The sequence below is a fragment of the Scardinius erythrophthalmus genome (genome assembly GCF_964197995.2).
Source record: "Scardinius erythrophthalmus genome assembly, chromosome: 8".
Taxonomy (NCBI): Eukaryota; Metazoa; Chordata; class Actinopteri; order Cypriniformes; family Leuciscidae; genus Scardinius; species Scardinius erythrophthalmus.
This window is the reverse complement of record NC_138228.1, coordinates 49,757,224-49,829,312: the sequence shown is the minus strand read 5'-3', so window position 1 is coordinate 49,829,312 and position 72,089 is coordinate 49,757,224. Positions and strand designations below refer to the sequence as shown.

Here is a 72,089-nt window from a genome sequence, read left to right as displayed (position 1 = left end):
ATAAAAATATAAAAGAGGGTTAAATCACCGTGGGTTACGCCAATGAGGGCTTGAAGCAAGAAAGAGTGATGGTAGGTGTTAGCATGAAAGAGAAAGGGGCATAAATACGACTTACCCACCTCTGTATGGATGAAGGGAGACATTTAAAAATTAAACAGACCAACTCAGCAACTGTTTGAGTGGTGAGAAAAATATATATTTGGCTCTGCTACATCACCACACACCAAATGATGGAGGCCATTTTGTATATTCACTCTCTGCGTCATTCAGGGGCATTTCGCGACGCGTTTCGAGCTCGACCACAGCTCTCATCAGGCGATTTTGAATGACTACTGACTCTTTTCCCCCCTGCTTTATAGCTTTCAAAAGGGGCGTGGCCCCTCTAACTGTCACACAAACACTCTCAGCATAAAATAATGCGTCATAAATAATTTTTCTGCTATCAATCCTTTTGTTTTTAAATTTTTAAATTTTTATAAATCCATACATACACTCACACACACTACCAGTAACAGCCCAGCGCCGTGAACGAAGTCCAGAGTATCAGGCACTGGCTGAGTTAGGTGAGAGAAGATCCAAGATCCAACCTGAGGTATGAATCTGGTTGTGCACTGGCCCTAACACAACTGGCCGCTTCGAACACAAACACAAGGATGGACCAAAATAATGTCCAGAGAGATGTATAAAAATATAAAAGAGGGTGAAATCGCCGTGGGTTACGCCAATGAGGGCTTGAAGCAAGAAAGAGTGATGGTAGGTGTTAGCATGAAAGAGAAAGGGGCATAAATACGACTTACCCACGTCTGTATGGACGAAGGGAGACATTTAAAAATCAAACAGACCAACTCAGCACCTGTTTAGGCGGTGAGAAAAATATATTTGGCTCTGCTACATCACCACACACCAAATGATGGAGGCCATTTTGTATTTTTACAGTCTGCGTCATTCAGGGGCATTTCGCGACGCGTTTCGAGCTCGACCACAGCTCTCATCAGGCGATTTTGAATGACTACTGTCTCTTTTCCCCCCTGCTTTATAGCTTTCAAAAGGGGCGTGGCCCCTCTTACTGTCACACAAACACTCTCAGCATAAAATAATGCGTCATAAATAATTTTTCTGCTATCAATCCTTTTGTTTTTAAATTTTTATATTTTTATAAATCCATACATACACTCACACACACTACCAGGAACAGCCCAGCGCCGTGAAAGAAGTCCAGAGTATCAGGCACTGGCTGAGTTAGGTGAGAAAAGATCCAAGATCCAACCTGAGGTATGAATCTGGTTGTGCACTGGCCCTAACACAACTGGCCGCTTCGAACACAAACACAAGGATGGACCAAAATAATGTCCAGAGAGATGTATAAAAATATAAAAGAGGGTTAAATCACCGTGGGTTACGCCAATGAGGGCTTGAAGCAAGAAAGAGTTATGGTAGGTGTTAGCATGAAAGAGAAAGGGGCATAAATACGACTTACCCACGTCTGTATGGACGAAGGGAGACATTTAAAAATTAAACAGACCAACTCAGCACCTGTTTGAGTGGTGAGAAAAATATATATTTGGCTCTGCTGCATCACCACACACCAAATGATGGAGGCCATTTTGTATTTTTACAGTCTGCGTCATTCAGGGGCATTTCGCGACGCGTTTCGAGCTCGACCACAGCTCTCATCAGGCGATTTTGAATGACTACTGTCTCTTTTCCCCCCTGCTTTATAGCTTTCAAAAGGGGCGTGGCCCCTCTAACTGTCACACAAACACTCTCAGCATAAAATAATGCGTCATAAATAATTTTTCTGCTATCAATCCTTTTGTTTTTAAATTTTTAAATTTTTATAAATCCATACATACACTCACACACACTACCAGGAACAGCCCAGCGCCGTGAAAGAAGTCCAGAGTATCAGGCACTGGCTGAGTTAGGTGAGAGAAGATCCAAGATCTAACCTGAGGTATGAATCTGGTTGTGCACTGGCCCTAACACAACTGGCCGCTTCGAACACAAACACAAGGATGGACCAAAATAATGTCCAGAGAGATGTATAAAAATATAAAAGAGGGTGAAATCGCCGTGGGTTACACCAATGAGGGCTTGAAGCAAGAAAGAGTCAAGTCAAGTCAAGTCAAGTTTATTTATATAGCGCTTTTCACAACACAGGTTGTATCAAAGCAGCTTCACAGTAATAAATTAGAACAATACATCAATGTTTGTTTCTAGTGGAACGTCTACGTTTGGTAATGCTGATCAATAGTATCGTTGATTGATTAATTCAATTAAATATCCCCAAATATCCCCAACTGAGCAAGCCAAAGGCAACAGTGGCAAGGAACCGAAAAACTCCATCAGGTGACCTAATGGAGAAAAAAAACCTTGGGAGAACCCAGGCTCAGTCGGGGGCCAGTTCTCCTCTGGCGTTTATGAACTAGAGGTCGGATTTAACTGTAGGATTAACCCTTTAGGCGCCAGAGGTTTTTTTCTAAAACGTTCGATTTTTACATCTTAATTTCAAAAGGCTATATCTTAAAAGTGATAAAAGATAGAGACTTTCTGTAAATTAGAGAAATATTAAGGATGACCCAAAGTTTATGTAGGGATTACATTTTCCCATCTAATTTGCATATTATGACGTCATACGGTGGCGGCCATCTTGGATTATAGAATTTTCATGAAAATTCACGTTTAAATGATAAAATGCAGCACTTCTTTCCCCCCAAAATGTCCCTCACCTTCTGTATGCTATATTGCACAATACTGAATGCTCAGGTAAATAGTAAGTAGTAAACAAACTGTGTAAATCATTACTAATAAATGGTAGAAACAAACCGAATGCATGTAGTGGTTGGCCTTTTGCTGTAGAGATTTTCCATTTACTACATACAGTTGGCACTCTGATTCCATGTATGGGGCACATATATATTATTCATATGACACACAAACACAAGTAGACAAGACCTGTTTAGTTCAAAAGCTCACTCGCCACGGCAAGGCACATATCATGAGTGAGATGACGAGACAAGAGGAGAGACAATGTTAGTATTTTTTTGTGTGTTTTTTTTTTTTTTTTAGCTGACAAAGACGCACACATCACAAGGACATGAACACACAAAAAAGAACACATACTGTACACTACTAAATGGTCAGGGAAATAGATAGTAAATCAACAGTGTAAATCATTACTAATAAATGGCAGACAAAAAAATAATAATTTATGTTGCAGGGCTTTTGCTGTAGAGATAATGACTCCCTATCCATCCAGGTGACATTTCTTGTAGTGTTTCATGGTGTGGTCTTGCGATAGACTATGCATAATAGCCCCTCTGCCCCGTGTCACACCGCCTCTGCTCCTGCTACGAGCAGCGCAGGCGCGACCAGATCTGCCGGCGCGTGCACAGCTCGGACTACTGTCATTGTCATTGCGACTCCCCACCCTGCCTCCACGTTGCCCCCTAACTGTCCTATGAATACTTCGACCTTGTCTAACATACCCAGTGGCATTAGACAAAGCCTCCACCACAATACTTTCGCCGCGATTGCGGAGAGGCACACGGTCACCATGGCTAGCGCGGTAAAAATCTCCCGCGGCCGCCTCGTTCCCCACAACACTAACACGCCTGCTAACTTCGCAATGAACACTCCGACCCCGGGAAACATTGTTCCCACCACTGACATTGGGTAAAGGACCATCTAACGTTATATTGGGCAAAGGATTCACCGTTTGTGCTTGGTGTAGGGCTATACTTTCACTTTCAGAAACACCGTCATTTTCTGAAGGCAGATAACGTTATTCCCCTTCAGAATCAGGGTCCGCGAATAGAAGACCCAACACTTCATTGCAGGTAAGCTTTATTGATGCCATTAGATAATAATAATAATAATAATCTAATGCAAATACTCGCTGACATTGACAATATTGCTCTGATAAAATGGCTCACTCGCACACTAGCTCCGCTTTTGTTCGCACTGATTCAATGCGCTCTAGCTCGAAGATTTTGTATAGAAACATGATGTTTTTTTGAGTCGGGGATGAAGTATGACATGTCTGCCAACTAGTGGAGGGGAGGTTGAACGAAATTTGACACCCTATTTGACAAAATGAGCCGTTTTATTCAGTGCCGCATCTTGTCGAGTAAACTCGACCGTGGCGCCTAGAGGGTTAAAAGTATTATATGAATGCCTGGCTGAAGAGATGCGTCTTTAATCTAGTTTTAAACTGGGAGAGCGAGTCTGAGCAACGAACAGTATCCGGAAGACTATTCCAGAGTTTTGGTGCTAAATGTGAAAATGCTCTCCCTCCTTTGGTGGACCTAGATATCCTAGGTATGACCAAAAGCCTCGAATTTAGTGACCTTAAAGAGCGCGATGGATTATAGGGCGATAGAAGATCCGTTAAATAGACTGGAGCTAAGCCGTTTAGGGCTTTATAAGTCAGTAGCAATACCTTGTAATTAATACGGGACTTTATAGGTAACCAATGTAGAGATGATAAAATCGGTGTTATATGATCATATTTTCTTGATCTAGTTAGAACTCTAGCGGCGGCATTTTGGACTAACTGTAGCTTGTTTATTGAGGATGCAGGACAACCGGCTAATAACGCATTACAGTAATCTAGTCTCGAGGTCATGAATGCATGAGTGATGGTAGGTGTTAGCATGAAAGAGAAAGGGGCATAAATACGACTTACCCACGTCTGTATGGACGAAGGGAGACATTTAAAAATTAAACAGACCAACTCAGCTCCTGTTTGAGTGGTGAGAAAAATATATATTTGGCTCTGCTACATCACCACACACCAAATGATGGAGGCCATTTTGTATTTTTACAGTTTGCGTCATTCAGGGGCATTTCGCGACGCGTTTCGAGCTCGACCACAGCTCTCATCAGGCGATTTTGAATGACTACTGTCTCTTTTCCCCCCTGCTTTATAGCTTTCAAAAGGGGCGTGGCCCCTCTAACTGTCACACAAACACTCTCAGCATAAAATAATGCGTCATAAATCATTTTTCTGCTATCAATCCTTTTGTTTTTAATTTTTTTAATTTTTATAAATCCATACATACACTCACACACACTACCAGGAACAGCCCAGCGCCGTGAAAGAAGTCCAGAGTATCAGGCACTGGCTGAGTTAGGTGAGAGAAGATCCAAGATCTAACCTGAGGTATGAATCTGGTTGTGCACTGGCCCTAACACAACTGGCCGCTTCGAACACAAACACAAGGATGGACCAAAATAATGTCCAGAGAGATGTATAAAAATATAAAAGAGGGTTAAATCACCGTGGGTTACGCCAATGAGGGCTTGAAGCAAGAAAGAGTGATGGTAGGTGTTAGCACAAAAGAGAAAGGGGCATAAATACGACTTACCCACGTCTGTATGGACGAAGGGAGACATTTAAAAATTAAACAGACCAACTCAGCAACTGTTTGAGTGGTGAGAAAAATATATTTGGCTCTGCTACATCACCACACACCAAATGATGGAGGCCATTTTGTATTTTACAGTCTGCGTCATTCAGGGGCATTTCGCGACGCGTTTCGAGCTCGACCACAGCTCTCATCAGGCGATTTTGAATGACTACTGTCTCTTTTCCCCCCTGCTTTATAGCTTTCAAAAGGGGCGTGGCCCCTCTAACTGTCACACAAACACTCTCAGCATAAAATAATGCGTCATAAATAATTTTTCTGCTATCAATCCTTTTGTTTTTAAATTTTTAAATTTTTATAAATCCATACATACACTCACACACACTACCAGGAACAGCCCAGCGCCGTGAAAGAAGTCCAGAGTATCAGGCACTGGCTGAGTTAGGTGAGAGAAGATCCAAGATCCAACCTGAGGTATGAATCTGGTTGTGCACTGGCCCTAACACAACTGGCCGCTTCGAACACAAACACAAGGATGGACCAAAATAATGTCCAGAGAGATGTATAAAAATATAGAAGAGGGTTAAATCACCGTGGGTTACGCCAATGAGGGCTTGAAGCAAGAAAGAGTGATGGTAGGTGTTAGCATGAAAGAGAAAGGGGCATAAATACGACTTACCCACGTCTGTATGGACGAAGGGTTAGGGTTAGGGTTAGGGTTAGGGTAAGATTTTTAGAGGATATTACAACAGCCCTTCCCCCTCCTGGTTTTTCAAAAGGGTTCCGGGACTGAGGATATGCACTGGCCGACGCTTGTCTGACTACCTAGTCGGGCTAATCTTCAGGACTATAATGGGAGATCTCTGCCTCCCCTGTGGGTATCCAATCACCAGGCTTTTGTGATTCTACCACTGGACCAAGTATGGACCCCATTACACTTGGACAAGGGTCCCACTTGATCCCATAGTTTTTATCCGACTCAGTTTATTAAGGAACCACTATGGGTCGCTACTGAGTCACTATGGGTAACTTAGAGAAGGAAAAATAGATAGATGCTAGGCCAAACTACACGCTATCCACATGAATCCACTAGAGCAGGAAAAATAGATAGATGCTACCTCAGAATCGAAAAAGATTCTATATGCTAACCCCAGCACTCCTTTTGGTTAGGGCAGAACAATAGTAATAGGTATAAGCCTAAATCTAGCTTGACAAGGCCAAACTACACGCTATCCACATGAATCCACTAGAGCAGGAAAAATAGATAGATCCTACCTCAGAATCGAAAAAGATTCTATATGCTAACCACAGAACTCCTTTTGGTTAGGGCAGAACAATAGTAATAGGTATAAGCCTAAATCTAGCTTGACAAGGCCAAACTACACGCTATCCACATGAATCCACTTATGGACAAGTAAAAAAGCCTCCCTTGGTACAACTCAAACTTCCTGCTCCCTCTAAACTCGTGTGAGAGGGAAATATTCAAGACACTCTCGTCAGTGATGTACCTCAGGCTCCTTGGGTGTTTCGGCCCTTTAAACACCAGACACCCTCCTCTGAGGCGGCCTATCCTGGATGATCAGCCCAGGACGAGTGTCTCATAGCCAATTTCTAATCGAACTAGACCAGATCCTCAAAACCACTGTGATTGGGTTCTGGTTATAAGATCCCCTCTTTTTCCCGGGGATCCAAACTAATCATCCTTTCTTCTGAAACCAACTGCTGGCCCTGCTGTTCTCCAAATTGGAACTACCAGGTAAAAACATGGGTAACTTCTTCTGAAATTAACTGCTGTCTTTTGCAAATTACAGGACAACTGCTCCAAATTGGAGCTACCAGGTAAAAACCTGGAATTGCTACCCGTACTGATCTCCCAATTGGAACTACCAGGTAAAGTGAAACTCCCAGGCAAAAACAAGAATAGTCTCTCTTGAAATTCACTGCTTCCTTCCGCAATTGTCTTATATTATCCATAGAGGTGGGATGGGTAAGTACCACCATCCAGGGCTAGAATGGGTAGGTTTAGGGCAAATGCAGGCCCAGATCCAAACATCAGTAGATCCATGCCAACCCCAATCAGGTGTATTATCCATAGGGGTAGGATGGGTAGGTTTAGGGAAGGAATAGATACCGGCCTAGACCTCCCTGGGTAGGTGTTAGGGACAGGATAGGTGCAGGCCTAGATCCCCCTGGGTCGGTGTTAGGGACCGGATAGGTGCAGGCCTAAATCCCCTGGGTAGGTGTTAGGGACAGGATAGGTGCAGGCCTAGATCCCCCTGGGTAGGTGTTAGGGACAGGATAGGTGCAGGCCTAGATCCCCCTGGGTAGGTGTTAGGGACCGGATAGGTGCAGGCCTAAATCCCCTGGGTAGGTGTTAGGGACAGGATAGGTGCAGGCCTAGATCCCCCTGGGTAGGTGTTAGGGACAGGATCGGCGTAGGCCTAGATCCCCCTGGGTAGGTGTTAGGGACAGGATAGGTGCAGGCCTAGATCCCCCTGGGTAGGTTTTAGGAAGGGACAGGTACCGGCTTAGATCCCCCTGGGTAGGTTTTAGGGAAAGGATAGATACAGGCCTAGATCACTCTGGGTACCATCAAACGAATTGTCCATAGACTGCCCTAAGTAGATGCAGGCCTAGACTCAACTTTATGAAGTAACTCCAAACACCATTCGGCGTAGATAAAACTAAGCACAATCAGGTACACTATCCTGCAAATTAATATGGATAAGCTCAGAACAGAACTTTTCATAAAAGGGCTCAGATTGAGAAGCGATTCCTGGAACCATTTTTCCAAAATCATTCCCCCATCATCATATCATGCCCCTTTTAGAAAACCTTTACTCCCATAAGGAAAGATGAAAATTGAACCAGAAGATGCTGAATGATGAATAATGAATGATGAATGATGAACCAGAAGATGCTGAACCTGTTTAGGAACAACACCTCCCTAAGGGCCGGCTTAGGCCCGTATTCATCCTACTCATCCGGCCCCAACCCTGACCCAAAGAGCCAGAGAGGAGCCGGAGAGGGTGTACTGTGGTTTCCTCAATCCCCCGCTCTCCGTACATCCTTGAGTTCCAGTTTCCATCCTATACTCGAATCTCCAGATTAGGTTACTGATACCTCTCTCCTCTCGTTCAAACCATTTGGGGTCCAAGTTCCTAATTTCACAATCCAAATGTATTCCTTGTACAACCTGTGCCTTAAAGTCCACTTCGGGTTATGCTCCAATCCTCTTATCCTCAACTTCCGCAGTCCATGTTGCCTGAAATGCTCAATCAGTACTCTCCTGCTGTCACTCAAGACCCCCTTCCGGATCACATATCTATGCTGATATAAACGGGTCCTAATGGAATTCTTTGTCTGACCAACATACTGCTTACCACACCGACTACATTGAATCGCATAAATACAGTTGCTCGTTTTCAAAGAAACTCTGGGGAGAAAGAACGCCCTAGATTGACCCCGAGCTTTAATAATCCGAGGTCTATTTATTATTGGCGGTTTCTTTCCTTGCCTTCTAGGAAGCCGGCTATGAACCAACAAATCCCGCAAGTTCGCATTCCTCCTGTAGGCTGCAAGAAGAGTAATATCCTGACCTTCCGGTGCCAATGTCTGCCAATGTCTCCTCAAAGTTATTCCTAATCTCTCTATTAAGCCTCACCGCTTCCGGAGCATAAGGAAAAATGGCCGGAACTAGAACCTTATCTGTTCCTTTTTTCGTTTTGGGCCTAGGCTCTGAGTTCGCCTGCAACCGACAGTGTTCTTTATAAATCCCTCTGAGCCGCGATCTAGAGTAACCTCTTGCCCGAAGCGCACAAAACAACGTCCGTTTGGCTTCCTGAAAGTCCTCCTCTCTCGAACAAATCCTCCTAAATCTGAGGAGCTGAGATAACACTATACCTCTAAATGTATGTCCCGGATGATAACTCTGATGATGCAATAGGGCATGGGTATCTGTCTCTTTAAAGAACATCTTAAAATCCAACCGACCCGTGGAGGGAAAATCCGATCCCTTATATACCGTTGTATCCAAGAACTCAATAGCCTGTTCCTTGACCACCGCTTGTACCTTAATCGAAGCATGATGCGAATTTAATACTCCCAAAAAGGTTTCAAAATCCTGTTGACTATGACTCCACACTCCCCAAACATCATCCAAGAAGCGCAAGTATGATAAGGGAATTTTTTCACACTTGGGAAACACCGTCTCCTCCCATTGGGCCAAATAGATATTTGCATATGCCGGTGCAAACCTCTTCCCCATGGCTGTCCCCTTAATCTGTAGGTAAAATTCTCCCTCGAAGTCAAAATCATTACAGGTCAAACTCAACTCCAGGAGTTAGGGTTAGGGTTAGAGGTTAGAGGTTAGAGGTTAGGGTTAGGGTTAGGGTTAGAGGTTAGGTTTTTAGAGGATAGGGTTAGGGTTAGGGTTAGAGTTTTGTCCGTCTTGAGCCAAGGATTACAGTCATATAAGACACTTGAGGCTACGACAAACCGTCTAGGAGTTATTAGCAATTTCTTTTTTTTTCTTACTATAGCGCCACCTATTGGCCAATCGGGGTCATAATTTGATAACCTCTCCTCGATTTTTGTACTACCATCTGGCAAAGTTTCAAGTCTCCAGCTCTTACGGTTTGGGCTGCACGATGCGTTTTACAGGAGAATAATAATAATAAAAATCAGGACAATTACAATAGGGTTTCAGCACTTCGTGCTTGAACCACTAAAAATCAGTACAATTACAATAGGGTTTCAGCACTTCGTGCTTGAACCCCTAATTATTAAGTCTTACTTACAGGTTGTGGCCCAACAACTGCTGTCTCTGGTTGTAAAGTTGGAACTGCTTCATGTTTTAGTAACAGTTTCTTGTTGAATCCGGCATTGAATTCGTGGAGATTCTGGAAGCTGTCTTCCGTAAAATGCGCAGCACAGAGAGCTATTACGATTGAAATTTTCAGGAACATAATCAAACATAAATTTTAGCCATTGTTGACGAGCTACAGCGTCCGTATGAAGCCCAAACACAGAAGACCTGGCAGCTGGGTGAAAATAACACACTTTCGACAGCATGGCTACAGCTCTCCACTATAACTCCTCCTCTTCGACAAAGCCGCAGAAATATGGCCATGCCCCCTTTTTTGCATGGGTTAGTTACGTATAAAACCTGGGAAGTACCTCGTTGTAGTCCCATTCGAGTCGTTTTTGTAAGCATTAAACTTCCTGATTTTTAAAAGTCGATATCTCTGCTTACATTGAACTTTCAGTGCAGCAACTTTGCAGATAATGTTCATGCACCAACAGCAACATTACACACGATTTAAAATGAAAAAAGTGAAATCACAATCAACCACCCCTTTAAATATTCAACCATGCTGAATTTCAGCCCATACAAATGCAAGCCCTAAAAATACAATGCATTAAAATGCAAGCATGGTTAATGCAATGCCTATTTTTTTTTTCAAGTAGTGCAATTCAACAGGCTTTTTATTTCAAAAACATTTGACATTATTTTACTTCCATAGAACGGACGGTCACGAGCAATGTTTAGCGCGCGCGCCACACTCACCGGCGAAAGGCCGTTTTAGGCCGCTGAGGCCGGACCAACCTCCAATTCTCACACATTTCTCAGTCCCCTCTTAAGTTCAGGTGGCTGGAAATATTACTATTGCAGTAAACGAGCTTGTTATAATACATGCACGCCTGCAAACAAACGCCGACACGAAACATGATGACGCTCTCTTATATGCTCGCGCTAACTGAAAGCTAATGTGTTCTCCCCTGTGGCTCAGTGGCAAAATCTTAAGCTTTTGCGCAAGAGACCCGTGTTCGAGCCCGGCTCTCGCGGCAGATAAAAAAAAATGCTGTTCGCTTCTCCGAGCTCACGGCCAGCTTTTCTTACATACAGAAAGCGAACCCGCCTCTCGCACCCTCCCGCTCACATGATGGTGCTCGAGTATTTGCTGAGCGTCTAAATACAAGCCTTCAAGCATTTCGCTCTGTTAGTCCCCTTAAAAAGGCAACTGCAGATGTGTATTTCGCAACTATACGAGCACGTTGTACAACCCGCTCGCCTGCACCAAAACACTGTTTTTACGGCGCCGATGGTGTGTAGAAAATGTGCCCGCCTCCCAGTGTTCACCCCTACACACAAGCACGGTTTCCCCTGTGTCATTCACTCATGCAGTGCCCACGGTTAAGACCCGCTGCGGCCGGACCACCGTCAAAGATTCACGCTCTGTCAGTCCCCGTTGCCACGGCTACTGCAGTTGTTTACCTCGCAGCCAACGAGCCGGTAAATCTACCCTCTCACCTGCACACAACCGCCGTTTCTATGGCGACCCAGATAAATCTCAAAAGAGTATGATGTTTGGTTGTACGGCTCACACTGCATGTGTTTCAAGTGTAGTAAATGTGCCCACGTTTCTGTGTTCACTCCTACACACAAGCACTACAAATCCTGTGTCTCTCACAGAGCCCACTCTCATAAAGCGGGCAAAAGCCGCTCGAGTGTTAGAAGTAGGTCACGTGTCCACCCCCCATGCCCACACCTACTCACTGCCCGCTCTGTTACACGGCCTCTCACTACCGGTCATGTTTCAAATGTAAGTTCTGTGCCCGCCCTCGAGCGCTCACACATACTAACAAACATTTCGCCCCCGACGCCGCTCTTGCACGTCGCGCCTCACACTATATGTTCCCCGTCCAAAGCCACCGGGACACTGTGTGTAAAACGTATTTAAGCACCGAGAGCATGCGCGCTGCGCCCGCGCCTCCGTATCAAGCTCTCGAGCCGCGATACGCGGCAATCAGAGCTCGGGGCCATTCTGCCCCTAGCCACACACGCGAAAGCATGGGAAGCTATTCCAGGTGCGTCAGAATGGGTGCTGAGCACAGTTAAAAAGGGCTATACTCTACAGTTCGCTCACTGCCCCCCGCGCTTTCGAGCGCGAACCGAGACGAGAGTGAATGGGGAAGTAGCACACCTACTTCGAGCAGAAATAGCAACATTTCTGTGCAAAGGGGCTATAGAACCGGTACCCCTTCTCTGAGCGAGTCAGGCTTTTACAGCCGTTATTTCCTCGTTCCCAAGAAGGATGGAGCTCTCAGACCGATTTTGGAACTGAGATATTTGAACAAAGCTCTTATGAAAAGATGCTCACAACCAGGCAGATCCTCGCGCAGATTCGCCCGAGGGACTGGTTTATCTCCCTCGATCTGAAAGACGCTTACTTTCAGATCCAGATAATACCCCGTCACAGGCCATTCTTGAGATTCGCCTTCAACGGTCAGGTATATCAGTACACTGTGGTTAGACCAGGAGAAATGCATCCACATAAACTGTTTGGAGATGATAGCGGTAGAGAACGTGCTCAAACGTTTCCTCCCATTCATACGGGATCACCAAGTGCTAGTCCGCTCGGACAACATGTCCGTGGTGTCCTATGTGAACCGACAGGGCGGTGTCAGATCCACGAACCTCTGCAAACTGACAGAACGCCTTCTCGCGTGGGCTCATCACTCACTGTGCTCGCTGAGAGCCGCGCACGTGCCGGGCCACCTGAACGTCGGCCCAGACAGACTGCGATCACTCGATTATATATTGTGTCTGGGAAATTAAAACTCCAAGTTCTCCACCTAAATACATAAGACTGAGACAGTGTAAAAATATGAACGGTGATCATTTTATTCAAGATCTAATTGATATAAATTGGGATAGGTTTCAGTTAATTCATTTTGTTGAGGATGCCCTGCCTTTTTTTTATTCTGAGGTTACAGATATAATAAATAAACATGCCCCTATGAAAACTGTTAGAGTCAAAGGCAGACATTTACCTTGGATCAGTTCTAATCTTATTAAACTTTTTAAGCAAAGGGATAAAGCATGGACTAAACACCGGTCATCTAGGGATCCCATTGATTGGGAAAACTATAGATATTTGAGGAACTTGGAATGCAAGGAATGCAAAAGCCAATTATTATAAAGACCGTTTTTCTCAGGACTTTCATAACCCTAAACAGTTTTGGTATCAGTTGAACAATCTTTTGAATAAATCCAAAAAAAGATTGATTAAAAATATTAAATTTAATAATGAAATTATTTCTGACCCTTCACTCATTTCTCAAGCTTTTAATCAACATTTTTCCTCTGTTTGCGGTTCTCAGTGTTCTGATTTCTATACTGATGCTTCTTTAAATTCAATTACTGCAAACGGTTAATTTTCCTTTAAGAAGATTATGCCTGTCGACGTTTACTATGTTATATGCAATCTAAAAACAAATAGCAGTGCTGGTCCTGATGGTTTAGAAGCTAAATTTGTTAAATCTGCTGCTCATGTATTAATGTATCCTCTTGCAGATTTATTTAATTTGTCATTGTCTACTTGTTCTGTTCCGTCCATATGGAAATGTGCAAGAATTACTCCTTTGTTTAAAAGTGGAGACTCATCTGATGTCAATAAGTATCGTCCAATTTCTATTATTTGCTCTATTGCAAAAAAATTTGAGAAACTAATTTTTAATCAATTATCATTGTTTATTAATTCATTCAATATTCTATCTCCGGTACAGTAAGGTTTTAGACCTAATTTTTCTACTACAACTGCTCTTCTAAAATTCACAAATGATGTGTTTTTATCCTTTGACAAAGGCCAAGCAACAGGTGCCATTTTCATTGATTTTTCTGAGGCTTTTGATATGGTCAATCATTATCTTCTTCTTGACAAATTGTATTCTATTGGTTTAAATAGAAATGCTCTCCTTTGGTTTAATGCTTATCTTCTTAATAGACATCATTGTGTTGTTTTCCAGGGTTATCAGTCAGATTATGTAATTGTTGAAAAAGCTGTTCCACAAGGTTCCACTCTTGGACCACTGCTTTTCTCTATCTTTATTAATGATTTACCTCAGTTATGCTTAAATTGTTCTGTACATCTTTATGCTGATGACACTGTAATTTACACCACTAACTCTGATCTGTTTCAAATTCAGAACTCTTTACAATCCGATTTTAATTTGGTTCAAAAATAGTGTCATAACAATATGCTTGTGTAACTGTCACACATGACACATGTTTTAACCACTCTATGTATTATAATGATTTTATGTATATTAGAGTTTTAATAGGTTTACATGTTGTCTTAGTCATTTTAGTCCATTTTATTCCTCTTATCTTTTGTATGTGTGTATGTCTTTAAATTATTATTGGCCTGCCTGTCATATGAGTAATCACATGACAGGAAACAGGAACAAGACCGTATAAAGCAGGCAGCATGCCAAACAATTGAGGTCGTTGCTCACTAGACGACCAGGTGATCACCAGCAAACTGGACTGTGGAGTTACTTCAGTGGACTTGCCTTTCCAGCACTTTGGATTATCACTTCTGTGGACTTTGTACATACACCGGTCGACATTAATCACATTCACTTTGGGACAAGCAATACACCAGGATTCTTTGGACTGTTTTATGGTATGGTGCCACAGACTCCACACTTTCAACAGACTTTGTTTTCTTGTATTTATTGTGTTGTTTTAAGTTCCTTGTGAATATTGTTTAATACACTTTTATTCCGGTTATATCTGTTGTTGTCTCATCTTTTAAAACACCTCACAAACTCTCACAGTTTAATCTGACCCCAATTTTAGTTAATGTAATTCAACCGAGAAGGCTGAACGTTAAATATGGTGGCCCGTACGGGGAACGTGTAAAGATTTTACATACTGTGTTGAGAAGAGAATTTTAAAGATAACGACAAAACCAGTTAATGCTGCTGCTTTTAATACATCAGCTGGTTTTAATGATGAACGTTTTTTACAACAATGTAACTGTAAACAGCTACGCGCTGAGGTGGTTGTTCTTAAAGACATTGTTTTAAAACTGGAGAAGGATTTTAAAGAATCAGTTGAAAGTTCGCTTAATTGTGAAGTGTATTTTAGAGAGGCTGTGGATTTAAAATTGGATAAAATGGAGGAATCTATAAAGGATGCCGTGGGAACACTGGAGAGAGAGGTCATTGAGTGTTTAAAGAGGAGGGACAAGAAGTGGACAAAACAGCTGGAACAAAGAAAGGCTCCAGAAACCGCTCTCTCACCTTTGCCTTCTCCCCAGTGCCTTCCATGTTGACCCCTAGCTTTCCTCCAACCAGCATTCCCACTACCTCAAACACTTAACCAACCTACAACAGGGTGGTCGATGGAAAAGTCTGCGCCAGCACTTCAACAGGGCCAGAATTGGACCCCATCTTCCACCTTCTAACCTTCTCCAGACAGCAGCTGTCCAGTGCCTAGGGTCAGGATGACACGCTCCAGGGACTTACCATCTCTCCCACCACTCAACCAACCAACCGGGTCGAAATGCGGGAACACCAGGGCGTGCTGTATCGGCAGATCCAGAAGGAAGGCGACAAACTGAAGATCCAGCTTGTCGTTCCCAAGGTCCTGGTCCAGCAGATGGTACAGCACTTCCATCAGAGGACAGCAGAAAGACATCATGGGCGGCTAAAGACCCTCCTGCTGATCCTGGAAGTTGCCTGGTGGCCCGCTATCCGCAGTGACACCTAGAGGTTCATCAAGGACTGCAAGTCCTGTGGTGTGGAGATCAAAGAGTGTGCTGTCTTCAACCAGAACAAGAAACCACCTCACCATCATCACAGTGCATCATCACCGAAAGGGACCTTCAAGCCGGATAGGAGGAAAGGCTGGGGTGAGTGGCGTGCCAGGAATGCTGGGTGCTTTAGGACCTTGGGAGGAATGGCATCACCGACCCAAGGACATCCAGGCTGGTATCTGGATTCACTTCTCCCCAGTGTTACCAGAGATTCCTCCGGCAAACTAGAGCCGTTGTGGGAGGGCCTAGTTTTATATAATTTATTTCAAAGACATTTTACGACACCCCTTCATGAGGATACCCACTATAGCGTGTTATAGGCTATATGTTATATCCAGATATGATGACACTACTGGAACACGCATCACCGCAGATGAGCATCTATTCATAAGCCAACGTGCAAACTATCGCAAATCAAAGTGAAAGTAAGTCACAGACGCTTAACACACAATCTTCATCATTAAAAGTAAAGAAACGAAATAATCTTACCAGGGCTGTTACTGCTCTCTCCTATTGCGGTCTTTGATTTTGAAATTTTAGCTGATGATCTATATAAAATGCAGCTCATATCTGTTGCTTTCGGTGACGCGCACTCCATTAAATCTGCATAGGCTATAGCGCGAGAATTGAAGATCGGATTTAAATCCGTTTCGCAAAAATAAATTTATGTGACCAGGTGTAAATGGAATCGTTTTGATAAATCAGATAGCTATGCCTCACGAATTAGTTTGGCAGCTGAACTCAGTTGTTGTAAGGTGTATTTATCACGTAGTCCTGAGGGATATCAGACGACGCTGTTGACGTTGATTCCTGCGATTATCATGAGAACAGTTTTCAATATCTCACATAATCAGGACATAAAGAAGCCTAACGTAGAGGTTGTTAATAGTGTAAACGAGCACAATTTGCAAACTATTATGATAAATTGCAATAATCATGTCTAATGACATCATAGCGGACAATGTTATGAAATAATTTGACGTACATTTAACTTTATTGATGTTATCTGGCATTTTGTAATGTTTACATTTCAATAAAAACAACACAAATTAAATTATACAGTAGGCCTAGACTATAGACTATTTACTTGTGATTTAGCTGCAATCATGTAAAAACGTTATACTATAATATATTTACGACAGTGCAAGTATTCCACAGCGACACTAGGGGTCGCTGTTTGACAAACACAATTTCTACTTAGTGTGGCTTTAATTGGTTGCATCTTAAATCTAGAAGACATTTCCATTGGTTTCTGTTTATTTTTAAATGTTTATTTTGTTTGTCCTTTTTATTTGAATTAAATTTTGATTCCATATTAATCATCTTACTTATGCATATGCAATATCCTTTTTTTCTTGTTCCTAAAATTTTCAGTGTAGCCGGACGTAGGTCATTTCAGTATAAAGCCCCTTCTGACTGGAATAATCTTCCTGTTTCTTTGAAATCTATTACCTCCCTTTATCGCTTTAGGCTATCTTTATTTTCTTATCTTAAAAAAACTTGTTCATGTTTCTATTATTATTATTATTATTATTATTATCACTATTATTATTATTATTTGTACTGTATGTTTTGCTCATGTTCTTAGGACCCCCTTGAAAATGAGATGTTACATCTCAAGGGGCTATCCTTTCAATAAAATTCGATATATATTTTTAGGGTTCATTAGTATTATTGCACTAATTTTTTTTTTTCTGTGTTGTCAAGATTGATGAAGAAACAGGCAGCCTAGGGTTGTCAGGTCAGAAAGAGGATGACAAACAAACAATATTATTTACTGTGAAGCTGCTTTGATACAACCTATGTTGTGAAAAGCGCTATATAAATAAACTTGACGACTTGACAAACAAAGAAACTTCACAGGTGAAAAGTGATAGAGTGGCTTATTAAAATACCTGCTATTGCATTTTTTAAAATACATTGTATATAATCTACAACAGGTGTTTGTAGTACCATATAGACCAATCATAAAATTACCATTAGGAAAATATAGGCTAGGAAAAAAAATAGGATACAAATGTTTGGTTATTGTTATTGTTTTATGTCTACACTGCCTTGTAGGCAAAACAAAGTAACTACACATTTTGTGAAAAGTTATGACTACAGTTATAGCTAAAATTGACTCTATGATTTGGCTTAGATTTGGAGACAAAAAAGCCTTTGTTGTTGTATACCATTTATTGTATGAATGTGTAATCTGAGAGGAATATACAAAATATTTAGCAGCACTGTCTATGTTGAAATATTTCTGATACCTTTAACTTTGACTAATCAAACTAATTTGTGCTTTTTATAGACAGAGCAGAGGGCATCAGACATGTGGACAGTTGTAGAAGGAGATGGGTCTTCAGTATCTGTATTAAAACCCCATCAACCAGATCCCAAGACTATTGTGTGTCAGGTGCTTAGGGACAAAACTCTAAAATTTCAGGTTCAGTGGTACCAAGATTTTGCATGGCTCCATTTTGAGACTGGTATTGATGGAGCATTGTGCTTCTACTGCCACAAGGCCTTTAAAAACAAAACGTCACAACTTGTCAAAAATGCAGAAACCACCTTTATCAGCTCTGGCTTTAAAAACTGGAAGAAGGCCAGAGAGAGGTTTACATTACATGCTGGATCAGAATGTCACAAGACAGACATAACAACACACATTTATGAATCAAGACCAATAGATGTTCAGCTGTCCAATGTAAGGGCATCCCAGCAAGCTGAGGCAAGGAAATGCCTATTAAAGATAATCAGTGCTGTGCAGTTTCTGGCAAGACAAGGTTTATCTTTTAGAGGACATTATGATGATGAGGGAAACTTTAATCAGCTTTTAAAATACAAGTCAGAAGATGACCCCAGCCTAAGCAAATGGTTGTCTCTCAAAACCGATTATACTTGTCCACAAATTCAAAATGAAATCCTCAATCTATTCAGTAATTCTATAATTCGTGGAATTGCACAAAACATCAATTCACTTACTAACTTGCAGTTTTGTGTCATCATGGATGGTACCCAAGACGTATCAGGGAAGGAACAGGAATCAGTCTGTCTTGGATATGTTGATCACGATCTAATAGTCCATGAGGAATTTGTTGGCCTGTATGAAGTGTCTGTGACAACAGGAGATAACCTGGCAAAGGTTCTGAAGGATGTATTGCTTTTTCTTAACTTATCCATCACTGGGCTAAGAGGACAGGCTTATGATGGTGCTGCGAACATGGCCGGAAAGTATTCAGGGGCACAGGCCATCATCAAAGAGAGTCAACCACTTGCATTATACGTCCACTGTGGTCCACACTGTGTAAATTTAATTACACAGCATGCTTGTAAAGCATCTCCTGTTATCCATGACTCTTTGCAGTGGGTTCATGAAGTGGGAGTTTTGTTTGGCTAATCTGTGAAAATGAAGTCAATTTTCCAGGATATTTCAAAGTCAGAGAGTGGATCTGTCAAAGCGATCAGACCTTTGTGTCCTACAAGGTGGACAGTGCGCACCTGTGCTAAACCAGTATCAGCCGATGTCACTTGCTCTAGAGGAAATGGCGTGTGGTCATTCAGAGTCAGCTTGCAGGGCAAATGGGTTGTTTGATAGATTTCAAAAAGGCAATGTTTTGCTTGGCCTTTTACTTGCCTTAGAAGTGACAGAAGAGCTGGAGTGTCTCAATGCTTCTCTTCAGAGACGCACTCAGACAGTAGATGGAATGCTAGCTGCTGTCAACTGTGTGAAGGACACAATTGCAAAAAAAGAGAACTGAGAATGCATTCCAAAGTGTAACTCCCTAAATCTATCTCCAATTGAAATGCTCCACGGTCGGCTCCTGATGGCCGGAAACTGCTGGGGGCAGGACGAGGGGGATGATCTTGGTGAAACTGGGATAGAACAGAAGGGTCAAGTATATTGTCTCGAGCAATCCAGGATCGTTCCTCTAGACCGTACCCTTCCCAATCGACCAGGTACTCAAGTCGTTTGCCCCGTCGTCATGAGTTGATGATGGATTGGACTCAGTAGATGAGCTCTTCTTCAGTAACTTCTAAAAGAGGAGGTACGTCAGCATCACCAGATTCTGTGTGGGAAGAGAACAGAGGTTCAGTACAAGGAGGGAGACGTGAAAGGATGGTGAAATTCTGTACTGTGCTGGAAGGTTGAGACGGTAGGTGACATCGTTGAGCTGTATCTGGATGGTGAAGAGATCTATATGGCGAGGACTCCGCTTACGGCAGGGCAGGCAAAGATGGATATCCTGGGTGGACAACCAAACCTTTTGTCCGGGCTGGTATTGAGGGGTCTCGGATCTTAGGGCGTTGGCTTGAGTCTTGTGTCTTCGCACTGCCTGCTAGAGGTGTACATGGGCTGAGTCCCACACCCTCTCGCTCTGCACAAACCAGTGATTAACAGCTGGAACCTCTGATGGTTCGCCGGTTGTCCAGGGGTGATTGGTATCCTAAGATACACTGGAATGGAGTAAGCCCAGTGGTGAACTAGCGAAGGGAGTTCTGGGCGTTCTCTGCCCAGGGAAGGAACCGACTCCATCTGTTCTGGTTCTGGTGGCAGTATGACCTCAAGTATGTCCCGATCTCTTGGATCTTACGCTCAATCTAGCCGTTGGTCTGAGGGTGATAACCGGAGGATAAACTGATGGATACTCCTAGGAGCTTGAAGAAGGCTTGCCAGACACGGGAGATAAACTGGGGACCTCGGTCAGAATCCGATGTCTTCAGGAAGACCGAAATGACGGAAGACATTGTGGAACATTGCTTCAGCTGCTTCGAAGGCTGTGGGTAGACCTTTGAGAGGGATTAGTTTGCAGGCTTTGGAAAAGCGGTCGACAATGACGAAGATGCAGGTATTGGAATCTGAAGGTGGGAGATCGGTCATGAAGTTGATTCCCAGATGTGATCAGGGACGGTGAAGAATGGGTAGAGGAACCAGTTTTTCTGTTGGCAGATGACGGGAGTGTTGGTGATAGCACAGACTGAGCACCCCTTGACGTATTGGGAGATATCTTGGGTCAGAGGGCCACCAGTAGCATTGACTGAGGAGCAAGAAAGTTCACCGGCTACCTGGGTGTCCAGAGCCCGGAGAGGTGTGAGCTGAGTGCAGAAGGGGTAGACAATAGGATGATGGAATGAAAAATCACCTTTCTGGACCTCCTGGCGGAGCAGGTTCGGTCTGTGTTGTTTGACGGATTTCTTCATTGAGGGTCCAGAGGATGGGACTCACGATCATGGCTGGAGGGGTGATGGGTTCTGGAGTTGTGGAGTCGAGATCGGGTTGGTGAAGACGAGAAAAAGCATCGGCCTTACAGTTCTTGTGTACGGGTCGGTAAGTGACTATGAAGTCGAATCTTGTGAAGAAGAGGGCCCATCTGGCTTGGCAGGGGTTGAGACGGCGAGCTTCTCGGAGATATTCTAGGTTTCTATGGTCGGTGATGACTTCAAATCTGTGGTTAGCTCCCTCCAGCAAATGTCTCCATTCCTCTAGTGCGAGCTTGATGGCAAGAAGCTCTCGATTGCCGATATCATAATTCTGCTCAACCGGGGACAGCTTTTTGGAGTAGAAGGCACATGGATGGAGTTGTTGATGGTCACCCTGCTGCTGTGAAAGTACCGCTCCCACTCCTGTTGTGGAGGCATCCACCTCAACGACAAACGGTAACTCTGGATTCGGATGGAGCAGGATGGGAGTGGTGGTGAAGGCTTCTTTGAGGGTTGAGAACGCGTTGGTGGCTTTAGGGTTCCAGGACAGAGACTTGGGCCGGTTTTGAATAGTGACATGAGGGGAGAACTGAGAAGACTGTAATTGAGGATGAATCGGCGGTAGACATTGGCAAATCCGAGGAATCTTTGGAGTTCTTTAATGGTGATGGGTTGGGGCCAGGTCCAGATGGCTTCCACCTTCCTCTGGTCCATCTGCATGCCTCGTTGGTCTATTATTAGTTATACAATACAGTTACTATTGAACTGGACAGTGGATGTATGGAACTCACACTTTTCTAACTTTAAATAGAGATGATGTTCTCTCAGACGTTGGAGGACCTGCTTCACGTGTTGGCGGTGTTCTGCTAGGAATACTTTGTTCATGTAGCCTTGGAAGACTGAATGTGCATTGGACAGGCCGTACGGCATGACCTGATACTCAGTGCCCGGAGGGCGTCACGAATGCCGTCTTACATTCGCCCCCCTTACGGATGCGGATAAAATTGTAGGCGCTCCACAGGTCCATCTTGGAGAAAATATGGGCATCACGTAGCTGTTCCAGGGCTGCTGGGACCAGAGCAAGGGGATAACTATACTTGACAGTTTGGGAGTTGAGGATCCTGTAGTCTGTGCACAGCCGCAAGCCTCAGTCCTTCTTAGCCACAAAAAAGAAACTGGAAGCGGCAGGGGACGTTGAAGGATGAATGAAATCCTGTTGGAGTGCCTCTTGGATGTACTCCTCCATGGCCTTCTGCTCCGGGATGGACAAAGGATAGACTCGACCCTTGGGTAGAGTCGCCCCAGGTTGCTGGTCGAAGGCACAGTCCCATGGATGATGGTCAGGATTAAGACCTTGGCAAAAGGCTGTGAGGAGAGCAGCTTCATTCCATTATGTGTCCTTCTTCCACACAATACAAAGACAGATGGTTAGTCCATCTTCTTTGACGCTCCGCAGGTGTGAGGTGGTACGAATCCACCTGCATCGGTTCAGGTGTTGGAAGGGTGGCAGATGGTACCTGAGGCAGAGGATGCAAAGCAGGTTGAGGCAGTGAGCAAGCTAAAAGACATTGTGAAACTCGAATGGACTTCTGGATGAAATTCTCTAGACCCATATTATCATCATGGATAACCATCAGTTGACGAATGTCAGGATTAAGACCTTGGCGAAAGGCTGTGAGGAGAGCAGCTTCGTTCCAACCGCTTGCAACGGCGAGAGTACGGAACTGTAACGCATAGGAACTCACAGATTGGTTTCCTTGATGAAGATGGAAAAGTTGATCATGGACTGAGAGGGTGGATGTGGTTTGGCCAAAGACTTCTTTGAAGTGAAGTAGAAAGGCAGACAATGATTTCATAACTGGAACGTCAGCTTGCCATAGCGATTGTGCCCACTGAAGAGTTCGTTCAGAGAGAAGAGAGATCACAAAGGCAATGCGTGCTCGATCAGTGGTGTAGAGATGAGGTTGCATTTCAAAATGAAGGTTGCATTGTAATATAAACCCGCTGCAATCCTCCGTCTCACCACTGTATGTCGCTGGTCAGGCCATGGGACCGGCAGAGGCAGCAGGTGGAGGAGGTGTTGATGGCGGAAGGAGTGATTGTCGAACGGCGTTCTCTCTCAGTTCAGCGAAGGGATCTGTGGTGTCCGTACTTGTGCTCTGCATAATGGATGGTCTGGTCTTCTGTCACACTCAGAAGAAGACAGACAAGATTCAGGTGAAATAACAAGTTTACTGAAGTGCAGACTGTACAGATGAAAACATTAATAAAATGATTACCATTCACACGTATCAGCGGAAACGACTAAAACGCTGTATTATGCATACCAGACAAGTAATTGACAATTTCACTTTGCGAAGAAAGACTACACGGTATTGCACATACGCATTCAAACACTCATGCTAAGTGAGCTGATTTGGCTTTCAGATACAGTGCTGTTACTGTACCGGCTACAAAGCTGTCATGAGTTAGGTTTGTTTTCCTCCTCTTTCTCTCTCTCACCTGCTTCGTCACCCCATCGACTGGGGCTGTTCGATCGCCATTATCTCTCTGCTTCTAGTGTGAGACCTCTTTCCAGGACTAAGGACTATTCCTGAGTTTCAAGACTGTTATTCATGATTTCACCTCCAGTTCTGCATCCACAATCAAGTCTTTATTTTCTCCTGTGAACGGCAGACTGCCTAAGTTCTTTTGTGACTGAATAAATTCCGTTATCCTGCACCTCTTGCATTTGGGTCCTCTCTCCGATCCCTGACAAAAGCAACTGGATTACACTGAACAAGGAACTAAACTATTATTGGATCAATAACATGACAGACAAATAACTGAATTATTCACACACATCAGTATTTGTTATGAAACAAATAAATCATTAATACAAATATTGATTTCTTAGAGTTTGAATACACCTTCTGGTGCTACTTGGACACGTCATCAGTGAAGAACCCGGGGTCATAGGGTGTTTCGGGTCTTTAATCTTCATACACCCTCACCTGGGCGACCCAGCCGGGGGTGATCAGTCCCCGGCTTGTGTCCAAGTGGCATGTTGCTCCACGGATCCCCCCTACGGATCCACAGCCACCGAGAAGCCCTCTCTGCGGCCTCTAAGATGTTTGTGGTGGCTTTTTTCAATTGCAGTCCTTTTACTCCAAGGAGTTTGAGGGTTCGCAACAGTGAGCGGCCAGCGAAGCCTCGGCACCCGACCTCGACTGGCTCGCAGCGAGTTTTCCAGCCGTTGTTCCGGCACTCCGAGCTGAGCTCTGCGTACTTAGCCCTCTTACGCTCGTTGGCCTCTTCAATACGGTCTTCCCAGGGGACAGTTAGTTCCAGGATAACCACCTGCTTGGTAGACTCAGATGTTAGCACCATGTCTGGGCGGAGAGAAGTGGCTGTGATGTTGCCTGGGAACTTAAGCTGTCTTCCAAGGTCGACTTGAAGCTGCCAATCACGAGCAGTGGAGAGGAGCCCTCCCGTAGAGCTAGGCCGGTGGTGTTGTTCCTTCTGCCCAGCTCTAATGAAGGTGATTGTCTGTTTGGGGGCTGCCTGGGTCTTGCTGAGCTGGATCGCTGTGCAGATGGAGTCCGCCAAAGCCTTTAGCACCTGGTCGTGGCGCCAGCGGTACCGCCCCTCCCCTAGTGCTTTTGAGCAGCTGCTCAAAATGTGCTCCAATGTGCCCCTCTTCTGGCACAGCTTGCACTCAGGAGTGTCTGCCAGGCCCCAGGTGTGCAGGTTAGCTGGGCTTGGGAGGACGTCATAGACAGATTGGACAAGAAACTTGATCCGAAATGGCTCTGCTTTCCAGAGCTCTGCCCAGGTTATTCTGCGTGGATCTGCATGTTCCCACCTGGTCCACGCTCCTTGTTTGGACATGCCGGCCATTTTGGTGTAGCGTTCTTCCTCCACCTCTGCTCGTATCTCGTCCTGAATCAGTCTGCGCCCCTCTTTTCCACGAGCCAGATCGTAACGTGGCTTGGGAAAACAACCAAGACCTGCTCGTCCCGTTGTCACAGAGCCCACCAGCGTTTTATGCCTTAGTCGCGCCTCAGCTTTAGTGACGGCTTCTTGCGCCTGCCACTTCCTCCCGGTCTTCACGAGGATTCCTGCTGCTGCGACTTTTGTGTCTCTGGAGTCCCTGTACATCAATACCTCTCTGGAGCGGGTGACTTTGAACTCCTCTGATAGTCCACTCAAAGGAAGATGCAGCTTGGTGGAATGGCCGTACAGGGCAATGCTGCTCAAGGACCGAGGGAACCCCAGCCATTTTCTGAGGAACTGGCTGATAGACTTCTCTAGATCCTCGACTGTTGATGTTGGTACCTCGTAGACTAACAGGGGCCAGAGTATTCTTGGCAAGACTCCGTGCTGGTAGATCCAGGCTTTGAATTTTCCGGGGAGGCCAGATCTGTCAATCGCTGTGAGCCAGGTAATCAGGTCGCACTTGGTTTGTTTTATGGCAGCTGAGTCCTTCAGGGAGCTATCAAAGATCTTCCCCAGGCTCTTGACCGGTTTTTCAGTCACCGATGGAATCATGGTCTTTCCCAGGGCAAAGCGGAAACGGTCGGACACTTTACCCTTCTTTAGGACCAGAGACCTGGACTTAGCAGGCTTGAAGCTCATCCTTGCCCAGGAGATGAGCCGTTCAAGCCCCTGGAGGAGCCACCTGCACCCTGGAGCAGATGTTGTCATCACTGTTAAGTCGTCCATGAAGGCTCTTATGGGGGGCTGACGGGTCCCAGATCTTGACTTGGGCCCTCTGCATTCCACCTCGGCCGACTTGACAATCATATTCATGGCCAGTGAGAAGAGAGATACAGAGATTGTGCAGCCGGTGATTATCCCCTTTTCAAGTTGATGCCAGGAGGATGTTACTTGGCCTGAAGAGACACGCGCGCAGAAGTTGTTGTAATAGTCCATGATGAGGTTGCGGATCTTAACAGGAACATGGTGTCTTACCAGTGCGGTCTCAACGAGCTTGTGTGGAATAGACCCGTAGGCATTCTTACATTAACACTGCTTTAAAAAATGTATTGAAAATGATTCTCATTAATGAAAGAGGCCTACATTTTGGTCTGTTCATCATACGAATCCTATAGTCAGTGCACAAGTTAGGCACTATATTTATGATACTATATGGTGAATATTTGTTTTGGTCCATTTTGGTCCTCAACAGCCCCTGGTTACTGTCTGCTTTCATTATATCATATGAAAAAGAACAGTGTAAACATTCTGATAAATCTCTCCATTTTTATTCCTTCATATGGGTTTGGAAAAACATGAGGGTGAATAAATGCCAGAATTGTCATTCTTTACTGAACTACTGATTTCTTTATTGTTAATAAAAGTATCATTTTATGAAATTACATAACGTTGTTATACTTTTATAGTCAAAATTAAAAGAATGGAAGAGGTGTTGATGTATTTCTTGATGCTATCACAAAATTTGTGAATGAGAGTAAAAGTATTAAGTACGTTGTCCTACAATAAGTGCTTTTACTATGACTAAAGGGTATATAAAGAAACATTGTAGCGGTGGTTAAAAAAGATCAAATAAGATGATTTTGATTAGTCAGTGATGAACTGCTCAACAAAGTTCTCCATGACCTGAAGAAGCAGCACAGCAAATGACACAGCAACTACCCAGAATGCACCTCTTTCCAGAGCTGAAACAGAGAAGAACAAACAGACTTTGATATGTGCTGTGTCAGGTTTTGAACACTGGTATGTGCACTATACTGATATTAGCGTGTAAAACACTTACTGTGAGAAGTAGAGGCTGCTGCGACCTGGCTAGTGGAGGGCTGAGCAACTGGTTTAGCAGTTTGGATTGGTTTAGCGGTTGTAGTGCTGGTTTCTGTGGCTTTTATGAGTCTAACAGGCCCTGAACGGATAGAGTAGTTGTGGGTCAGAATGTTGTTAACTAAAGTCTTGTCTGTCATTTCCGTACATGGATCAGGACATCTCTGGGTTTGTTTGGTGGTAACACAAAGTTGCACTAGGCACTCAACATACATCTAGACAGACAAATGAACAGAGTTTAACAACAGACATGCAAGAAGGATCCATATCAAGCATATTGAGAACACAGGTAATGAAACATACAGTGTCTCCCATTACACTCAGAGAACTGAGATCCAAGCGGTAAATTCGAACAGTCGAAGTTGACGTCAAGATCTCAAAGGTTCCGTTTCCAGTTGCACAGCTGAAAGACAGAGAGCTGGGTGAACAGATTTATGATGGAAAGAGAAAGGCATGAAAAAAAAACATGAAGTACATGAAACAAGATGAGAGATTTAAGGGAGAGGCTATTGAATCTGAATTATATTCATTTGAGATTCCACCAATTATAATCACAAAAACTACTGAGTAAGAATTAGAGGTGCCCTGAATCTTTATGTCTATAAAATAAACTATAATTTAGCTTTCTACAATGACACTTTAATATCTATGTTACAATCATGTGTTTATTATATTGTGTTTCTTAGAGATTGAGACTGAGGGCCCTATTTTAACGATCTGAAACACAAGTATCAAACGTGAAACGCAAGTAACTTTGTGGGCGGATCTTGACGCAAATCTAAAATGTGTTGGTCTGAAGTTGCTTCATTACTCATAGGTGTGGTTTGGGCGTAACGTGAAATAAACCAATCAGAGCGACATCTCACATTCCCTTTAAGAGCAGGCGCGCTTGTTCCATGGCGGATTGCTATTATAACGGCGGATTTGCCAGGAGCGGTTCACAGCCGAGGAGACCGGCGTTCTCGTCAGGGCCGTAAAACACAGAGAAGTGACATCGGGGATGGAGAAACATACCCAGATTAGCTTTGGTTAAACAGGCGTATAATAATTTTGGTAAATGTGTAAGCTAGATTTATGTCTATTTTCTCACATCTTCATGGACACCACAATGATTTCCCTCGTGTGGAATATTTTTCCTTGTAATTATGTATGGTTTGCAAAAATGGCAACTGCTGCGTCTGTGTGTAGATGAGAGAAGCAAAGTGTATGCGCGTTGTGCTCACGCTACACTATGGCCAAACATGCACCCTTAAAATAGCCTCTGAACGCAAATGGTTTTCTGGAACTGCAAAATAGCACCAGGGAACGTTTGCGCCGGAACACGCTTCCTCTTTTCATTCAACTGCCTCCGGGAGCGCAAGTTCATTCCCTAATTTACCGACATGCATCTGTGGAGGGAAAAGTCAAAATAGGGTGCAAAATAGGAATGATACATGCGTTGGTGTACAAAGTCAATTGCGCTGAGTGCAAGATAGGGCCCTGAGACTGAATGCCATCAGTGTAAGTCAATGTAAATGAGATTAAGGGGGATATCATCAAAACTGCACATCTATCTCTCCTCAACAAGCCACATTATTTTTAATATTCATATCTATAGCACAAATGGCACAGGACAGGAAACATGTCAGTGTTTTGGGTGGAAGAAGAAAATGAGTGAGTGCTGCTGGTCCAGGTGCTGCCACATTGCTAGGGTGGTTGCCAGGGTGTTGCTATGCAGTTGCAAAAGGTTTCTAAGTGTGTTTTTTAGTGTGCTGCTATGTGCCTTTTAGGGGTATTGTGGGTGGTTGCATACAGGCCCAAACTAAGTCCTTATGATATTTTTTGGGTCACTCATTCAGAGAACTTGTTAAAATTACCAACACTAATAACTATTAGCAGTAGAGGTAGTTTGCGTAACAGACTCAGTCTTTGTCAGGGCTAATGTTGATACTAACCCGTGGTTTAGCAGAGGTCGTGTGTTTACAAAGTCTTGTGTGTCTGACTCAACACAACGGCCCACCATGAGCTCAGCACGGTCCAGTGAGCAGTTGGAAAACACATGCAGGTCCAGCATCTCCATCCTGCCTGTAGACCGCAGCTCTTGAGCCGCACGCGCCGGTCGCAAACTGCGCATGCGTGGCAGACGCGTCTCAGCGGCCATAGGGCCCTCTCCAGGGAAGTGGAACTCAATCCAGAAGGACACTGCACCAAACGTCTCCACGTCTGAAGGTATGGAGATTTTAAAAGCTGGAGCTTTGGCTTGTTGGACGGGAATCCGGCAGGCGAGTGGGAGAATGAGAGTGGCAACACGGCTTATAGTGGAGTTAGGATTGATGCTGCGTAAAGTGTTGGTGTACAGCAATTCTGAACCTAAATGCTGAAAAATATCAAAGATGACATACCAATGAAATCAAATGAAATTAAAATGAAATATTTAAAAGAAGCACCACTCACACCTTATGTCGTTCCTATAATTTCTTTATATCTCATCATTCTTTAAGATTTTAATTTCTCTGTTGTACTCCAAGAAATATATAAACATATATTTTTTGTTAATTTGTTTTTCTGTCATTTTTTCTTTTAAATTTATTTCGTATAATAGTACTGGGCATTTACCTGGTGATATTTCTTTGGTTGTTCAATGTCCATTTAGAATGTGGGCCGTTTTGATTGACAGACCTACATTTTAAGTTCACTGTTTGCGCTCATATACTGACGATATTTTGTGATAAAATGTAATTGTCAGGATTATGTTTTGTTTCGGTTTGGTTCTGTTCCTGTTCCCTGTCATATTAAGTTGACCTAGTTGCGGAGGTGTGACGACTTCCGGCTCTGCTTTCGACTGGGGCTGGCATGGGTCGCTGAAGCTGAAGTTGGCCTGGGTCGCGAAGCTGGCCTAGGTCGTGAAGCTAGCCTGGGTCGCTAAAGCTGAAGCTGGCCTGGGTCGCTCCTGGGTTGTGAAGCTGGCCTGCGAAGCTGGCCTAGGTCGTGAAGCTAGCCTGGGTCGCTAAAGCTGAAACTGGCCTGGGTCGCTCCTGGGTTGTGAAGCTGGCCTGGGTCGCTGAAGCTGGCCTGGGTCGCTGCTGGATCATGAAGCTGGCCTGGGTCGCTGAAGCTGGACTGGGTCACTGAGGCTGGCCTGGGTCGTGAAGCTGGCCTGGGTCGTTGGGGCCATTTTGGTGTGACTAAAGGCAGTGGTGGAGCTGGCTCTTTTAGGCAAGAAGTGACGCATATCCTACAATGACTTCTGGGCCTCGATGTAACGCTCCGCAAAGCCACCTACCATGGAGCCGAATAGTGGGAGTGGGAGTGTCAAATCATCCTCATTTATATAGCGCTTTTAACAATGTAGATTGTTTCAAAGCAGCTTGACAGAGATAAACGTATAATTTATGGTAACTGTTTATGGTAAGAGATTGTTTTGTCTTTATAGCGGTTCTTTAATAAAGTTATTTTCCAGCTAAAGTTAGTTTTGATTGATTCGTTTCCGTCGCAACGATCATTTGTTATTAAATTAGGAGCCGCTAGGACGACACCATTCTCTCTACACAGACTTTAAATACGAACCTGTGATAAACGCTGATGGCGTTCACATGCGCATTAAGAATTGGTTCTATAGTTATGTGCGTTTGGATATAAGTGCGCAGGTTTGGAATTCCCTACAAACCAAGCCTAAATAAAGTACTTTACTTATAAATTTTGATACAGAATTTTATTTTATTTTGTCACTTCGGGGTAGGTACGTGAAACGGATTTCCCGACGACGCTTTATCTGTAGAGTAGTAAAGGGATCCTCCGTAGGGAGAGACTAGTTGGCACTTCAGCACTGCGTTGTCATCGGGTCCAGGCAAAGGTCCTTCATCAGATCTGGATATGGCTTGGATCCGGCAGGCTGCAGGAAAACCTTGGGATAAACAGAGAGAATCTGTGCGTAGCGTAGACGCCATTCTTCTCATGATGTAACGAGTACATCAGGATTTATGGGAAGTGTTCCCGGTTCCGGCTGACCTAATCTATGCAGCCTAACATTGAATTATAGAAGTCTATAATGTGTTATGTCTATGCTAGGTCAAAGAGATGTGTTTTTAGTGTAGCTTTGAACTGACAGAGTGTGTCTGCTTCCCGGACAATGTTAGGAAGACTGTTCCAAAGTTTTGGTGCTAAATAGGAGAAGGATCTACCCCCAGCAGTCGATTTTGATATTCTAGGTATTATCAACTGGCCGGAATTTTGAGATTGCAATAGACGTGAAGGACTATAATGCGTTAAGAGCTCGCTCAAGCACTGCGGAGCTAAAGCATTTAGTGCTTTGTAAGTAATCAACAATACTTTAAAATGTATACAACGTTTAATAGGGAGCCAGTGAAGTGTTGACAGAACTGGGCTAATATGGTCATACTTCCTGGTTCTGGTAAGAACTCGAGCTGCTGCGTTTTGGACCAGCTGTAGTTTGTTTATTAAGCGTGCAGGGCAACCACCCTGTAGAGCATTACAATAATCTAGCCTTGAGGTCATGAACGCATTTGTCAATGAGAGCATATGGCGTAATTTAGATATATTTTTAAGATGGAAAAATGCGGTTTTACAGATACTAGACACGTGACTTTCAAATGAAAGATTGGTATCAAAGAGCGCACACACACACACACACATACACACACACACACACACACACACACACACACACACACACACACACACCCAGGTTCCTAACCGACGACGAAGACTTGACAGAGCTGCCATCAAGTGTTAGACAGTATTTTTTGTCCAATAATTAGAATCTCTGTTTTTTTTTCAGAGTTAAGTAGTAGGAAGTTACTAGTCATCCAGTTTTTTATATCAGTTATGCATTCCGTTAATTTTGTGAATTGGTAAGTTTCGTCAGGGCATGAAGAAATATAGAGCTGAGTATCGTCGGCATAACAGTGAAAACTAATGGCATGCTTCCTAATGATATCTCCTAATGGTAGCATGTACAGAGTGAACAGCAGCGGTCCTAGTACTGAGCCTTGTGGTACGCCATACTGAACTTGTGATCGATAAGACATCTCTTCATTTACTACTACAAACTGATAACGGTCAGATAAGTATGATTTAAACCATGCTAGTGCAATTCCATTAATGCCAACATCATTTTCGATTCTATTTAAAAGAATATTGTGGTCGATAGTGTCAAATGCAGCACTAAGATCGAGTAACACTAATAGAGAGATACAACAAGCTCTCTTAAGGGCCCGAGTGTGCTCGTTGTACCACGGCGTTGGACTATCTTCTTTAATCTTCTTTAAGTGCAAAAGAGCAACTGTGTCTAAAGTTCTGGAAAAGAGAGAGTTCAAAGTTTCTGTTGCAATATCGAGTTCTTCTAAGCTATCCGGGATGCTGAGATGATGAAACTGATCAGGAAGATTATTAATAAAGCAATCTTTAGTGGCAGAAGTGATAGGTCTAACATATTTGTAACACGGAGTCGGCTTTGCAGCCTTGGCTAAATGAAGTTTACACGAGACTAGATAATGATCTGAGATGTCATCGCTCTGCTGCAGAATTTCAACGGCATCAACATCCATTCTGTGATAATATTAGATATAGAGTATGATTATGAGAATTAGTAGGTCCTGACACGTGTTGTCTAACTCCAGTTCAGAATGTCTTTAAATGCCAATGTCAATGCATCTTTTTCGTTATCTACATGTATATTAAAATCACCAACAATTAGTACTTTATCTGCAGCCAATACTAACTCTGATAGAAAAAAGGGCAGTCAAGGACTTAGGGCAGTCAAGGACTAGGGCAGTCAAGGACTTTAGGGCAGTCAAGGACTAGTGGTTAGGGAGTTGGACTAGTAACCCAAAGGTTGCTGGTTCGATTCCAGAACCGGTGGGAAATGACTGAAGTGCCCTTGAGCAAGGCACCCAACCCCTAATCGCTCCCCGGGCGCCACACAAAGGCTGCCCGCTGCTCTGGGTGTGTGTATCCACGTTTGCAGTGTGTGTGTGTGTTAACTACTCACTACTCTGCTCCTAATGTGTGTGCATTAACTTGGATGGGTTAAATGCAGAGGTCAAATTCCAAGTATGGGTTACCATACTTGGCCGTCAAAATAAAAAAATAAAAAAATCAGCAAATTCTTTGATAAAGTCTGTATGTTGCCCTGGTGGCCTGTATACAGTAGCCAGCACAAATGTTAAAGCAACAACATGGAACTTTTCCTCAGCGGTCGCCCTACAGGTTGGAAGCGGAATTGTCCATTACCGCTGTCGTAAAATGATTTACGGTTACTGTATATGAAGCATGTAGGCTTCTTTTCATATGGGCAATGATAATATTATTAATCTTCCTCCTTTTATAATTTATACATATTTAGTAGACTAAACATTTTAACTCAAACATTTGCGATTTGCATGTCGATTACAATGCTCAAATCTGAACGAGAATAATAGCGATAGCATCCTAACCATCTAAAACTAACGCATGTTAGTGTTTACTAGCTACCAGATTGATAATTCGCTCATCTACTAGCTGATTCATGAAGATAAATAAATGGAGGACCAGATAGTTTCCGTAACGTAGCCAGGCAGACAACAGATTAGAAAAACTAAAGATAGTATGCAAGCAATTTACAGTTACTTACTAGTTCAACAGCATGACGGCCAAGTCAGCATCGGTCTGGTAACACTCCTCCTCCATAAGCTAACGCCAGCGAGCAAACGCTCGACCAATATTGATCCTCGTCCTGCCTTTCAGTTTATCACTCTCCCTTTTCCTCTTCCGACTCTACTCCGACAAAACCTTGGACTTCTTACGTTTCGCTGCTGCTTCAGCCATGACGAAAACAGACGCACGAAAACAAACGCGCTGGTTGGCCACATTTGAGGAAGTGTTGGGCGAAGTGACGTATGCCGTAAAGCAGTCGAATTTTGTAGTTCTTTTTGAGCGCAGGTTACTACCCGCACCCCGAAGTTACATAGTGCCAGTAAAAGCGATACAGACCCCGTCAGGCTCTGGCAGACGTCTCATTCAACCTATTGTAAGTCGATGTACCATCACAAGGGTCTTGGAAATATATTATGAAGGTTGAAAAGTTACATGTTGTTGCTTTAAATGTGATTTATCATTTACACTAGATAGTGTTACATTTAGCAACAACACTTCAAAAGAATTATATTTAAAACAAGACTTCTCAATAATTCTGAAGATATTACTATAAATTACAGCAAATCCACCCCCTTTGCCTTTCAGACGAGGTTCATGTTTATAACAGTAATGTTACGGGGTGGACTCATTTAAAGTAATGTAATCGTTTGGTTTTAGCCAGGTTTCTGTCAAACACAGCACATTTAGATTATAGTCTTTAATCATATCATTAACAATAAGTGCTTTTGGAGTAAGGGATCGAATATTCAGCAACCCAAGCTTTAGCATTTGCACCTATTGTATCCGTTCGCGTTCTTATTCTTCTTCTTCTTCTTCTTCTTCTTCTTCTTCTTCTTCCGCTCTTGGAGTCTATGGCAGCCCATAGAACCGATTGCGGGAAAGTTGTTTTGGTTTGACATTCTGATAGAGCACAGTTCCAACATTAAATACACAAATTTTGGTGTTTCTAAGTCATTCCCTCTAGCGCCACCACCTGTCCAAAGTTTCACTTTTATTTTGCTAATAACTTTTGAACCGTAAGGCCAATCAGCGAAATCCTTTTTCTTCTGATTCCTGAGCTCATGACGATTCGATTGCACCCTATATCGTCATTTTCCGTCATAAAAACATGGCCGCCATTTTGAATTTTCCTAAAAAGGTACTTTTTCGAACTCGTCCTAGACGGTTTGTCCGATTTGCACGAAAATTGAATCGGATCATCTTCAGGCAGGGGTGACAAAAAGTTATTAAAATCTTGTTGATTCGTCAAACCGTTTTCGATAAACGCTCGAACAAATTTTACGTAGCGCTTGCAAAAACAGTCGTAAGGCTGTATCTCCGCAACGGTTTATCGTATTCAGACCAAACTTGGTACATGTACTCACAAGCATGACCTGAGGCTACATGCTGCGTTTCGGCACAGCGCCACCTACAGGTCCGGAGATATGAAAAATGGCTATTTTTGCTTATAACTTCTGAACAGTTTGTCCAAAAATCATAAAATTGGTCTTGATAGATTCAGGGCGTCATGCCGAGTCGACTGATATCCAATTTTGCCATATCGGCCAATTTGACTGTCGGCCATTTTGAATTTTGTGCTAAAATGCTGTATTTTAACAACGCATGAACGGATTGTTACGAAACTTGGTATGGGTCATCAGCACGATGTCCTGAAGGAGTGTGAGAAGTTTCGAAACAGCGCCACCTAGTGGTGAATTTTTTTTTTCAAATGCTTATAACTTTTGGTGTGATCGACTTATTTTCACGAAACTCATCTCATTGGACTCCTGAATCGTTGCCGAGTCCAACGATACCAAACATGTTAGGTTTCGCCTAACGGTTTGTGTAGCATTGTGATTTAGCGCTTAAAAAACATTAGGCTATATCTTCGAAACCGTTTGTCCGATTGAGACGAAACCACCGTCAGAAGTTTGGAATCATAGCTTGTTAACTACATGTTAATACCCAAATGTGAAAATATTGATGTTTAGGGGTAGTAATATTCAATCAAAGTCATGTGTCAGTCATTTTTTACGTGTTTTTTCATATAAATGTCTATAACTCCGAAGCAAATTGAGATTTTTGCACCAAAATCGACACATATATGTATGGGCTCACTCTGAGGACACATAAAAAAAATGGTGGGACTGAGCCTCTTGGTGGCGCTATAATAGAACAAAACATGAAATTCCCATTGACTTCAATGCAGTTTTGTGAAATAAAATGCTATACTTAACAAATGCATTGGTGTAATATTACGAAACTCAGAATGTGCCATAAGCACCATCCCCTGAAGGTACCCAACATATTTAGAGACAGCGCCACCTAGTGGTCAAAAGTTATAACAACATTTCCAACACTGCTAATAACTTTTGAATACATCGGCCTATGTAAATGCCACTGGTATTAATAGATTCCTTGGGTCAAGCCGAGAACATAGATACCAAATTTTCCTTATTTGGTCAAACTTCTTGTCCGCCATCTTGATTTTCATTCAAAACCTACTTTTTCGAACTCCTCCTAGACCGTTTGTCCGATTTTCACCAAAATCGAATCGTATCATCTCCAGACCGTGCCGACTAAAAGTTATGGATTTCGTGTCGATAGACGAAACCGTTTTCGTATAGCGCAGCAACAAAGTTGAGGCATGATGCTAATAGCACTAATTAAGGCTTTATCTCTGCAATGCCTTGACATATTGACACCAAACTTTGTATGTGTCATTGTAACTTCACTCTGACCACATCACATCAGTTTTGTAACTGCGCCACCTATTGGTCGAAAGTGATAATCCATCAAATCATATTTTTAATTATTGTTTCTATGATTTTTCAGGCATTTTGCCAAAAATCCTCTTTAAATGTCTTTAATTGCTCATTGTTGCAGTTGGTCTGACACTTTCAGACATGTTGGCATGTCTTGTCGTCTTATTCTGCTTGGCCCCGGTAATGGCTGCTTGCAGCTATATTTATTAGGGGCCAAGCACCGAAGGTGCGGAGGCACCTATTGTATCTGTTCCCGTTCTTATTCTTCTTCTTCTTCTTCTTCCGCCATGGGAGTCTATGGCAGCCCATAGAACCGATTGCGGGAAAGTTGTTTTGGTTTGACATTCTGATAGAGGACAGTCCCAACATTAAATACACCAATTTTTGTGTTTCTAAGTCATTCCCTCTAGCGCCACCACCTGTCCAAAGTTTCACTTTTATCTTGCTAATAACTTTTGAACCGTAAGGCCAATCAACAAAATTCTTTTTTCCTCTGATTCCTGAGCTCATGCCGATTCAATTGCACCCTATGACGTCATTTTCCGTCATATAAATATGGCTGCCATTTTGAATTTTCTGAAAAAGCTACTTTTTCGAACTCGTCCTAGACGGTTTGTCCGATTTGCACGAAAATTGAACCAGATCATCTTCAGGCAGTGCTGATCAAAAGTTATGGAATTCAAATTGATTCTTCAAACCGTTTTCGATAAACGCACGAATACATTTTACGTAGCCCTAGCAAAAACAGTCGTAAGGCTGTATCTCCGCAACGGTTTATCGTATTCAGACCAAACTTGGTACATGTACTCACAAGCATGACCTGAGGCTACATGCTGCGTTTCGGCGCAGCGCCACCTACTGGTCCGGAGATATGAAAAATGGCTATTTTTGCTTATAACTTCTGAACAGTTTGTCCAAAAATCATAAAATTGGTCTTGATAGATTCAGGGCAACATGCCGAGTCGACTGATATCCAATTTTGCCATATCGGCCATTTTGACTGTCGGCCATTTTGAATTTTGTGCTAAAATGCTGTATTTTAACAACGCATCAATGGATTGTTACGAAACTTGGTATGGGTCATCAACACGATGTCCTGAAGGAGTGTGAGAAGTTTCGAAACAGCGCCACCTAGTGGTGAATTTTTTTTTCAAATGCTTATAACTTTGGGTGTGATCGACTTATTTTCACGAAACTCATCTCATTGGACTCCTGAATCGTTGCCGAGTCCAACGATACCAAACATGTTAGGTTTCGCCTAACAGTTTGTGTAGCGTTGTGATTTAGCGCTTAAAAAACATTAGGCTATATCTTCGAAACCGTTTGTCCGATCGAGACGAAACCACCGTCAGAAGTTTGGAATCATAGCTTGTTAACTGTATGCTAATACCCAAATGCGAAAATATTGATGTTTAGGGGTAGTAATATTCAATCAAAGTCATGTGTCAGTCATTTTTTACGTGTTTTTTCATATAAATGTCTATAACTCCGAAGCAAATTGAGATTTTTGCACCAAAATCGACACATATATGTATGGGCTCACTCTGAGGACACATAAAAAAAATGGTGGGACTGAGCCTCTTGGTGGCGCTATAATAGAACAAAACATGAAATTCCCATTGACTTCAATGCAGTTTTGTAAAATAAAATGCTATACTTAACAAATGCATTGGTGTAATATTACGAAACTCAGATTGTGTCATCAGCACCATCCCCTGAAGGCAACCAAAATATTTCAAGACAGCGCCACCTAGTGGTCAAAAGTTATAACAAAATTTCCAAAAAGGCTAATAACTTTTGAATAAATCTGGCTATTGAAATGCCACGGGTCTTAATAGATTCCTTGGGTCAAGCCGAGAACATAGATACCAAGTTTTCCTTATTTGGCCAAACTTCCTGTCCGCCATCTTGATTTTCATTCAAAACCTACTTTTTCGAACTCCTCCTAGACCGTTTGTCCGATTTTCACCAAAATCGAATCGTATCATCTCCAGACCGTGCCGACTAAAAGTCAAAACGACAAAACCGTTTTCGTATAGCGCAGCAGCAAAGTTGAGGCATGATGCTAATAGCACTATTCAGGCTTTATCTCTGCAATTCCTTGACATATTGACACCAAACTTTGTGTGTGTCATTGTCACTTCACTCTGACCACATCACATCAGTTTTGTAACTGCGCCACCTATTGGTCAAAAGTGATAATCCATTAAATCATATTTTTATTTACTGTTTCTCAGATTTTTCCGGCATTTTGCCTATAATCCTTTTTAAATGTCTTTAATTGCTCATTGTCGCAGTTGGTCTGACACTTTCAGCAACGTTGGCATGTCTTGTCATCTGATTGTGCTTGGCCCCGGTAATGGCTGCTTGCAGCTATATTTCTTCTTCTTCTTCTTCTTCTTCTTCTTCTTCTTCTTCTTCTTCTTCTTCTTCTTCCGCTCTTGGAGTCTATGGTAGCCCATAGAACCGATTGCGGGAAAGTTGTTTTGGTTTGACATTCTGATAGAGGACAGTCCCAACATTAAATACACCAATTTTTGTGTTTCTAAGTCATTCCCTCTAGCGCCACCACCTGTCCAAAGTTTCACTTTTATTTTGCTAATAACTTTTGAACCGTAAGGCCAATCAACAAAATTATTTTTTCCTCTGATTCCTGAGCTCATGCCGATTCGATTGCACCCTATGACGTCATTTTCCGTCATATAAATATGGCCGCCATTTTAAATTTTCTGAAAAAGCTACTTTTCCGAACTCGTCCTAGACGGTTTGTCCGATTTGCACGAAAATTGAACCAGATCATCTTTAGGCAGTGCTGACCAAAAGTTATGGAATTCAAATTGATTCGTCAAACCGTTTTCGATAAACGCACGAATACATTTTACGTAGCCCTAGCAAAAACAGTCGTAAGGCTGTATCTCCGCAACGGTTTATCGTATTCAGACCAAACTTGGTACATGTACTCACAAGCATGACCTGAGGCTACATGCTGCGTTTCGGTGCAGCGCCACCTACTGGTCCGGAGATATGAAAAATGGCTATTTTTGCTTATAACTTCTGAACAGTTTGTCCAAAAATCATAAAATTGGTCTTGATAGATTCAGGGCAACATGCCGAGTCGACTGATATCCAATTTTGCCATATCGGCCATTTTGACTGTCGGCCATTTTGAATTTTGTGCTAAAATGCTGTATTTTAACAACGCATGAACGGATTGTTACGAAACTTGGTATGGGTCATCAACACGATGTCCTGAAGGAGTGTGAGAAGTTTCGAAACAGCGCCACCTAGTGGTGAATTTTTTTTTCCAAATGCTTATAACTTTGGGTGTGATCGACTTATTTTCACGAAACTCATCTCATTGGACTCCTGAATCGTTGCCGATTCCAACGATACCAAACATGTTAGGTTTCGCCTAACGGTTTGTGTAGCGTTGTGATTTAGCGCTTAAAAAACATTAGGCTATATCTTCGAAACCGTTTGTCCGATCGAGACGAAACCACCGTCAGAAGTTTGGAATCATAGCTTGTTGACTAAATGCCAATGCCCAAATGCGAAAATATTGATGTTTAGGGGTAGTAATATTCAATCAAAGTCATGTGTCAGTCATTTTTTACGTGTTTTTTCATATAAATGTCTATAACTCCGAAGCAAATTGAGATTTTTGCACCAAAATCGACACATATATGTATGGGCTCACTCTGATGACACATAAAAAAAATGGTGGGACTGAGCCTCTTGGTGGCGCTATAATAGAACAAAACATGAAATTCCCATTGATTTCAATAGAGTTTTGTGAAATAAAATGCTATACTAAACAAATGCATTGGTGTAATATTACGAAACTCAGAATGTGCCTTCAGCACCATCCCCTGAAGGTACTCAAAATATTTCGAAAAGGCGCCACCTAGTGGTCAAAAGTTATAACAAAATTTCCAAAAAGGCGAATAACTTTTGAATAAATCTGGCTATTGAAATGCCACTGGTCTTAATAGAGTCCTTGGGTCAAGCCGAGACCATAGATACCAAGTTTTCCTTATTTGGCCGAACTTCCTGTCCGCCATCTTGATTTTCAGTCAAAACCTACTTTTTCGAACTCCTCCTAGACCGTTTGTCCGATTTTCACCAAAATTGAATCGTATCATCTCCAGACCGTGCCGACTAAAAGTTATGGATTTCTTGTCGATAGTCGAAACCATTTTCGTATAGCGCAGCAGCAAAGTTGAGGCATGATGCTAATAGCACTATTCAGGCTTTATCTCTGCAATGCCTTGACATATTAACACCAAACTTTGTATGTGTCATTGTCACTTCACTCTGACCACATCACATCAGTTTTGTAACTGCGCCACCTATTGGTCGAAAGTGATAATCCATAAAATCATATTTTTAATTATTGTTTCTATGATTTTTCAGGCATTTTGCATAAAATCCTCTTTAAAGTCTTTAATTGCTCATTGTCGCAGTTGGTCTGACACTTTCAGACATGTTGGCATGTCTTGTCATCTGATTGTGCTTGGCCCCGGTAATTGCTGCTTGCAGCTATATTTTGTATTATATCTGTTTTATTATTTGTTAAACATCAATTAAATTTTTACCCTTGAATGGGTTTAGGAGTTTTTTGTATGTTCTAATTCGGAGAACAGACACAGTCTCTATATGATGATAGCTAGGTGAAAGAGGCTCTATGTGATGGGATTTATGCCATGTCTTTGTGTGTTCCGGATGGACCTCTGGGAAGCACCGGGCTGGGCGCTGGTGGAGCTCTGGCTGCAGGACCCATTCATCGAGTCGGCTGCGGGGGGCTCTTCTGGAGCCTACCAGTCCAAGCTTAGCTCTTCAACAGCTTTAGTGAGTCCATGCGAGGCTGGCAGAGTCATCAGCGGAGTACACCAACAATTCACAATCAGAGGCGGCCAGGTTTGGCTTCTCGCGGTGTGGGCAGCTGGAATCCAGAAGCACCGCCTCAGCGTGGGTGAAGCCCAGGCAAGAGACGCACTCAGAGCTCATCCAGAGTGGGCTGGTGAACCGCAGGGGAAAACGCTTGGTCAGCTTACTTAAAGAACATTTAATTCGCTGCGAGACTCGTCGACGGCGGGAAGAGGCGAGTAGAGAGGCTTCAGTCTTCTTCGGAGCAGCGAGATGATCTTCGTGCTGAAGGAGAAAGATTCTCACGAGATCTGACATTTCTGTGGCCTATATAGGCAGCCGACCCCTTCCATTTCGTCGGGCTTAAATGCCATTTGTCTGTGCACTTGCACAGACGTGAATCAATCAGGCTTCAGGATTCGGAGAAAACAGGAGTTTTCCCCCATAAGCGTCCCACATAGACTGATGTTGTGATCACTGTGTTTAGAGTTTTGAAAAAGGTATCGAGAAATTGGTCTTAGTGATTGTAAAAAAACAGTATATTATAAACATCTTTCGCTTATACATTATGTGCATCTATCACATTGTTAACTTTTGACAGTTGCTACAGTGTGTTCATTATGTAATAAAGTTCTCCTAGAAATGTTCCTATTATGTTATGTGAAAAATATAACATTAAATTATGAACATTTTATTATATTAATTTAATACTTATTACATTATGTGCAGTTATTACATTATGAGTTGCAGCAAAAAAAAAAAAAAAAATTGTAACAACATGGTAGTGCGCAAATGATGGCAGATTTTTCATTTTTGGGAAAACCAAATAAAAAAATCCCAAGTTGGTTTAGAACTCTGACATGTTTTCATCCAACAGCTCAGTGCATTTAAAAAATATAAATGTACAAAGAAAACAATATACAGTATAAAATTAGATAAAGATAAACCCTAACCCTAACCATTATTGCTAGAAATACAAAGACACTAATAACTACATCTATCTACCAAGTGAGAACCTTTCCTACCATTCTCTTGGTTCCACAGCCCGTCAGAGAGAAGGTGGTGGTCACATGGGTTGTGTTGTAAAACACTGGGCATGCCGGATCATTTAGCTGGAGGGCAGAGACATGAAGATTCTCCAGGAAGGACATGGGCAGCACTAGAGACATCTGAAGCTCCCGCTCCTTGCATTTCAACTCTGACAGGCAAATAGACATGAGAAATATTCTTACATTTGGAACAAAATGAGGGTGAGTGTCACGGTGGGTTGCAGGAAGGCAGACGGAAATTAGGATAAAATTCCACAACGAAGGTTTATTAGTAATTATACACAGGACGACAGAACAGGTAGCAACACACACACTAAATAAGACTGAGATCAGACCAGGGGCCCGTTCTTCGTACGTTGCTTAAAACATCCAAGATCAAATTACACATCCAAGATGATATCATCGTGCTAATTATGATCTGGCTAATTAGGTTCTTCGAACACACCTGCCGGATATGATTAGTATAGCTGGATTGAGTTATCTGAGATAATTGCGCATTCATGCGAAGTTTAAAAGGGGATGTATCGATAGTAGAAACATTGATCAGCAACGCTGCTATTGGCTGCTCAGCGTGGCCAAAGAGCACGCTCAGTTTTTCTCCTCAGCAGAGCGAGATAGTCGAAGTTTATTCGGAATTTTAATGTTTAATCAAAACGCCAGGGAACACCTCAAAGTCTGCAAAAGCCAGGAGAGAGGGCTGGCAAAAAGTAGCAGACAATTTAAATCCGTTAGAAGTGGCCATGTTAGATGTTTTTATCACTTATTAGGCTATATTTTTGTATTTTAATAATTGCATAATTACTTTGTTCATTGTAATGTCAGAGTCACCACACTAGAACATGGGAACAAATAAAAGTGAAGTACAAAAATATTCTACATAATGATAATTTTTATTTAAATTTATAGTCTCTTCTATCAAAAGGCACTGTGAAATAAATGGTTGTCTGTTTATAAAAGCAACCAAGAAAAAGGCTGAGAAAAAAAGAAATAAAAGAAGAGACCTAATATCTTGATTTTTGCTGCATAAAATTAAGGCTGTATAGTCATTTTAACTGTTAAATCTTGAGTAATGATGAATTGCTTTGACTTGTGAAAGTGAAAACTGATAAACTTATGTGAATGTAAAAATATTTTGCCATGAGTTATTGATCACATTTTTCCCCGAGTGTAGTTCATTGTAATAACATTGTGTTTTCCTCTTTTGTGCACTTTTACATAATACACACTTGCATCTGTTCCCAAGAAAGTGGTGGCTGAAATATGTGCAGGAAGTGGACATTTTCTAACTTTCCAAAGGAAAGAAAGTATAAGACTTTGTAATGTCCATTTGTTTCCATTGCACTGGACAGTGAATAAAGCCTCTCAGATAACTGTCATATGGAGGAACTAGCCTACCTGCAAGAGCATAAATAACTTTACTTAATTTATACTTGTATGCTTTATGGCTGCAATATAAGTAGCAGGATTCCACATCTACAGAAAGGCCTACAGAAGAGTCTGCCCAGACAGAGGAGACATAGGCCTACAGGTGGGCAGTGAATAGCCAACTTTTCCTTTTTATTTGGTGCATGAGGCATGTGTCTAATATCTCTTGTTGCAGGCACTTGACCACTGCCTTTTCTTTACAAAGAACAATTGAAACTAGAAAAAAAAGTTTGTTGAGACAAACTTTAAGTTGGCTTGAGAAAGCCGGACCAGAGAGTTTGAAGAAGTTAAAAGTAGTAAGAAGTGTAAAGTAGTTAGAAGTTTAAAGTAGTTTGAAGTTTAAAGTAGTTTAATTTTTGATTAATAAATTAGTTAGAAAGAAAAAAGATTAGTTAGAAAGAAAAAGAAATAAAGATTAGTTAGAAAGAAAGAAATATTAGAAAAAAAGAAAGATTAGTTAGAAAGAAAAAGAAAGAAAGATTAGTTAGAAAGAAAGAGAAAGAAAGAGATTAGTACGAAAGAAGGATAAGTTAAAAAGAAAGATTAGTTAGAAAGATAGATTAGAAAGAAAGATTAGTGAGAAAGAAAGAGAAAGAAAGATTAGTTAGAAAGAAAAATAAAGAAAGATTAGTTAGAAAGAATGAGAAAGAAAGATAGATTAGTTAGAAAGAATGATAAGTTAAAAAGAAAGATTAGTTAGAAAGATAGATTAGAAAGTGTAGCGACAATGACTGACATGCGGTCACATGCTATTCAAATGAGTGTATCCTGTCTCCAAACACATCTTCTTTGTCCTTAGGAAGGCAGCTCTGTTTGTTAATTATCCCCTCTAAAACCCCCCAGCTCAGCGTGGACCCCTAGTGATTTTATGGCTGCGTGACAAGCCTCAAAGACATTCTCTGGAATGTCACACACACACACACTCTCTGGACTTTGAAACAGATATTCCCCCACATAACAAGCCACTAAACGTTGATATGTATTCCTATGTTTCTCAAAGTGTCGTCACTTGCCATAACGAAAACACTGACAACTTTATTGTGTGTTTAATCAAACTTTATTTGTGTGTAATTATGCATATAAATGTAACGTTATGTTTCCCCAATCTTTACCTGTCATAAATGATATCTCTGTAATCCTCTCCATCTCACGGAGACGAATCTTGACTGCAAAGTACAATAATATGCATTTGTTCCAGGAAATATCATATTTCTAAGTATGAACCCTTTCCCTCATAAGACATATGGTAAAAGGGGGCGTGTTTTTCTTCACACAAAGAAAACTTCTTCCCGCTACAGATCAGAAGTTTTGAAAGATATATTAGTTAGAAAGAAAGAAAGAAAGAAAGAAAGATAGTTAGAAAGAAAGATAGATGGATATTTAGAAAGAAAGAACGATGGATTGGTTTGTTAGAAAGAATGAAAGATGGATTAGGTAGAAAAAGAAATATGGATTAGTTAGAAAGAAAGAAAGATAGATTAGTTAAAATGAAAGAAAGATATATTAGTTAGAAAGAAAGAAAAAAAGAAAGAAAAAGAAAGAAAGAAAGAAAGAAAGAAAGAAAGAAAGAAAGAAAGAAAGAAAGATGGATTAGATAGAAAGATAGATTAGTTAGAAAGAAAGAAAGATGGATTGGTTAGTTAGAATGAAAGATGGATTGGTTAGTTAGAAAGAAAGATGAATTAGTTAAAAAAGAAAGAAAGAAAGAAAGAAAGAAAGAAAGAAAGAAAGAAAGAAAGAAAGAAGGAAAGAAAGAAAGAAAGAAAGAAAGAAAGAAAGAAAGAAAGAAAGAAAGAAAGAAAGAAAGATGGATTGTTAGTTAGAAAGAAAGATGGATTAGTTAAAAAAGAAAGAAAGAAAGAAAGAAAGAAAGAGAGAAAGAGATTAGTTAGAAAGAAAGAAAGAAAGAAAGATTAGATAGAAAGATAGATTAGTTAGAAAGAAAGAAAGATTAGTTAGAATGAAATAAATAAAGACATATTAGTTAGAAAGAAAGAGATTAGATAGAACGATAGATTAGAAAGAAAGAAAGAAAGAAAGAAAGAAAGAAAGAAAGAAAGAAAGAAAGAAAGAAAGAAAGAAAGAAAGAAAGAAAGAAAGAAAAAAGAAAGATAGATTAGTTAGAATGAAAGAAAGAAAGAAAGAAAGAAAGAAAGAAAGATAGATTAGTTAGAATGAAAGAAAGAAAGATATATTAGTAAGAAAGAAAGAAAGAAAGAAAGAAAGAAAGAAAGAAAAAAGAAAGATAGATTAGTTAGAATGAAAGAAAGAAAGATATATTAGTAAGAAAGAAAGAAAGATATATTAGTAAGAAAGAAAGAAAGAAAGAAAGAAAGAAAGAAAGATAGATAGATAGATAGATAGATAGATAGATAGATAGATAGATAGATAGATAGATAGATAGATAGATAGATAGATAGATAGATAGATAGATAGATAGATAGATAGATAGATCAAGTACATAGAATAGTAGTTTAATTGAGTCTAGGGTTTCAGAGAATTTAGATTTGAGTTTTTGGGTTGTGCACTAATGGGCCACCGTAGTCTTGGCTCAATTTGAGCAGTCTGCAATGAAAGTCTATGGGTTTTTTATGATTTTTAATATTAATTTTTAAGAAAACTGAAAGTCAAATCAGTCTGAAAAGATATAGCACACTAAGGGCCCTATTTTAACGATCTGAAACGCAAGTGGCAAAGCGCAAGTAACTTTGTGGGCGGGTCTTGGCGTTGTTGCTATTTTCCCGGCGGGATAAATGACTCCAGTCTTTGATTGCAAATCTAAAATGGGTTGGTCTGAAGTAGCTTCATTATTCATAGGTGTGGTTTGGGCTTAACGTGAAATAAACCAATCAGAGCGTCATCTCACATTCCCTTTAAGAGCAGACGCGCTGATCTATCTATCTATCTATCTATCTATCTATCTATCTATCTATCTATCTATCTATCTATCTATCTATCTATCTATCTATCTATCTATCGTAATAATGTATGATTTGCAAAAATGAAAACTGCTGCTTCTGTGTAGATGAGAGAATCAAAGTGTATGCGCGTTGTGCACACGCTACATTGATTATGGCCAAGCATGCGCCCTTAAAATAGCATATGAATAACATGCGCAACACGCCACTGACTTTAAACTCAAAACTTCAAGTCTTTGTTGGACTGTTTGAAGGAGCTTAAAGTTTGGCTATCGAACAATTTTCTTCAACTTAATGAAATAAAGTCTGAAATTACAATATTTGGCCCACCAAAATTCAAAGAGAAGATAGCCGACACCCTGGCTCCATTAGAAATGACGGTGAAAGATAGCGTGAGAAACCTTGGGGTAATAATTGACTCATCTCTAAGCTTTGATAAACAGATCAATTCTGTTGTAAAGAACAGTTTTTATCAGCTTAGATTGATTTCTAAGATAAAACCCCTTCTCAGTTATAAAGATTTGGAGATTGTTATTCATGTTTTTATTACTTCCAGACTGGACTACTGCAATTCTCTTTATGCAGGGATCCCCCAACGTCAACTATGTCGCCTGCAGTTGGTACAAAATGCCGCAGCCAGATTTCTGACTGGCACTAAAAAAAGGGACCACATTACTCCAGTACTATCTTATCTTCACTGGCTGCCGGTTCAGTACAGGATTGAATATAAGATTTTATTAATGGTTTTTAAAGCATTGCACAACAGGTCCCCAAAATACATTGTGGATCTTTTAGACTCTTACACAACAGGCAGGACATTAAGATCCACGAACCAATCTTTGCTGGCGGTCCCCTTTTCTAAAAAGAAGTCAAAGGGTGACCGAGCTTTTTCAGTTGTGGCTCCTAAGTTGTGGAACAGCCTCCTCCTCCATATCCGGCAAGCTCAATCAATAGACATGTTTAAGTCGCAGCTAAAAAGTTACCTTTTTAATTTAGCCTTTAGTTAAGGGTGGTGTACACTGTAGGTATACACTTTTACTTAGTTTTATTTCTTCCTACACACTGATCTCATTATGCAGGTGGGTGAGGGAGATGTTTAAGAGTGTGAAATATGCCTTCATCTGCTAGGCTTGATATGTTCTGTTTTTATATATGTATGTCTTTTTACTGTAACTGTGAAGCACTTTGGGCAAAAACGTTGCGGGTAAATGTGCTATAAAAACTATTTTTTCCTGGTTAGTGGCGCAATTGTTTTCTAAACCTGCAAAATATCATGAAGGAACGTTTGCGCCGGAACACGCCTCCTTTTCTGCGCTGAACCGCCCAGGGAGCGCAAGTTCATTCCCTAGTTTAGCGACGTGCCTCTGTGGAGGGAAAAGCGCGCTTTGCGCGGGTGCAAAATATGAATGATACATGCGTCGGCGTACAAAGTCAATTGCGCTGGGTGCAAGATAGGGCCCCATGTCAGAACAGTCTGAAGGTCTGACCCGAGTTTGGAGTATGTAGAGTTAAAGCTCTAGGAGGAGTTAGAGTCAGAAAATTTTGGGTAAGAAAAAGAATAATAATATTAAGTTTAAATACAATATCAGTTCTTTCTCAAGCCAACTTAATAAAACTCAAGGAACTAAGCATATTTGTCTTTTATTAAACATTTAATGAAAAGTGTTTTTTTTTTTTTTTTTTGGCAATGTTGTGTAATATGGCACATGCAACAACGTCACAGGCCCTGTCAGGTGTGCAACCCTCAGACTTCTCAGACACTGACATCTTCCCTTTAGTTAGCTGAAGTTCATTTCATTGTGTGCCCTTGTCCTGGCTAGAGCTGCATTGTAACTGGTTTGGGTCAGGGAATGGGGTCATAAAACACCTGTCTGCAGGAACATGTCATAATCACCTATGAAAAAATGCAGTTCTGTTAGGATCAGCATAAGTGTATGTAATACAGTGAGATTGATATTTAATTGTGGACTTTCCTTACCACTTTCAAATAATGTGCATAAATGTGAATCTCTGAAAATGCTTAAGTCATGCACAGATCCTGGCCATTTTGCTTTCACATTTGTGATATGGAAGATTTTAGTCAACTGCCTTTTTTTATTTGATATAATATTACTAATCTGGAATATTAAGAATCACAATAGTAACTGGGCTGCACATTTACATTGTGAACCCCCTTTCTGTTCACATAATCCCCTTCACTGAGGCCTTGATGGCAGTCTATGATCAGCCTATAGTCTATGGTACCAATCACGTTAGTGAAGCCTGAGTGACATATCTGTAATCAGCATGGTCATGATTGCATGATCTTCATAAATTATGATAGCCTAAAAAATAAACTGCTTTAAAAAAAAATGTTTTACAACATTGGGTCTTCAGTGGCTTGGAAATGCCACAAAAAAACTATAACTGTTTTTTAAACCTAAAAGCACCAGGTAAACTCCGAATGACACGACAGACAGCACTTTCCATCAAGGTCTCCGCATCTCCAATAGTGTAAAGGAAAGAGCCACTCGCAAATAATCATAGGGCAATGCAAACAGTTTGTGCTGTAGTTAAAGCCCGTCTCCGACAAGTCGAAAATAAATGTGCGTTTCCAACAATTTAATAATGTAAACGACAATCTTACGAGTCACGAGAAAAAATATATATCTCAGAAAGTGCACTATCGCGCTGCGCTGGACTTCCCACATCAGCTCCGCTTATGAAGCCGCAGTCTAATCCTGTTAACATGAAATAAGCCTGCTCTCGAACAGGTTTAAGCTTGCGCACCTGTTGTTATGACAGCAAGTCCAGGATGAGCGTTGAAGAACCAAACAATACAAGATCATGCCAAATCGCCAACAATCAAATCCAGCTTACTGAGTTAGCGACGTACAAAGAACAGGCCCCAGGACTGACAGAACTTAAATACAAACACAGATTACACTGATTAACAGAACACAGGTGAGACAGATGATGATGATTAACTAAAAACAGGTGATACGGCTGAACTAAATGACAGTAACCATGGATACGAAGGAGTGGCGGGAAAAGAACAAAGGAAGATATGTGACTACTGAAAATTCAAACAAACACTGACACGTGACAGTGAGACAGGCTTATAACAAGTGAGTGGACGTATAACAAGACAGGCCTGTGCTTTGACAAGTCATGCAGTTTTATACATATGAGACGGGTAGATTTGCTAGTGCATGGGTAAGTTTTCAGATTTTTGTGTCATAGATTTTGATGAGTTCAGGTTTTAGTCTTTGGTTCTGTTCAAATAAAATGTTGCATTTTTCTATGACAGAAAGAAAGCCGTGCACACGAATCAATAAAAAATAAAAACAGAATGCAAAAAGATTTAAGAAGGACCATCAATCCACTATGGAAACAATGAACATCATTTGCTGCAGGTCACATTTTTTATCTGTCAAAAATCTGAAATAGAGAGCACATCTGTAGTGTATTGTGACGTACAGTATACACTGATAAAAGCAGGACAGTGCAATATTATGTTTTGATTCCAGTGTTTTTTGCTGTGTGACAGTTTAGTGTCCATGTGCTCTTTAATGAAGGTGTAGTTGTTGATTGCCAATTTCCTTATGGATGTCTGTCAGTGTTACTGTACGTATTAGATAAGGAATACTACAACACCTGAGGTGTACAGTATTTACAAAACGACTGGAGTCTGTATTGAATAAAGCGCTATATAAATAAAGGTGACTTGACTTGACTTGCAGATTAAGCAGTAGGCTACAGGCTGAAACTATTGTGGAATATTACAGTGCTGCCATGCAAACAAATGAATTATTACCTGTTCCTGGAGGCAAAGGATCTGTTCGTGCTGAAAGAGAGTGATACTAGATTAATAAAGATTATAGGCATATGACCTCCTATCGCTAGTTTTTTAAAATACCACCAGGAAAACATGGAGTACATCAGCCTTACTTTGTTGTAGCCATATACACCTGATGCGAGACTGCAGGCTGTGAAACAAACAGAAGAGAGTTGTCAACCGTGAATTGGTTCTATGAAGTATTCAGGTTGACTCCATGATCTCCTTGCTACCTCTGAGTATTTGCAGCAAAACAAATGGACAGCAGATGAGCAAACTGATTAGGACCTCTGACCCAGGACAGTGTGACGGAGCTCTGGGAATTCCTGCCTGTTTCCATTGGGGAGATGAAGAGGCCCGGTGGGCCAATCACAGCAATTTCAGACACACTGCAATGACAAAAATAAATAAATCAACTGATACAATGACAAAAAAAAAAAAAAAAAGATCAGTGACTAATTATTATGGTGCTTGAAACTATCTTCAAGCTTCTCTCCCTTTACTCATAACAGTACTAATTATACGTACATATAATCAAACAGAACTGTGGCATTTCTGGCTACACCAAACAGAATTGCAAAAATAAATAACTACACACTACAATGTCTAGTGTACAGGGCTTGCATAGACTAGTCGAGTAGTCGATAGATCGACTACTTCATCCACTAGTCGACGCTGTCGGAAACAATCGACTACTCGAGCGTCCATTAACCATAAATTTATTAAAAATGGCGAACGTCACCAACAGACACCACACGTCAGATGTGTGGAAGTATTTCATCAAGGATGACAAAAATATAGTAATTGGCCAACTCGGCAAGAGGCCGTTCACATATTGCTTCTAAAAACGTGTGGAAAGCGCGCGCGGCCGTGCCGCTGTCTCCTACAAGCGCTCGCGCTCCCGTGGCGTCTGTCGTTGCTATGCAAACAAACTGCGCTCTCCATGATGACGACGAAGAAGTATCATTCAGCAAAGGATTAATTTATTTCTAGCCCTTGCATTAGCTTTACTACTAGATATATTTCTGGAGATGAGAAGGAAAAACCCGCCTGGAAAAATTAGCGCACCATGGCTTTCATTATGAGCGCGCGCCTACATTAGAAATGACGACCTTGAGCGCGGAAAAGACGCGATATGTGAACGGCCCCTAGAAGCAGACGTCTGAAATGAAAGGCAAGAACGGCCATTTATTTGGCTTTAGACTGTTACATGAAAATTTAAAAATGAAATGTCATAATTATAATGTGTTGAGAGTTTACTTATGTAATTGTTGCATTAGGCTATGAATAAATAAATGTTTATTGATAATATCTAGCTATTTCATGTCTTTTCATTTACAGTAGCATGAACGACGAGTAGTCGAGTAACTCGAGTATTGTTTTGATAAGAAATCGGCTACCAGTTATCGGTAGTCGTGCAACCATTCTGGAAGGAGTGAAATGATCTGTAAAATGTAGGGGAAATGTAGGAAATTCCATCTTTGCAAAGTGCAAAGAGATCTAAAGGGATTCCGAGTGAAGACACTGTTACCTGACAGTGTCTTCCACTGAAAAGTAAATCTAGCCTGGATCATGGCTGGACAGAAACAGCACGGATGAGCTGGAATAGGAGGTTTATTTGGGTCAGCACTGGCATAGAGGATGTCTATCACAGCAAGTGCAGAGGCGTGTGGAAGTTAGTGGCCAGTAAGCTTTGCTGCGAGTTAGGGCTGCACGATATGAGGAAAAGCTGCAAAGTGCGATAACATTGTTTAATATTGCGATGACGATATGGCTTGCGATAAATATTCAAATGTGAATGTTAGCTATACTGTTCTCATGTCTTAGTGCTTTAATAGGTTAATCTTTGCGAACCTAAACATTGAATAGCCTATTACCACTAAATAAAGAAATCAAATAGATCATTTTTGACATGCTTTTATTGAACAAATTACACATAAATGAGGCATTATATAACTAATGGGTGTAACGGTTCACAAAATTCACGGTTCGGTTCGATACGATACACTTGTCACGGTTCGGTACGTTTTCGATACAGCAAAAAGAAAGAAATGCCAGAGAAATTTCCTTGATTTAATTCTTTTTTTATTAAGACTAACGTCATAAAGTATGTTATCTTTTTTTTACTTTGAGCAATTCTGGAGCTATAATTGACTCTTAGGAGCATATAAAACAAAACAGCTCCTTGGAAAAAATGAAATGTAATATTGTTTTAGTTATTATAAACAGGTTTATTTTAGTTCAGATTAACATATGAGGGCAGCAATTGTAGCCTATTCATAATGTCAAAATAAAACCGACGTAATGTTACTTGAAGGCATTATAGCCTATTATTCCTGCCAAATTTCCATGGTTGCAGTTAAGTGTTACTACAGTAAATCCATGGTGAATGTTGCAGATCTGTGGACACTGGATATTTCATTCATGGCACAATGTTTCTTCCTGGTTTCCACGTCAGCGCCGTTTGATCTGTTAATAACGGAGAAATGTGAATGTTTCTCACTAGATCTCGCAGCGATGTTATTACTTCTGTGGCGAATTCAAATGCTTTCTTTACTGGATCTCTTATTAGCGCTGTGTAGTAACGGTGTCGCATGATCACGATCGGCTCGCGCTGCACTGGTCCAAACTGATAAACGGTCCGTCAACCACACAATAACGAGCAGTTTCGTTCCGCTTGCATTATGTTTGCCATTTGAGGTTGGGCAATGTTGTGGTCGCGGAAAACGGACTGTAGCCTATAATAACATGACTTAGCCTACCGCTAAGCTATATATAAAATAAAGACATGATCTCTTTTGCAAATATCCGTATGACTCTGCATTATTTTACCTGCTGTGTACCAACCAATCCAGCCCCTTTTACCTGTTAAAATACCTTCAAATGTCGAAAACAACCCATAAAATACAGTATTCTACTTATAACAAAATGATTGAAGCCTCTACTTATTGCAATAAATAATGCAATCAATTTTCGGCAGACCATCACTTTTCGGCACGACACCGGCGTCTCGAGAGCGCTTGCATGAACGCGCCAACCATGACTTCAGGACTAAACGTGATAGGTCAAACGTTTATTACATGCGCTTGGCGCAAGTTCATATCGCGATAACGATGAAAATTCGATGTATCGTTCAGCCCTACTGCGAGTGCAGTTGAGCACCATGGCTAGGAGAGTAATATGTTGTAATGGTGCCACTCTGACATATTTGATGAATATGTGAGGCTACACCCAGCAAACACAGAACGTTGGCACAACATAGCCAACCTTCTAACAGCGTTTTAACAACATGGCCAAAAGGTTGCTATAACTACGTTGTGTAGTGAAGGTTGTTACAGCGTTGTCACAATGTTGACCTTAAACCACCGTTCAGGGCCATTGCTTAAGGTTGTGCCAACGGTGTCTTGACAACCATGGACATAATAAATACATAGACGCCCTATTGGCCGCTGGATCGTACGTCAACCACACCGCCATAATGTGAAGGGCAACTTCCCCATACCTCTCATAACGAGAATTGAGAAAAATGCCTATTTCGTGTGCTGCTTGGGGCTTTACAAATCGCCACATAATTGAAAACAGGTCTCAGGGAATTACCTTTCTCAAGCAAAACTGAAAATTAGTTTCTGGTTGTATTTCATTTACTATGTTTATTTTCAGAGGAGAAAGGCCGCGAAATTTAAAAATACTACTGTTATTGTGTCACGACATGTAGTTTTAAGAGTTTTTCAGTCAACAATGTAGTTGTTTAAAGCTCAAATCTGTGGTTTATTTATAAAGATAGCGCCTATTTAAAAATGTTATCTGACGGTTTCAGAGTTGTGAGATCCAGCGATCACTGGGCGCTCAGCGCTCATGTAGGGCCCTATAAAATCCGTTTTATTTTTTCCCAAATTCCGTTTTTTTCCGTTTTCATTTTTGCAAATTCCAAAATTTGCAAAATGTACACAAATAAAATAGGAATGACCCTAATTTTTTGCAAATTAAAATTTATTTTAGACAATTAAAATTCTAGACAATTAGTCTAAATATCGTGCAGTGTGGTGCTTAACTTACGGCAAGAGTGACCAAAAAGTTTGCCACCAATAAAGACTCTATGCTGTGTTATGCCTCCTAAAAAGTCTACAGTACAGCCGAAACAAGGTGAAGAAGCGTCTCAGCAAGTGGGAGCAAGTAACATGGCTGGTGAGGAGTGTAACGTGCTGGAGCTTCCAGCCCTCATACATAATATAATGCGAGAGGAGTTGAACGTGGTGGTGGATAAACTAAATAACCTCGCGAAAGACATATCTTTCTGCACACAAAGGCTTGGTGAAGTTGATGTGACAATGTCTAACCTGGATTCACGTGTGACAAAGCTGGAGACTGTGTGTGATGGACTTATTAAGGCCAACGAGGAGTTGAAAAGTAAAGCCGAGCGACTTGAAATGTACAGTCGCAAATACAACGTGCGTGTATTTGGCCTGACGAATGACATCGGAAAAGGGAATCCGACCAGCTACATGTCTGCTTTGTTTGAGGATTTATTCCAAGATAAACTACGGGGGGAGCCACAGGTGGAGATGGCCCGCAGGGTTGGACCGGTTGGGAAAGGTGCATCTCGAGTGATAATTGTACGTCTTCACAAACTCACAACGAGAGAAGAGATCATAAAAATCGCCAAGAAAGACAGAGTGCTAAAAAGTACGAGGGATGAAGTTAAGGATTTTTCCAGATCTCACTACAGAAATGGCAAAAAAAACGTGCAGGATTTCATGAAATAAGGAGTAAATTGAAGGACGCAGGGGTGAGACATGGCATAATTCATCCAGCGACGCTGATAATAACATTTAAAGGAGAGACTAAGAAGTTCACAGAACGCAGTGCAGCAGAAGTGTATGTAAAGACCATAATCGATACTGGACTGAATGTTAGGGATTAGATCGGATAAACAATAAGGTCATGTGATAACAGACATAGATATATGATTTTTCTGTTAAGCTAATTACGATGTGGGCAAGGTAAATAGAAAATTAATTTCAAATTTTGGATAAGCTTGATATTATAAGTTCTTGTTCTTGAATTTAAGACCACATTGGTAACATTTAGTTTAGGAAAATTAATAATTTGTCATGAGCAAGCGTTGCTCTACTGATGTATTTTGCTTATTTCATTACAATGCTGAAGATATTTGTGTGTGTGTGTGTGTGTATGTGATGTGTGAGTGGTTGGATGTCATATTTACATTAATGAGAGCTCAATGTAATACTAAAGGCATGAGTATTGATGGACAAACATGTGTTAGATGGTTGAAAAATATTTTTTGGTACAAAAAGGGATGTTTGAAATAGCTCATTTGAATATCTGTAGTTTAAGGAATAAAATAAATGATATCTCAGAAATATTACAGAATTATAATTTCCACATATTAGCCATTTCAGAAACACATTTAGATTCAACTATTAATAGTCCTGTATTGAATATAGATGGCTATAATTTATATAGGCAGGACAGAAATTTGTATGGAGGAGGAGTAGCTTGTTATGTTAAAAATAATATTCCAGTCAAAGTTAGAGGAGATCTTAATATACCAGGCGTTGAAGTAATATGGGTACAGTTACAATTACCTTATGTAAAGCCTGTTCTAATCAGATGCTGTTATAGACCACCAAATGCTACTGTAATGTACTTGGATCAAATATGTGAATTGTTGGATAAAGCATGTGAAATGGGAGATGAAATCTACTTCTTAGGAGATTTTAATATAGATTGGAAGTCTACGAATTGTACATCAAAGGGTAAATTACTTTCTTTAGCTAATACTTGTAATCTGTCTCAAATAGTTAAGGATTATACATGAGTAAATTTGAAAGCCGATGGCACATATTCAGCAACTCTCATTGATTTAATTTTTACGAATGCAAAAGATTTATGTTCGGAGGCAGTTTCTATTTCAGTCGGTTGCAGTGACCATAATTTAATAGCTGTGAAAAGAATTACAAAAGCATCTAAATCCGGTCAAAATTTTATTCATAAAAGGACATATAAAAAGTTTAAAGAGAATGATTTCGTAGAAGAAATGAGGAGTGTAGATTGGTTGGAGGTTACACAGCAGCAGATTCCTGATAGGGCTGTGGCCATTTTTGATAATTTGATAACAAGAGTAATAGATAAACATGCTCCTTTAAGGAAACAAACTGTAAGAAATGTCCCAACTCCATGGCTGGATCAAGAGCTCAAAGAATATATGAGGCACAGGAATCAAGCTAAAGCAGAAGCTATTAAACAGAATGACGTGGTTGAGTGGAATAAGTATCGGAAATTTAGAAATCAGGTGACTAAAATGAACAAACGTAAAAAACAAATATATTATCAAAATAAATTAAGAGATGCTGGAATGGACAGTGCAAAGGTATGGAAAACACTTAATGAATTACTGGGAAGGAAAACAAAACGTAATACAACATCATTAGAGGCTGATGGGATTTGTCTTACTAGACCAAAAGAGATTGCTAATTATTTGAGCCATTTTTTAAGCATAAAATACAAAAAATAAGACAAACCATGGATTTGGGACAAGATGAAAATATCTCATATGATCTAATATCAAATAGGATAATGAAAACAAAAGATTGCACATTTAAATTTAACACTGTAACAGAGGACAATGTGAAGAAAATATTACAAGCAAGAAAAGATAAACCCTGTGGAATAGATCTCTTAGATGTTAAACTGTTGAAGATGGTGGTAGATGTCATTGCTGTGCCCATTTCTCATATTATTAATCTGAGTTTAACAGCAGGTGTTTTTCCCTCACAATGGAAAAAAGCTAAAATTTTACCTTTAATAAAAAATAACAAAGAACAGTTCTCAGGTCAGAATAGCAGACCAATACGTTTATTACCGGCAGTAAGCAAAGTGATGGAAAAAGTTGTGTATGATCAAATATATAAATATTTGGAAGTAAATGGGTTAAACACAATGTATCAGCATGCTTATAAAATGGGTCATTCCACAACAACAGCACTCACTCAGTTAACTGACTATTGGCTACAGGAAATTGATAATAAGCATTTAGTGGGCACAGTATTTTTAGATCTAAGCGCAGCCTTTGATGTTCTAGACCATAATATTTTATTAAAAAAGTTCATTTGTTATGGATTTGAACCAACTGCTGTTAGATGGATTGAAAGCTATCTTAGAAAACGTGAGTACACAGTTTACTTTAATGGTAGCTACTCTGAGGTGGAAGAAATGAGTTGTGGGGTGCCCCAGGGCAGTTGTTTAGGACCCCTTTTATTTTCCGTTTTCACAAATGATTTTCCACTTGTAATTAAACATGCAACCATGGCAATGTATGCAGATGACACAACATTGTGTCAATCAGCAAGAGATATAGATCAATTGAATATTATGTTAAATATGGAGTTAGACTTGGTCATACAATGGATTACTGACAATAAATTACTTATTAATGCAGGTAAAACAAAATGCATGATACTTGGGTCAAAATATTTTCTTAAGCCATCATTAACATTGCACTTAGATATAGGAGGAAATGCGATTCAGCAAGTAGAAGAAATTCATCTATTGGGTGTAATTGTGGATAGCTCATTGTCTTGGAATAGTCAAATAAATAAAATATTGCAAAGAATGGGTCATAGTATGGGAATAATCAGATACTGTAAGAAATTTATTCCCAAATGGCTGACCAAACGATTAGCCCAATCTTTAGTATTAGCTCATTTAGACTACGCGTCAGTTGTTTGGTCAAATACCAATGAAAATAATTTATACAAATTGCAAGTCGCACAGAATAAAGTGGCACGTATCGCTTTGGGTTGTCCACAACTAATATAATCACAATGCACAATAATTTGGCATTATTAACTGTAAAATATAGATTGAAATATTTTCTTTTATCATTTATTTATAATATCATTGAAACAAAAACTCCTGAAATAATTTACAGAAAATTGACATTTTTTGCTGATCAACATAATTACTGCACAAGACTAACCACTGGAATGCGATGTGTTCTGCCTCAAGTCAGAACTAATCAGTTTCAGAGAGCAGTTGTTTATCGGGCCATGGCTGCATGGAATGGGTTACCAGGATTTTTGTTGTTGGAAAATAACAGAAATTGTTTTCAAAAGAAATTAAAATTGTTTCTGTTCACACAAGAGTCATGATGCTGGAAGAGTATGGTAATATGGAAAGATGTTTTATAGTTTGTATTTGAGAGCTATTTATGGATTATATGTTTAAATGTATAGCATTTTTTGTTTGTTTGTCTCATGGGTGTGAGTGTGTGTGTGTGTGTGTGTGTGTGTGTGTGTGTGTGTGTGTGTGTGTGTGTGTGTGTGTGTGTGTGTGTGAGAGTTGGTAATCATCACGTTGTGGGGACAAAATGTCCCCACAAGGATGGCAATATCCGAAATCCTTATTCGTGTGGGTTAGGGTTAGGGTTAGGTCCCCATGAGGAAAACGGCTTATAAATAAAAAAAGTGATGTTTTTTCGAAAATGTGAAATTGCAGAAAGTTTTCTGTGATGGGTAGGTTTAGGGGTAGGGTTAGTGTAAGGGAATAGAATATACAGTTTGTACAGTATAAAAATCATTATGTCTATGGAAAGTCCCCATAAAAAATGAAAACACTACACTACCTGTATTTTTATTATGTTACTTAACACAGTGCATTAAGCTAACTAATGTTAAAGCAACAACATGGAACTTTTCCTCAGCGGTCGCCCTACAGGTTGGAAGCGGAATTGTCCATTACCGCTGTCGTAAAATGATTTACGGTTACTGTATATGAAGCATGTAGGCTTCTTTTCATATGGGCAATGATAATATTATTAATCTTCCTCCTTTTATAATTTATACATATTTAGTAGACTAAACATTTTAACTCAAACATTTGGGATTTGCATGTCGATTACAATGCTCAAATCTAAACGAGAATAATAGCGATAGCATCCTAACCATCTAAAACTAACGCATGTTAGTGTTTACTAGCTACCAGATTGATAATTCGCTCATCTACTAGCTGATTCATGAAGATAAATAAATGGAGGACCAGATAGTTTCCGTAACGTAGCCAGGCAGACAACAGATTAGAAAAACTAAAGATAGTATGCAAGCAATTTACAGTTACTTACTAGTTCAACAGCATGACGGCCAAGTCAGCATCGGTCTGGTAACACTCCTCCTCCATAAGCTAACGCCAGCGAGCAAACGCTCGACCAATATTGATCCTCGTCCTGACTTTCAGTTTATTACTCTCCCTTTTCCTCTTCCGACTCTACTCCGACAAAACCTTGGACTTCTTACGTTTCGCTGCTGCTTCAGCCATGACGAAAACAGACGCACGAAAACAAACGCGCTGGTTGGCCACATTTGAGGAAGTGTTGGGCGAAGTGACGTATGCCGTAAAGCAGTCGAATTTTGTAGTTCTTTTTGATCGCAGGTTACTACCCGCACCCCGAAGTTACATAGTGCCAGTAAAAGCGATACAGACCCCGTCAGGCTCTGGCAGACGTCTCATTCAACCTATTGTAAGTCGATGTACCATCACAAGGGTCTTGGAAATATATTATGAAGGTTGAAAAGTTACATGTTGTTGCTTTAACAAATACAACTTTTCATTTAAATAATGTAGGCTACTAAATGGTGAAATTAACGTTAATAAAGATTAATAAATGCTGTAGAAGTGCAGTTTATTAATAGTTAGGATTAACTGATCTAGTTAACTAGAGTTTAATAAATGGAACCTTATTGTAAAGTGTTACCGATTTTGTTATACACCGAACCGATTCAGTGTTGGACAGATCAGTTGTTTTAACCATTCATTAAAGTGAATCGGTTCAAAGGAGTCATTAGTTCGCGAATCGGACGTATCATTAGCAGACTTGTACGCGTTGTTTGATTATCCCGGCAGTTTTAGGACATCGCACAAGATTTGTAGCCTGGTAATACCAGACTCTGCTACTTCACTTCGCTTCGTAGACAGAGTCTGGAATGGCATAATAGAGAAGTGTTTTCTCTCTTGCTAGGGGGCGCTTGTCTGAAGTTTAAAATCATTGGTTACCCGTAAGCCAATCACATAACGTTTGGTTATGGGGTGTGTTATGCGCATGCTCGGCCGCATTTAACTTTCACTGTAAACACATGTATGATGCGAAAACAAAACCATCGAGCGAAATACCGGAGTGAACATGGCTGTGAACGACTTTTGCAGGTTAAGTTAAGTAAATCTACGCATCCACGGTACAATCAGCGTGTACGTCACGGCTCTCAGCCGCCCTCTGTTCGTTGATTGGCCCGGCTGTTTCCAGACCGGTGGCAAACAGAAAGCTCTGAAGCTGTCTCAGACTGAGTACAGAAGCGAAATGAAATTGAGCGGAAGTACGAAGTCTGACGTAGTCAGGCTACAAGATTTGTCAACAAAGAAAACATTTCATCATTGGATAGGTTTGGTTTAGTTTATTGGTCTTAGCTGAATTGGCGGAACGCTTTTCAGAGAAGAAGGTAAAAATTTTTTTTTTTGCACAATTCACACCCAGCGGTAGCCTAATTTAGGAAAAAAATATCTGAATGCTCCACGTGAAACTTCGTTCTTCCTATCTTTTACCATTGTGTCAATTCTCAATTGATTTAGATTAATAAGCGCGAGGGAGTGAGAGAGAGCGAGACAGTTTGAAGACGCGCGCGCGACCGGCCTCTCTCTCTGCTCGTTCTTTCAGTAATATGCGATTTTCCTCAGACATACGTTTTTCTCCCACACAAAAACATAATTTTATTCCAAATATGTAAAATTCCGCGAAATTCCGCGTTGACACTAGATTCCGCGTTAATTTGCCAATTCCGCGATTCCGTGATTGCGGAAATTATAGGGCCCTACTCATGTACCCCGCCGAGAACAGCCTTTCCTCGGCTAGTGCTTCTGACGTTCGCCGATGGATCTTTAGTCTAGTGGTTAAACATGAGAATAATTCGTCTTGTGTATATCTAACGGGCGATCTTTGGTCTCATTAATCTATAATTTGTTCCCTGGCAGATTGTTTTGGCTGAGGGCAAAGTGAAGTTTCATAACTTTATATATTTAGGCTATTCAACTTTAACGTTGTAGCCCGCTGTATGTGTGACTGAATGTTTACTTTATTTCTTGACTTGTACAGCTTCTTATACCTTTTAAAAACTGAAATTTAACAAAAAGAGACAGGGTTGCGTCATTTTATTTTATATAGCCTATGTAAGAATATTTTAAAATATATAAATTTACATTATTTATTATTGTTATTATAATAATATACCACTTGCGATTATCAATCTATTATAGTAAATGCTGTTAAATTATTGTACCATTCATATTAACTATTTAACTTATTATTTTTATTGTCTATATTCTGTAATTGATATTTCATATTCTATTGCTATTATTATAGTATTATACATAAACTATATGCTATTATCAATATATTATTATTATATTATAGTACTTATGATATTATATAATTATACTTTTCATTACTATTTTATTTTCTGTATACTGTTTGTTTATTTTATTGACTAAACTATTTACTATTAGCCTACTTCTCACTTTATCTTATATTTACTATTTGCATTGCACTGTAGTTGTACCATATCATATGTATTACCATAAAGGTTCCATCAGTTATCTTTGTTATTGCTAAAATCGGGTCAATGACAGAATATGCTTTTTCCACAATAAGAATACTTTATTTAATTTAATGTGAAAATTAAATTATAGGGGAGAGGCGGGACGATTGAAACGCGGGACGGATGAAACACTGAGATTTTCTTGAAAACCACTCACGTCATGTACGTCAAATTTCGTCAGCACGTACAGCACGCAATGCCTAACATACCCGCGAAAACATTTCTTCTTTACGTCGTGTCGTTTTGGAGTTAAAGCCGCAAAGCTGTTTTTGAATGCGGTGAGTGAATTCTTTCGTGCGGTACTTTTTTTTTGACTGACAAGTTGGATTTATTGTTTCATGTGCCATTGTAATGATAATACGGCAGGTGTATTAGTACTGCAACACACCCTTAAGTGGGCAATATCAGAGTTTTTTAGTTTAAGAGCAAAAGAGGTTTAAATGACAGGATGCGCTGTCGGGTGTTTCAACCGTCCCGCCCGCGCGTCCTGCCCGTTAAACCTGGTCATAGCCTATACTGTTCATAGATTCATATACTGTTTCTAGACTTGTGTTTCTTTTAATGCAAATTAATTTTCAATTACGCAACACATGCTATCTCTGTAATAATCATCAATTGTCCAATCTTCAATATTCAATAAATTTCATTTATCGTCATCTGGTTGACCTCGTTTTCTTCATAATAACAGGTTATTCAACTAGCAAACACTCAATATGACTCAAGGAAGAAATGTAAGAAAATTAATTGTAAACTGATTTGTCTGTCTTAGTCAAAATAGCCTGTTAGAAAGATTACAAAATGCGCATAGGCTTATCGCCTATTGTTTATTGGGCGACAGAACAAAAATGGTTAAAAGTCATATTTTACTTAAATCATTCTATATTTGTACCGAATAACACATGGTACTAAGAGAACACATATGTGAGTTGTTAATCACAAAAAAATAAAAAATCTATCTGTAACCTTATCTTAGAAAACGACATTTATCTGAAAAGTGTTTCAACTGTCCCGGCTCTCCCCTATTTCAGTATGGGGGTCTTCACTATTCTTATCATAGAATAAAAAGCCAAATACATGACAAGCCTGAGCTTTGGCCATTCCTTATTAAAATAAATATTTTATAAGTCTAACTATCGAGATTTTAAATAACTAGAATTGGAACTTTTTTGTGCACCACATATAAACCACTGAAATCGGTTGATAAATAAACTTTTTTTTTTTTTATCCAGACAAAACGCAGCTCACCTGTTTACTTGCATTTGTTTACAGCGCAGTCTTGCCCTCCGCAAAATGGCGGACGCGTTGACGTCGCAGCAACGTTCCAAAGCGGCCAATAGGGCGTCTATGTATTTATTATGTCTATGTTGACAACCACTGCCGACACATGTACTCGTCACTGCCCTGAAGCGCGAAAATCAGCCTTTTAAATTCCAACCACCTGTTGTTGGGCTTATTGTGTTCTAATTCATCATCGAGCAAGGATACGTGAGTATTGCGTTTAGCCTACCTCAGCTATCAAACACAACCTACAACTTTAATTTATAATGTGATTAATGTAGCATCGCTCGCACTGTTTAGTTTTTCGTTCGATTTTTCCGCTATTTAGTCTCGTTCGTTTCTTTGCTCCTCTGGATTTGTGGATGTTTCCCCGGTGACACCGGCTTTTGGCTACTGTCCGCCAAACAGACCTGGTTTTGTTCATTAAATGTTCTGATCTGCCTTTGCTTTTTATGTTTTATTTATTATATTTAAAATAAATTTGTATATTCGTTTTTCTTTTTTTTTTCACAAATGTATGACTTTTGGAAGTGCAATTTGATTATATGCAGTTTTAATAAAGTTGAATTAACGAAACCTTCTGTCATTTTTACTCTTCAAAGTGTAGGCTACACTTGCAGGTGTTGATAGCCCCATTAAATAATAATAATAATATAGATACACAATAAACGATATAAGTATATAATTATCTAACAAAATACACCATATATAAAAATATTGTCAGAACGTCGTCGCTCAGTTGCTGGATGTCGCGCAACAAAGTTGCTACAAGCCTGTCACGTCTTACAATTCTACGTTGTTACAATGTTGCGAGCACGTAGACAGCGACGTTGCCATAGCAGAAATGCAACGTGCCAGAGATGTTTCCACAACGTAAATGTGTTTGCTGGGCAGAGACAGACCTGAACCAGAGGACCAGAAGTTCCCAGGTCCATAGGGCACATTGATAGCTGTTTCTGAGACTGGCCAAATTATTAGAGTATTTTTAGTCACAACTGCAGAAGATTAAGCACTCGTCCTAGACAGCAGCACATCTGTGCAGATCTGTGAAAAAATACATTCTGTCATGTCAGACTAATTTTACTGGATCAGGATTTTCTTTTTTAAGAATGAATTTATAGATGTCTGGTTTAAGAAGTGATTTGGGGCAATTCAAGAATCCTCTAGGTTGCACTCCAACTGTACCTCAAAATGTCTTTTGATGTTTTTGTGTTCTGCAGAAGAAAGATATTCATGCAGGTTTGGACAACAGGAGGTCGTTTTTTTAGGTTTTTTGGCTAAGCATATGAAATGAGAATGACATTCCTTTCTAATGAAATTTGTATTTGCGGTAAATCGATTTGAGCATGAAACAGTACACGACTCTAATATAATGTCCAAATATAACTGTCCTGTCTGCGTACCTTGAGTCCACAGTAATATTGAGATGGACTTCTCCAAAGGGCAGGACGTGGATCACAGCGCCCCCTGCTGGACTTACTCCTGTGAACTCGGGCACAGAGGAGCAGTCGGCTCCGCCTCCAACTGCAATAACACATAACCAAGAAATCTATAGTAACACACAGTAAAACTCTCTACAAATGTGCATGGTTCAGCCCTATCTTATCTGTCTTCTTACTTGTGTACAGGGCTTGACATTAACACCCGCCAACCAGCCAAATGCGGGTGAATTTCAGCTGTGGCGTGTAACACATCACTCCTACTAGCCACTTGAATTTTTTTATTTTATATAATATACATTTTAAAATTGTAGTCTTTAAAAAGTGCCGTGTGGTGTTGTCAAAAATATAGATTTTTCGATATATTTTTTCTATTATTATTGAAATCTTTCCAGTACAGACATAACAATTATAAACATTACCATTTGAACATGACAGTTTAAGCTGGCTTGCGGACAGAGTCAAACACAAAGATGCTTAAGAGAAGCGAGGGAATTACAAGAGATAGAGATAGATTAACATAGTGGAAGAAAAAAAAAAGATTTTTCGATACATATCGATACGGAAATATCTGAACCTCTTCCGCAGGATACACAATACTAGCTGTGTGTTCTCGCTCTCTAATTTCTCCGACAGCGAGTGACACACAAACCCACGTTCCCTCACTCATTCCTTTCGTTTGGACCAGATGAATATTGTTGGTGTTACAGGTCTTGAATTTCAGCATGGGATTGCACGTATTGAGCATAATATTACTCATTCCCCCAGATTTTGTGCTCACACCCAAAGTTCGCGTACATAAAGTATTTTGGCTATATAAAACATTATAATGGGTCCATGCGTCAGGCCTTAAAGTGACAGCAGCCTAATATACCGGATGTCAAATTATGAGATAATATTAAAAAGATCTATATGGCAGTTTTTCCCTATGGTACCGATATCTAAATTGTGGCCAGTGAAAATGCTGTGTGGCTCGTAACTTTGGAAAACCTCTAGCCAAAGTGGCCGGTGAGCAAAAAAGTCTATGCTTGTGTACACAAATCTAACTATATCATCTAATGTTTTATCTGTATAATTTACATGTAAAAACCTTTTGATCCTTAAGGCTTAAGCTGTAATGCAAGTGTTGGCATACATAGGAACATCTTCAGTGCTGTTTAATGAAGTTAGTTGTGAGAATGTACAGTGTTCAGAGCTGGAATCTAGGAAAATACTCTAAAATTTTGATTTAACAAATTTGAATATATTAAATTTCTATCGATTTTCAAAATCAATAATTAATTAGTGTTATGGAAGCACAGGAATTATTTCATACCTTCTATTATTTTGTACTATTATTATAAAATACTTGATTGGTATACTGTATATATGCAGTAGTTTTGCCCATAGCACTGATATTTTTCAGTAATTATGTTGCTGAATGTGTTTATTTTGAAGGCTTCAAAACATAGTACTGTAATTCATTAGTTCATTGTGAAGACTGAGATGAAATGCTAACCTGTTATTAAGAGATGCACAGATACAGTAGAGAAAGGCTTTGCCTCGTTGTGAATCTGGTTCTTCACAGACGAAGGAAAATCCTCCACCATGATCTGTATTGAATACCGACCCAAATACCCTCCTCCTTCATACAACAGTGTACACGTCTCCTTTCAGGGTTAAAACACATGGGTGTTTGCAAGAAACAATAAATTAAAAAAACACTTGTAACTATTTAACTGAACTGAATATTTAAAGGTAAAGATGACTGACTTCATTAAGGCGCATAAATTCACCAAGGCCATTCTTCTCATAATGACAGCGAATCTCATCTCCATCCAAATCCATCACATTTACCGGGATTTCCTGAGGACAACCAGCTGTTAACCTGGTATACAGAGATACATGTTTCAAACATACAGTCTGTTTTCTATGTGCATTTCTGAAGTGTGCTTGCAGGGCTTTACCTGACTGGAGGAGGCAGCGACACATATGGAGGCTGGTTAATACTGTTAGTGTCCGATCTGACAGACAGATCTGCTCTTGAATACAGTGACACGGCTCCATCATATCTAAAGAGTGAACACAATATATTATATTTCATTCACTCCACAGGTCATTTACTTGGACAGTCTGTAATCACAAACCCGAGCTGAAGAGTGGAGGTGTAGTTTTGAGGGATGGTTTTCTGCCACTGACGGAGGCACCAGCCGGGAGAAGGAAAAACTCCTTTCACAGGAGAAGAGCTGAGCTGATCGAGGCAGTTCACTTCATTACACACCTCATCCAGGGCTGGACAGGGCAGAGTGGACACCAGACTGTAATGAGCCCTGACCTGCAGGCAGAGACACGCCACTTTAACCCTATAAACCTCCTGTATCATATTCAGTACGTAAAACTCAAAGACCCTTCAAAGTGGTTAAAACTTGCTGTCGGTCTTGGTGAACAATTTATTAAAATGGGTCAGGCTATTGTCTAATGAAGCTCTGTCTGCCGCGCTCACTAATGCCTGTCGCTCCTCTACACTCAGGGTTGGGAGAGGAGTCTTCAGAGTCTTTTACTCTCCTTGGTGATCGAACCATTGGCAGAATCTATAAGAACAAATATTAATATTTGTGGGTTAACGGTAGCAAATAACCAACATACGATTACCCTGTATACCAACAATATTTTAGTTTTCATGGTGAATTCTGAAAATACCAATACCACAATCTGTCCTCTGTTTTATAAATTCTTTCAACAAGCCCATGCCAGACCTTATAAATCAAACATGCATAATTGGAATTTTACACATTTTCAAAACTCAATAAATTCTGTTTTTTATTTTATTTTATTTTACAGTGATGAAATGAGAAGGGTTTTTTATCCAACACATTTATCGCCTTCTTACAGTGTTTCTATAAACTTTAGAGTTGTGTCACCTGTGAAAGACCAACTATCGAAACAATACTGGATATGTGAAAAAATCAATGAATATAAATACAACCTTGCAGCACCAACTGTCAAGCATGGCCTAATGTACTTAAAATTCTTTAGATTCAGTTTTACAATATTAGACAACTTTTTTTACATGGTTTTTAAAAGTAAGAGTAGAATCCAAAGTAACCCCAAGAAACATAAACTCTTTAACAACTTCAAGTTCCTCCCCTCTCAGAAACACATTTGAATGTGTCAACTCTACTCACTGTTTTGAAACCATCATACACACAGTTTTTTTTGTGTTCAATACTAAACCTGTCTTGGTAAGCCAATCCTGTATATTGGTCATAGCAGAAGTCAAAGTAATCAAGGCTTTTTCAAAATTCTTAGCATGGGTAAAAATTACTACATCATCTGCATACATCTGAACATTTACATCTTTACATACTCCATGTAAATCATTGATATAAAGTGAAAATAGAATTGGTCCTAAAATAGAACCCTGTGGAACCCCCTTGGGGCAAGCAATATAAGAAGATTTTATACCATCAATACATACACATTGTTTCCTATTTAAAATATAAGATTTCATCCAAAGTATTGCTTCCTCTGAAAAATTAAAATTTGTTAGTTTAGATAAAAGCACCTGATGGTCAACAGTGTCAAATGCATTCTTTCCCACTAATCATCAGGGGCCATATTCACAAAGCATTTTATCTTACCACTAGGAGTACTCCTAAATCGCACTAAAAGATTTTAGCTAGGAGTTTTCTCTTAAAAGTTATTCACAACGCCTTTCAGACCTACACTTAGTAAAGAAAAATCTTCGTTGCTATGGACAGTGTTGGGGAAAGTTACTTTGAAAAGTAATGCATTACAATATTGCGTTACTCCCTTGACAAGTAACTAATTGCATTACTTAGTTACTTTTTTAGAAAAGTAATGCGTTACGTTAATTTTGCGTTACTTTTTTCACCTGGGCTGGGCTTGTTTTTTACAGCAAAAAAGTTATTTTTTGGTCAAATGTAAAGACCCTTTCTCACCAATAGTGAAATAATAAGCCTCAGACTGAAGGAAATACAGATTTACTTCTGTACAGTAGAGTACAGTAGTGTACAGTAGAGTACAGTAGCAAACAGTAGTGTACAGTAGAGTACAGTAGAGTACAGTAGTGTACAGTGGAGTACAGTAGCAAACAGTAGTGTACAGTAGTGTACAGTGAGTACAGTAGTGTACAGTAGAGTACAGTAGTGCGCAGTAGAGTACAGTAGAGTGCAGTAGCAAACAGTAGAGTGCAGTAGAGTACAGTAGCAAACAGTAGTGTACAGTAGAGTACAGTAGCAAACAGTAGTGTACAGTAGAGTACAGTAGTGTACAGTAGAGAACAGTAGAGTACAGAAGTGTACAGTAGAGTACAGTAGTGCACAGTAGAGTACAGTAGAGAACAGTTGTGTACAGTAGAGTACAGTAGAGAACAGTAGTGTACAGTAGAGAACAGTAGAGAACAGTAGTGTACAGTAGAGAACAGTAGTGTACAGTAGAGAACAGTAGAGTACAGTAGTGTACAGTGGAGAACAGTAGAGTACAGTAGTGCACAGTAGAGTACAGTAGAGAACAGTAGAGAACAGTAGTGTACAGTAGAGAACAGTAGTGTACAGTAGAGAACAATAGTGTACAGTAGAGTACAGTAGTGCACAGTAGAGAACAGTAGAGAACAGTAGTGTACAGTAGAGAACAGTAGTGTACAGTAGAGAACAGTAGAGTACAGTAGTGTACAGTAGAGTACAGTAGAGTACAGTAGAGAACAGTAGTGTACAGTAGTGTACAGTGGAGTACAGTAGAGAACAGTAGAGTACAGCAGAGAACAGTAGTGTACAGTAGTGTACAGTAGAGAACAGTAGAGAACAGTAGTGTACAGTAGAGAACAGTAGCGAACAGTAGAGTACAGCAGAGAACAGTAGTGTACAGTAGAGTACAGTAGTGTACAGTAGTGTACAGTAGTGTACAGTAGAGAGCAGTAGTGTGCAGTAGAGAACAGCAGTGTACAGTAGAGAACAGTAGAGTACAGTAGTGTACAGTAGAGTACAGTAGAGTACAGTAGAGTACAGTAGAGAACAGTAGTGTACAGTAGAGTACAGTAGAGAACAGTAGAGTACAGCAGAGAACAGTAGAGAACAGTAGAGAACAGTACAGCAGAGAACAGTAGAGAACAGTAGAGAACAGTAGTGTACAGTAGAGAACAGTAGTGTACAGTAGAGTACAGTAGAGAACAGTAGTGTACAGTAGAGTACAGTAGAGAACAGTAGTGTACAGTAGAGAACAGTAGAGAACAGTAGAGAACAGTAGTGTACAGTGGAGAACAGTAGTGTACAGTAGAGAACAGCAGTGTACAGTAGAAAACAGTAGAGTACAGCAGTGTACAGTAGAGTACAGTAGAGAACAGTAGTGTACAGTAGAGTACAGTAGAGAACAGTAGAGTACAGCAGAGAACAGTAGAGAACAGTAGAGAACAGTAGTGTACAGTAGAGTACAGTAGTGTACAGTAGAGAACAGTAGTGTACAGTAGAGAACAGTAGTGTACAGTAGAGAACAGTAGTGTACAGTAGAGTACAGTAGTGCACAGTAGAGTACAGTAGAGAACAGTAGAGAACAGTAGAGAACAGTAGTGTACAGTAGAGAACAGTAGTGTACAGTAGAGAACAGTAGTGTACAGTAGAGTACAGTAGTGCACAGTAGAGTACAGTAGAGAACAGTAGAGAACAGTAGTGTACAGTAGAGAACAGTAGTGTACAGTAGAGAACAGTAGTGTACAGTAGAGAACAGTAGAGTACAGTAGTGTACAGTAGAGTACAGTAGAGAACAGTAGTGTACAGTAGAGAACAGTGGTGTACAGTAGAGTACAGTAGAGAACAGTAGAGTACAGCAGAGAACAGTAGTGTACAGTAGAGAACAGTAGTGTACAGTAGAGCAGTGGTTCCCAAACCTGTCCTGCCGGCACCCCAACACTGCACGTTTTCTTTGTCTCCCTAATCAAACACACCTGATTCAACTCATCAGCTCATTATCACATGGGTTAATGAGCTGATGAGTTGAATCAGATGTGTTTGATTAGGGAGACAAAGAAAATGTGCAGTGTTGGGGTGCCGGCAGGACAGGTTTGGGAACCACTGCAGTAGAGTACAGTAGTGTACAGTAGGGGGCGCCGCTCAAACAAACCTTTCAGCTGATGCTGTTCTGGGTAACAGAAGAAGAGGATGCAGGAGAATTGTTTTAACACTTACTTTACCCCAAAAAAATGTAAATAATAATCTATAGTCATTTTCGCTTATGGTTTAACTGAAAAATCGAAGATCAGAAGCAAGTACTTTGGTCAATAAAGTGAGATTAAACATAAAAATAAAAACTCCACTCCACTTCGATTTGTCTCAACATGAGGACAGGAGAGCTGTCAATAAAGGGGAAAACAAAGTAACTTGCGTTACTTATTAGAAAAAGTAACTCAGATATTTAGTTGTACATTTTATGGGTAATGCGTTACTTTACTAATTACTTGAAAAAGTAATCTGATTACGTAACTCAAGGTACTTGTAATGAGTTACACACAACATTGGCTATGGATGACGTCATTACTCATGCACGAGCTTGACTGAAGTGACCACCTTGATTGGCTGATGATTGTAACGCGGGAATGATTCCAAACTCCTCCCCTACGATGATGAGTGACAGGTGACAGGTCTGAGAATGCGTGCGCTACACAAGTAGTGAGAAGGACTGAAGATGATGAATAACTGAATAAATAGCCTAAATGAATAAAGAGTAAGGCAAAACAAATAGCCTAGTAGCCTAATGAAACATATGGATTGATGCAATATCTTTGCAACATTATTGAGTTAATCTGTCACTATATGCCTCTGCCTACGTTTGCAAAGAGAAGAACATTTTAATATATATATATATATATATATTTGTAAATTAATTTAGTTTTACTAGAATAAAATCAGCTTTGCAACTTTGCATTTTCACTTGCGACAGGCGATTAAATAAATTACGTCACTAGCAGCTTGTATGTAATTGATTGAAATATGACTGTAGCCTACGTCATGACGTTAAGTTTTTTTTTTCAGTCTACTTCTGCTCTTTATTCATAATAATCTGTATTCGTCTAAAACACCTAATGTGCTTGATCATTCAAGCAATCATGGATTTATAGAGGTTGTTGTTGTTTTAATTAAAAGTGGGTGTATTATTATTATTGAGGGTGGGAGAGGTATGCCCCCATGGGAGGGTGAGGGGAGGGGAGGGGAGGGGCTTCTCACCGTCTCCAGTTATATTAATACCTCCATGGCATAAACCCCCCTGACTGACATGACTGTGTGTATGCAGAATATTATTTGTGTATATGT

At 40.5% G+C, this 72,089-nt stretch overlaps 2 protein-coding genes and 1 long non-coding RNA gene across 3 annotated transcripts in view; all 3 read right to left on the bottom strand.

Moving 5' to 3' along the window:
- Positions 1–26,472: 26,472 nt before the first annotated feature.
- Positions 26,473–50,652, bottom strand: LOC308694569 (uncharacterized protein). The gene is made up of 7 exons (XM_081372168.1): positions 50,525–50,652; positions 50,391–50,420; positions 42,228–42,400; positions 28,894–29,315; positions 27,263–27,362; positions 26,922–27,174; positions 26,473–26,823 (listed from the first exon to the last, which is right to left on the bottom strand). Exons 3-7 carry the CDS (start codon positions 42,369–42,371, stop codon positions 26,726–26,728), a joined length of 1,017 nt encoding a protein of 338 aa, XP_081228294.1. The 5' UTR covers positions 42,372–42,400; positions 50,391–50,420; positions 50,525–50,652; the 3' UTR covers positions 26,473–26,725.
- Positions 50,653–62,948: 12,296 nt separating this feature from the next.
- Positions 62,949–66,822, bottom strand: LOC308694403 (uncharacterized protein; the record flags this gene model as incomplete). Its single annotated transcript, XM_081371907.1, has 5 exons — positions 66,735–66,822; positions 66,541–66,655; positions 66,287–66,437; positions 64,753–64,873; positions 62,949–62,976 (listed from the first exon to the last, which is right to left on the bottom strand). Exons 2-5 carry the CDS (start codon positions 66,613–66,615, stop codon positions 62,949–62,951), a joined length of 375 nt encoding a protein of 124 aa, XP_081228033.1. The 5' UTR covers positions 66,616–66,655; positions 66,735–66,822.
- A 117-nt stretch (positions 66,823–66,939) lies between these two features.
- LOC308694331 overlaps positions 66,940–72,089 on the bottom strand; it is an 8,701-nt gene continuing 3,551 nt past the window's right edge. Inside the window, exon 3 of the long non-coding RNA XR_014030583.1 lies at positions 66,940–67,102. This is a non-coding gene — a long non-coding RNA (uncharacterized lncRNA). The remainder of the gene's footprint in view (positions 67,103–72,089) is intronic.

Excerpts from the sequence above, each read along its gene's own strand:
- LOC308694569 (XM_081372168.1), bottom strand. The coding sequence starts at position 42,371 with ATGTCTCTAGTGCTGCCCATGTCCTTCCTGGAGAATCTTCATGTCTCT. Across the intron at positions 29,316-42,227 it reads GCTGTGGAACCAAGAGAATG|CATTTAGGTTCAGAATTGCT; the intron begins GTAGGAAAGGTT and ends GATATTTTTCAG. Across the intron at positions 26,824-26,921 it reads AGCAGCCTCTACTTCTCACA|CTCTGGAAAGAGGTGCATTC; the intron begins GTAAGTGTTTTA and ends TCTCTGTTTCAG.